The 72,089-nt window shown below is 46.0% G+C and overlaps 2 protein-coding genes across 2 annotated transcripts; both read right to left on the reverse strand.

Moving 5' to 3' along the window:
- Nucleotides 1-11,988: 11,988 nt before the first annotated feature.
- On the reverse strand, nucleotides 11,989-45,619 carry LOC137306275 (guanylate-binding protein 1-like). The gene is made up of 13 exons (XM_067975437.1): nucleotides 45,523-45,619; nucleotides 40,255-40,425; nucleotides 38,631-38,798; nucleotides 37,142-37,309; nucleotides 32,618-32,846; nucleotides 31,533-31,660; nucleotides 30,766-30,875; nucleotides 28,716-28,903; nucleotides 22,486-22,731; nucleotides 20,449-20,729; nucleotides 19,402-19,614; nucleotides 14,307-14,409; nucleotides 11,989-12,789 (listed from the first exon to the last, which is right to left on the reverse strand). The coding sequence occupies exons 2-13, from the start codon at nucleotides 40,420-40,422 to the stop codon at nucleotides 12,458-12,460; spliced, it is 2,334 nt and encodes a 777-aa protein (XP_067831538.1). The 5' UTR covers nucleotides 40,423-40,425; nucleotides 45,523-45,619; the 3' UTR covers nucleotides 11,989-12,457.
- Nucleotides 45,620-62,416: 16,797 nt separating this feature from the next.
- Nucleotides 62,417-69,008, reverse strand: LOC137306128 (probable G-protein coupled receptor 139). Its single transcript, XM_067975187.1, has 2 exons — nucleotides 68,939-69,008; nucleotides 62,417-63,285 (listed from the first exon to the last, which is right to left on the reverse strand). Exons 1-2 carry the CDS (start codon nucleotides 69,006-69,008, stop codon nucleotides 62,417-62,419), a joined length of 939 nt encoding a protein of 312 aa, XP_067831288.1.
- Nucleotides 69,009-72,089: the final 3,081 nt, after the last annotated feature.

Here is a 72,089-nt window from a genome sequence, read left to right on the forward strand (position 1 = left end):
CGAATAAACACCTCCTAAACCAGCAGTCGCCCAATAGGTTCACAAACCTGATCGACAAACGGTAAGTCCTGGTTTAGACCGGGTGTGGAACCAGTTCAGTTGATCCTACCTGTCGGTGCAGGTGATGGGGTCTGAGAGTTGGACGTGAATCTGTGCAGTAATTCCCCCAGTCCCTGTATCAGAACAGGGTCCCTGTTAACAGCCTGAGTGCGACCCTCCTCGATGATTCTGAGCTCGGAGCTGACTCTCCGGATACACACTCTCTCTCTCTCTCTCAAACTGAAACTAAAAGCTCTTACAGTAAAAGCATCAAGGAGGGCGAGAGTCAACCAGTGGGACAGGTTTCAACACCTCAAGAGGTGCAGAGAAATGTGTGAGCTCCGAACAGCAGCAAATCTCAACTCCCCGTTTTCTAATGTCTATAGATTTACAGCCATTGTTGCTCCTGGTCCCTGCACACACTAACTCCACATCAGGACACTTGCTCAGTTAACCCCTCCCTGCCCAAGTCAGTGTTCATTCACAACATATTTTGGTCCTTTTCTCTTGCCCTGCATTTTATTCCACTCCATTCCTGATTCTCAACTTTTAATTTCATCTCTGCAGAAACACTGGGAGATTCAGAGATTCCCCATTAAACACAAATTGTACAACACTTCCTGAGGGAGTGAGGAGTCTCTTTCTCCCCCTCTCTCCCTCTTCCACCCTCTCTCTCATACTCTGTCTTATTCTGCCACTTTCTCTCCTCTCTCTCACTCTCCCTCCCACCCTTCCCCTCTACATTTGTCTGTGTATCTTTCCTTCTCCATCTCCTTCTCTCCGTCCCTCTTTCTCCCTCCCTCTCCCCCCCACTGTCCCTCTCTCCCTCCCTCCGTTTCTCTCTGTTCTTCCCTCTCTCTCTCTCTGACCCCTCTCTCTGTCCCTCCCTCTCTTTCTCTCTATCTCTTCCTCTCTTTCTCTTTGTCCCTCTCTCTCCTTCTCTTTCTTTCTCCCTCCCTCACTCCGTCCCTCTCCCTCTGGGGCTCGATGATGTTCTGACTGAGTTCCCTTCACCAGTCGAGTGACCAAGACAGAGACCTCGGACTCTCGCTCCGTGCACGGCCGGGAAACAGGGAGCCCAGTGAAGAGAAGATCCTCCTAGAATAGGAAAGGATTTCTTCACCCCACTTTGAGGAGTTGAAAGTTTCATTCCCTTCTGCAGCCCAGGATGTGGATTCGACAGATGGAATTCCGCTCTCACTTTCCCCTCTGTGTAGTGGCTGCCGGTGTGTATCAATGCAAACTCTGCCGGTATAACTTGCGTCAGACCCCTGGGTCCCGATTGCACTGGAGCCCAGGAGTGTGGGGCCTCCAGCGATGGGCCTACTCCAGGTAATGGGGCTGCTCACCGGGTGCAGTATAACTCCAACTCAACTGACCGAGGACCAACCCAGATGATCCCTCGGTTATTCCACGTATTATCTCACTGAGCCACACGAGGGAGCTCAGTTCCCAAATAATTAATGGAATTGTGCCACGGCCCCGTATTAATTAGATTCTGGTGTTCATGTCATGAGAAACAAATCCTCACTAAACTTGATCTTTTAAGAGTGATAAGAATTAACTCCACCTTGTCTGGTTTGGGCAGCGAATTTCTCCATGTATCTCTTTGCTGGTTCCACAGTCTCTGGGCCTTTACTCCATGATGCAAGGACTCAACCCTGGGCCTTCCTCACATTCCTGAGTCCTTACCTCATGTGTACTTTGAACAGTTTTTTGAGCCAGAGGCCAATCGTTACTTGTGCACTGATAAAGACCATAGCAGGAAATCAAACACAATGTGCTGGTGAGCCAAGCTGTGTTACCATTTTGTTCAGCGGAGCCCGACGCCCTGTTCTGATCACAAGCCTCATTGGTTTAAAAAAAAGTGAATTTGAATAGAATCTTATACTTTACGCTCAGATTTTATTTCTATTTCAGTTTTTCATACCTATTCATTCTCAGGATGTGGGTGTCGCTGGCAAGGCTGGTATTTATTGACTAGCTGCCCCTTGAGAAGGTGATGCTGGGCCTTCTTCTTGAACCGCTGCAGTCCGTGCGGTGAAGGTTCTCCCACTGTGCTGTTAGGGAGGGAGTTCCAGGATTTTGACCCAGTGATGAAGCACTGGCCGCTACATGTCCAAGTCAGGCTAGTGTGTGACTTAGAGTGAAACTTGGAGGTGATGGTGATTTGCGTTACTGGCCAAGACTCATTGCACACTCCCCCCCCCATCCTGTGTGTCTTCACCTCTCGAGGCCTATTGTAGGTCCCAGCTGCTGCCCTGGGGGAAAACTCATTACATTAAAATACAAAACAGAAACCAGCTAAAGTGGGGATGCGATTCCTTTATTGGGTACATGGCAATGAATTGTTGCTGGTTAATGCCCCTTGTTTACCCCTCTGTGCCTGATCTTGCCTTGTCAATGAGTTGGGGCTGGTTAATGCCCCTTGTTTATCCCTCTGTGCCCGGTCTTGCCTTGTCAATGAGTTGGGGCTGGTCAGTGTTCCATGTTTACCCCTCTGTGCCCGGTCTTGCAAAGCCAGTTGGCTCCAGTATGCAGAAGCTCTGCTTCTCCAGAGTGTCCACTAGGCCTGAAAGCCTCAATCGTTGATTGTTTGATGGTCAGTGGCTCCTTCCCTGGGCTGACACAAGGCACCCACTCTCTCAGCTTGGCTCAGTTGGTAGCACTCGCACCTCTGAAGTCAGCAGGTCGGGGGCTTCGAGTCCCACTCCAGGGACTTGAGGACGTAAGTCATGCTGACCCGGCAGGGAATTACTGAAGGAGTGCAGCATTTTCAGAGGTGCCGTTTTCACAGATAAGACAGTAAACTGAGGTCCCGTCTGCCTGTGTGGGTGGGTGTAAAGGATCCCATAACACGGCCAGAAGAAGAGCAGGCTGACGCTTACTCCTCAAACAACACCAAACAGAGGTTAACTGTTCATTCATCACATTGCTGTCCGTGGGACCTTGCTGTGCGCAAATCGGCTGCTGTGTCTGTCTACATTACGACAGTGACCGCACTTCTGAAACAAATCGTCTGTTGTGAAGTGCTGTGGGGTGAGCTGAGAGTGTAAGAGGTGCTCTGCATAAATGAAAGTTCACTCTTTTCCTCACCAAGTGACACCATTTAGAGGTCGGGAAGGTGAAGGTGATCTGGTCGCTTGTTCTGTTAATAGTCTGGTGCCTGGGGGAAGCTCAACAGCAACGGACCGTCCATTGTGATGATTCATGGGGTCAGTGCATTGAAGGTGAAAGAAAGAACTTGCCTTTATATAGGGCCTTTCATCCATTCAGGACATCCCAAAGTGCTTCACAGCCAATGAGGTGCGTAGAGAATACATAGAAGTTACAACACGAGAACAGGCCATTCGGCCCAATCTGTCTGTGTTGGCGTTTACTCTCCACGTGAGCAAATAATCCTAATCACATTTACCCACCCTGCTTCCATATCCCTTCATCCACTTTCCTTCATCCACCTATCCAATCTAATCCTGAATGTTGGCATAGCATCTGCCTCAACCACTAACCCTGAAAACGAATTCCACAGCCTCACAACTCTGTGTGAAGAGGTTTCTCCTGCCCTCTGTTCCAAATCTCTTACAATTAATCTCATATCTACGGCCCCTCATTCTAGACTCCTCAACTACTGGAAACAGTCTGCTTCTATCCACTGTGTCCCAACCTTCCATCATTTTAAACACTTCTATCACATCGCCCGGTGATCTGAGTTGTTCTAACGATAAATATGACATTTGAAGTGTAGTCACTATTCTAATGTAGGAAACACAGCAGCCAATTTACACACAGCAAGGTCCCACAAACAGCAATGAAATAAATGACCAGATTCTCTGTTTAGTGCTGTTGGTTGGGTGATACTTTATAGGACAGGAGACGGACGAAAACTCCCCTGTTGTTCTTCAAAAAGAGTCATGGGAACTTCTGCATCCACCTGAGAGGGCAGATGGGGGTCACATCGAAAGATGGCGCCACCGACAGCGCAGCACTCCCTCAGTACTGCACTGGGAATGTCAATCTCAAACGTGTGCTCAAGTCCCTTCTGACTCCGAGGCAAGACTGTCACCATTGAGCTGAGGTTGAAGCAATTAATTCAGCCTGTGGATGAGTGCAGCTCCAACAACACTCAAGAAGCTCGACACCATCCAGGACAAAGCAGCCCGCTTGATTGGCACCCCATCCACCACCCTAAACATTCACTCCCTTCACCACCGGCGCACTGTGGCTGCAGTGTGTACCATCCACAGGATGCACTGCAGCAACTCGCCAAGGCTTCTTCGACAGCACCTCCCAAACCCGCGACCTCTACCACCTAGAAGGACAAGAGCAGCAGGCACATGGGAACAACACCACCTGTACATTCCTCTCCAAGTCACACACCATCCCGACTTGGAAATATATCGCCGTTCCTTCATCATCGCTGGGTCAAAATCCTGGAACTCCCTTCCTAACAGCACTGTGAGAGGACCTTCACCACATGGACTGCAGCGGTTCAAGAAGGCAGCTCACCACCACCTTCTCAAGGGCAATTAGGGATGGGCAATAAATGCCGGCCTCGCCAGCGACGCCCACATCCCATGAACGAATAAAAAAAAATCTGACCTCTCTATCCCAGGGCTAACTGAGCTCTTATCATATTCTTGTGAGTGTTGGGGTATGTGTGTCACTGGGGTGGGATGAGACGGGTAGCTTTCCCCTGGAGGGTGAGGCTAGGGTTATCCTGCTGTGGCAGAGCTGGTTGGGGAGTCATGTTGGGGGAGAGCGACACTCCACATTGTTCCTAATTTGCAGGTTTAGGTCTAAGTTGGGCCCTTTTACCTCTGACAACATTTCAACTACACTGTCAAATACATGTTACATCTACTTAAACATATATGTGTGAAATAAATTTAAATATTATGCAATCATCCTCTAATAAGGAGAATGAAATGATTATATGACTGATTAAATCTTAGCAAGTCTAAAATTCCCATTGAGATTGTAACGTACCTGTGTCTTTCTTAAGACCTAATGATAATTTTGCACAAAGCATTGGTTGGGCTACAATTGGTATTGTTTGCAGATTACGGCATCCCATTATAGAAAGAACATTAAGCCATAGAGAGCGTTCAGTGTAGATTCATCAGGGCCGGGCCAGAGATGGGATACTACAGGTATGCAAAGAGATTTGAGATACTGGGACTATTTCCATGGAAGTAGAGAAGATTAAGAGGAGATTTAATAGAGGTCTTTAAAATTATAAATGGTTTTGATCGAGTGAACAAGGAAAGACTATTCCCTCTGTTTGGGAAGAGAGTTTAATGACTAGGGATCCTCAATTCTAAATTGTCACTGAGAGAGTAAGGAGAGGGTTGTTGGTGCATGGAATGCTTTGCCCCAGGGAATGGTGCAGTAGAGACGATTGCATCTTTAAAAGGGAAATTGGATAAGTATATGAAACACAGGAAGATATAAGGAGAATGCAGGCCAATGGGATTTATTCCAGAATGCTGTAGCAACGGCGCAATGGGCAGACTGGCCTCCTGCTGTGAACTTGTGTGGTTTAACCTCTGGCCAATACCCTGCCCTCACATTATATCCAGTTTCTACAATCTTTGTTTACTTGTTTAAACAACGACCCATACTCCTGGCAATAACAATTTTCCAGATACTCCAATCCTTTCACTCAATCACTCCTTGCTTTATGCATTTGCTTTAAGGAGGTTGCTGAAGAAGCAACATTGATGTTTGGCCAAGGTTTCTGGAGAAAATATGGTGGTTACAGATTTCTGGATTATCCATAGATTGCGAAAGGATTAAGGTGAAAAACAGACACAAAGGGCGCCAAATTGGGCCGTGCAGCGCCCGTTGTTTCGGCGCTACACGGCCTCTCTGACATCCAAGATGGTGTCTTGGATGCTCACGGATGTTTCCAGCGTGACGTGCACCGGACACCATCTTGGTATAGGTGTTAGCGCAGGCACAGATAACGAACGCTGGAATCATGTAAAGTAGGGAGAAAATGGCTTCAATCAGTGAGCAATGCTGATTTAATGTGGACCTTAACGCTCAACTCAATGCACAGTCTTAATCCCGACCATCTGAACATGTCTTAGAGTGCCTGGAGGACCACCACCAGTGCAATTTGAAGGGAGAATGCAGGATTTACAGGTTAGTGGCTGGATTACTGCTCCTGGCTGCCGAGACATTTGTAACTGTTTTTGGAGATCTCCTATACTTGAGGATTAGGGGATATAGCCTAGCATAGAGGCAGGACATGCAGGAGTGAAGTTAGGAAATGCTTCTACCTGCAAAGGTTGGGAGAAGTTTGGGAAGCTCTTCTGCAAACGACAGTTGATGCTAGCTCAATTGTGAATTCCAAATCTGAGATTGGTAGATTTCTGTGAACCAAGGGTATTAAGGGATATGGGGCTAAGGCGGTCCACCATGATCTCATTGTATGGCGTAACAGGCTCGACGGGCTGAATGCCACTGCCACTTGCTGCCTCCTGATATGTGCTGCCTGCTCCTGCAAGAAATCGGGACGTGTGTCTGGGTGATGTGCCTGTCATGGTTGAATAGCTGCCAGTGTGTGTGGCCTGTGAGTTGTCGGTCGGCGGCTTGCAACAGTGTGAGGGCGAGAGGAAGCATCTGATTGGAAGAGTTGAGTAGTGATGGAAAGAGTTTGTTGGTAGGTGGGTGATGGGGGTGTAGTGTGTGGAGCAGTGGATGCGGCTAATGGTGTAGTTGGTAGGAGATGTCACTTGACAGTTGACCTCACTCACCTTGACCACTCATGTCAAAGCTTTGAACTTCTTCCTGCACTGCATCCACGTTCATGATGCTGTGCGTCTGGCATTGACTTCATCCCCCACTGCCTTCCACTGCCTTTTGGGTATATGTCTGGAGGACCTCTTGCTGCACCCCCCTCCAGATATAGGATGTCCCTCCCTTCTTGCACCAAGGCCTCTGGTGCATCAGCAGAGAACCTTGGTGCACGGACTCTCGCAGACCTGGTACAAACTCAGATTGGTGAGGTCTGGCATGCAGATTGGAGGATGTGGGATTTAGTGGTGCGCAACCTTTATTCAACGTTCAACATAACACATCAGTGTGTAAACATAGAGGCAGGACCTGCAACTGTGCTTTACGTGTGTGATGTCTGATCTCTTCAGATTCCGTGCAGACCGCAGGCTGTTATATTCAGCAAATAACAGGTACCAGCTATCTTTCAGAGATTTCTAACAGACAGTGCGCCTTTAAGAGATTGGAGCCCCCCCCCCCCCACTGGTGAAAAGTGCGAATTGCATGGAATCCTCGTTCTTGCTGATTTCCAATGCAGATTGCAGGTAAGCCCTCAGGCCTGACGAAAATCTCGTCCTGCCCGCGCAGGGGCCATTGGGCGCGAGGTAATAGTGGATCGTTCTGCCCCCCCCCCCCGCAAAAACAGGCCCTGTCCAATTTTTTTCCCCATATACCTTTGGAGAGATCGCACTTTCCCCTGGAGAGAATCACAATCATCACTAAATTAGTTGCAAGAAGGAAAAAGAGAAGATATTGGAGATTGAGAGATATGGCGGACAGTCAGTTCCATATGTTTCAGTATGACCCAATGCAAGAATAGGGGGAAGCAGGTAAAATAGGCATAGTAAGCTTCTCTTAATATAAAATATATACACACACATATTAAAGATAATTCTGCAACAGTTGCAAAATTATATGTTCGGGTTGTACCTCATTAACCATTCATGAGAAGAGATAAGGATTATAGTAAGTCAGTGAAGAAAATGTAGGGGAGTAGCCGGTATGAATAGGGTGTGTTATGAATATACTGGGAAGAGAAAGGACTTTGAAAGCTACAGTGAACAGAAATGAGCACTCATGTGTGGGAATATCTGGAGTTTAACAAAAAAAACTGGAACATATGGAAGAAATGGTAGCAGCTAACCTCCCCACTAGACGAGGTGATCTATCAACAACATACACACAGAATGCGATGATGTATTCTACCCACCTTTATCCCTCATGATTGACACTAAAAAATACAACGTACCGGAGCTCCTTCAGGGACTTGGAACTAGTCTTGCTGATGGGCCGAATGGCCTCCATTTGTGCTGTAAGATTTTATGATTCTAAATCCCACTCCCCCTTTCACGAAGAGGTGACCGTAGGCCACAGAGACAAGACAAATGGAAGAGATTGAGAATGGAACGCGGCTGAAATGTCCAAACAGAGAGAGTTGTGAGGCCTTGGAATTCACATCCCGAGTCAATGGTTGAGGTAGAAACTATTCCAACATTAAAGATTAGTTTGAATCAGTGAATGATAGTAAAGAGGATGAAGGGAAATGGGAACATGATGGGCCAATGTGATTAGAATGGTTTACCGGAGTGGAGGGTAACATTTACGTAATTCTATGTGATAAATTTCTCTACATTATTGCTTTTTTCCCCCAAATGATCTAGAAATTATATTGAAGGATGAAGGAGTGACTCTGACACTAGTCTGCCTTCTGATTGACTGATGGAGATGTTAAACCATTTTAATCAATGGGTTAAGGCTCTTTTCTCTCGAAAAGAGAAGGCTGAGGGGTGACCTGATGGAAGTCTTTAAAGTTATGAAAGGCTTTGTTAGGCTAGAGGTAGAGAAGATGTTTCCACTTGTGGGGGAGACCAAAACTAGGGCCCATAAATATAAGATAATCATGTACAATATGGTTTTTTAGACCAGTACTTTGAGGAGCCAACCAGGGAACGGGCTATCCTAGATTGGGTATTGTGCAATGAGAAGGGGTTAATTAATAATCTTGTTGTGTGGGGTCTGTTAGGGAAGAGTGACCTTAGCATGATAGAATTCTTCATTAAGATGGAAAGTAAAGTAGTCCAATCCGAAACTAGGGCCCTAAATCTAAACAAAGGAAACTACGAAGGTACGAGGAGTGAGTTGGCTATGATAGATTGGGAAGCTTCATTAAAAGGCAGGACGGTGGATAGAAAATGGCTAACATTTAAGGAATGAATGTATGAATTGCAACAATTATACATTCCTTTCTGGCTCAAAAACACAAAAGGAAGAGCGGCCCAACCATGGCTCACAAAAGAAATTAAAGATAGTATTATATCCAAAGAGGAGTCATATAAAGTTGCCAGAAAAAGTAGCAAGCCTGAGGATTGGGAGCAGTTTAGAGTTCAACAGTAAAGTACCAAGAGATTGATTGAGGGGAAAAATAGAGTATGAGAGTAAACTTACAAGGAACATAAAAGTGGACTGTTAAAGCTTCTACAAGTATGTAAAAAGAAAAAGATTAGTGAAGACAAATGTAGGTCCCTTACAGTCAGAAACAGGAGAATTTATAATGGGGAACAGGGAAATGGCAGAGCAATTAAACAAATACTTTGGTTCTGTCTTCATGGAAGAGGACACAAATAACTTCCCAGAAATGCTAGGGAACCAAGGGACTAGTGAGAAGGAGGAATTAAAGGAAATTAGCATTAGTAAAAAATAGTGCTGGAGAAATTAATGGGACTGAAAGCCAATAAATCCCCAGGGCCTGATAATCTGCATCCCAGAGTACTAAAAGAGGTAGCCATGGAAATAATGGATGCATTAGTTGTCATCTTCCAAAATTCTATAGATTATGGAACAGTTCCTTCAGATTGGAGAGTGGCAAATATAACCCCACTATTTAAAAAAGGAGGGAGAGAGAAAACAGGGAACTACAGACCGGTTAGCAGCAAAAGCCCTGTCTGATCTCTCCACCCCTCTCTCCCGTGCACAGAAGCACTTAGGCCAGTGCTATAGACCCTTCCGCCATCCTGGCTGAAATCAGAAAGCTCAGCACTCCTGAAACGCTCCTGGTCTCTCGGACCCACGGGTCGATGGAAACGGTAATAATCGGCGTTATTGTGTCTCTCCCTCCTGAAAAGCGTTTGGTGCATTTCAAGGGTGTATCACTCAAACTAATATTCACAAAATATAAACCATCACACATACAGCAGTACACCTCCGTGTGCTAACTCAGGTTAACAAAACCTACCTGTAGAAAGAGCGAGTTGGAAAATCAAAACAAGCGCAACAAAGCCCATTGCGGACACTCGATGCAGTTAAGATACAATTTTAAAAATGTTCTCACAGCGAGAGCTTTCATCCTAAATTCTATTAATTAACCCCAGTTAGTCCAAACACTGGCAGCAGCCACGGTTCAACTATTGCAGTAAGGCTAAACATCACGGAAGTAATCGATTCCGTTTTTAATTGGAAACTGAAATTACATCAGGCTCCATTAATATCTCAATCCAATTGGATTGATATTGCAGTATTGGACCAAAAAACTGAACAGATCCAACAATATTAAAACTGTTAATTAGCCTCCGAGTGCCATAGTTTAATATTTATTGGCACCAACACGTGAACTTAAAATTAGATGCAGATTTGAAACGCAGCTTGTCTAATTGATAGGAATTATCCTGGTTCCAGTTTTTACTCACCTTGGTTTCTTTTTAAGAGTCTCACTGCATTTTTCCGCCGGCAGCGCTGGGCCAGGGCATGTTGTCTGAAAATTCGCCACCCTGAGCTCGTCATTTTCTAAGCTTTAATTTTAATGATTATAAAATCACCAGTGCGGTAAAAATGACCATGACACTGTCAGATTGTCGTAAAAACCCCCCAACTGGTTCACTAATGCCCCTTTTGGAAAGGAAACCTGCCGTCTTTCCCCAAAATGGCCTACATGTGACTCCAGTCCCTGCACCAGTATGGTTGACACTTGACTGCCCTCTGAAGTGGCCGAGCAAGCCATTCAGTTCTACCTGCTACACAGTGGTTCAAGAGAAGGGCCCACCCATCTACTCAGAGCAACCCGGGATGGGCAATCAAAGCTGGCCTTGCCAGTGACACTCACATCTCGAGAATGAATTTTTAAAACTTTTTAGATATACAAATTTATAAACTTTGCTTTGCAAGTTGATTCTCTGCATATCATGCAGTAAAGACACAAAAAGGGAACGTTCTTAACTGTGTAGGAATTCATTAAGGACAAAACTTTATAGGAGAATGACAAGACTATCAGAAAGAGAAGTGGTTTCAGTAACAACAAAAATCCCTTGAAAAAGGTAGTGCTGAATGCAAAAAAAGCCTTTAATAACATTTTTCCTTCCTTTGAAAGTTTTTTAAAATGTCAATCATGTGACCTTATTGCAGGGCTTCTACAAGCAGCCCCCCCACCTCCCCCGCAGTTCCCAAATAAAAACAAAATCTAGGTAATTATTTGCAGAGATATCACTTCCACATTTTCATTTGGCCATGTGTCAGCCGTGGCTTTGTGGTAACACTCTCGTCCCTGAGATCGTGGGTTTGAGTCCCAATCCGGAGGCTGGAGCATAAAGTCTAGGCCCACTCTCCAGTGCAGTACTGAGGAAGTGCTGCACTGTTGAAAGTGCAAATTAGAAAAGGCAAACCAAAACTAAACTGCTTTCATGGTTATGGGCTCCTGATCCTCCGCACTGAGGGTTCCAATTCTGAGCTAACCTTTAACCTCGAGTTAGTTGTGGACCCATCCCAGCAAAGCAGATTCGGTCCTGAACTCACTTGTCAGCGGAGGTGGTGAACACATCGTCCTCCAAACACACATATACAGACGCACACATATACATATACACACACACACAATCACACACATCCACAATCACACTCACATGCATACAATCACACAAATATGCAATTACACATACAATCACACACACATGCATACAATCACACAAATACACAATCACATACACACAATCACACACACACTCAATCACGCACACATACAAACAATCACATACACACACACACACACACACACACACAAGCTCTCACACACATCATACAAGTGTGCAGCACACACACACAAGATATATTTCCACGGGGAGTGTTTGGACTTTTCACTGTGACAGCTAACCAAATACAGAAATAAACACAAACAAATGACGCTGATCTGAGTAATATATTTAATACCATTAATTGGTTGGTTGATTGCACCTGCCGGAGCTCGCAATACCAGTCCAATAACTAAACTCCTCAGGATATCCTGTGACAATATATCTGATAAAACATGGTCCACAATCACATAAGTAAATTTATATTCAACATTTGCGTCCGGCTCCCCTCGATTTAGCTTCTGGCACAACTTTCCTTCCTTCCCACTGCATCCCACCTACCTTGGCGTCCATTATAAAGTAAAAACCTACTAAAGAATATTGTACAAAAGAATATTGGTCTGAGTTAACTTTGCTCGCCAATGTTTTACCCATCCCCGTGAGACCATTAAGAAGACTGCAGTTTTGGCAAAAAGGCGAAGATATTCCTGCTCAACTAGTGGAGGCGGCAATGAAACCAACTTCAAGCTTACAAGTCCCATATCAAGCGGCAGAAGCACGTCCCTCAGTAATAAAGTTTATTTTCATTGTACTGTACAAAAACGTCTAGACTTGGCCGGCATGTTTCTTATTTTCATTTGTTCCCTTCTCAAGTCATACAGTTCTGCCTGCAAATTTTGCACTTTTTGATGAAAGCCTTCTTTCAAAAGCCATCTTTGCTCCTCTAGTTTGTGCCTGATGACTTTTTCCTGTTCTTGCAGTAATGCCTTTCTTTCCTTCTCCACCATTGCTTGGAATTGGCGGTTGAGATCATCCCGCATCCTCTTCTCATTTTCCACCACCTTCTGGAGAAATCTATTCTCCTCTTCATTCGCTCTCGCCCGTTGCTCTGCAATTTGGAGTTTCTCTCTTTCAGCTAGATTTAAAAAGGAGGTTGAAGATCAGTGGGGGTTAGTTTAATCTTTCGGCAATGGTGCAAAAACGGGTGATATCAGATCGGCAGCCCATTATACACCTCGTCCAATTTTCCTTTGCATCCATCGCCCAAAGTTAAAATACGCATCTTTGGGTGGAGTAATTTCATTTCAACTATACATTCGTTCTTTCAATGGCTATGCCTCCAACTGGGATTTTATAAATAAAATAAAAGCCCAGAAATTCCCTCTCAATTTGTTTATATGTTCTTGGGATGTGATTACACTGGTATGACAGTATTTATTGCCCATCGCTTGTTGTCCTGAGGGCATTAGGAGTCAACCACGCCGTATAGGATTTGCGTTACGTGTGGGCCAGAGTAGGTAGGGGCGGAAGTGAGCCAGTTGGGTTTTCGCAGCACTGAACAGCTTCATGATCATTTTGCTGCCTGGGATCAGCCCTCAAATTACACAATTCAGATTAGTTGGCAGCTTTGCCGCCTCTGGGCCAGGACATTAAGGGTTGAAGACCACATGAACACATCAACACCTAATCTAGGGTTGCATTGATGGAGGTGTCGCTCTTGCAGTGAGACATTAATGTGTCAACTCCATTTAATAAAGAAAGGCTCCACGCATGATCACTCATTGCGAATAGATCTGAGGTCTATCCACCTATCTCAACCTTCAGATATCAACCTACTTCTTCAGCTTCAGCACTCCTTTAACACCCCAATGGGCTTTCCAATGAGCCCAAGGCCATTTTCTGCTGTATATCCACAACAGATGAGTTTGACCAGACCCAAATGTATACCTGACGGGCATCTTTGAAGAACAAAGGGTCCAGAAGGCTGTGGATGCTGAGTCGTTGAGTATATTCAGGCTGAGATCGATAGATTTTTAGGGGAATCAAGGGATGTGGGGATCGGGCAGGAAAGTGGAGTTGAGGTCGAAGATCAGCCATGATCTGATTGAATGGCGGAGCAGGCTCGAGGGGCCATATGGCCTACTCCTGCTCCTATTTCTTATGTTCTTATTAATGCAAAGTGGGTATGCTGGCTTTCCCACAGAGCCCAGTTAAAGCAAAGAACATAGAACCACTTAAGGGGAAAGAGGACAGACTTTTGCAGTGTAGAGAGAAGCAGGTGTATGAGGAGAGACCGGGGCAGTGGGTTTGTTTTCGGGTTGCTGTAACAAAGAGCGGGCATGGACACGATGGGCCGAAAGGTCTCCTTCTGCAATGCAGCTCCAATTCTGTGGCTCTATGGTTCCAGTGCAGCGTCAGGGACAAGGCCATGACGTTCATGCACGAGGAGAGGCAAGAGATTGGACAATGGAGGGTTGCATTGGGCTCACGACCAAATCGAAGTAGACAAGTGAGTTGAAACGAAAATCGGACGGGTTGCATCAGAGGCGGCCAATCTGCCAATGCCCGTTTTGCGCTCCCGCTGAAGATGAATTTTACCCCCATTGGCTTTTGATGTGTTTGGTTGGCAGTTCTCCCTGTTATGAAAAGTACCTGCCAGTTTTCTCTCTTTTTGCGTCAAATTCTGATCAACTTGGCGAATGTATTCCGAAATCTGCTCCTTAGTAGTCAGAAAGTTTTCAAGAACTTCTTCAGCCTGCAGTGAGAAATGGTATTCGTATTTAAAACAATGGGGTAGGTTTACACTTTTGCTGTCCGGAGCGTTTCATATTGCCTGGGCTGAGGGCAGAGAGTAAAATCTTATGATGAGGCTTGCACGCCGGGAATAGAACCACCCAGTGGGGCGCGTGATTCTGCCCCAGCTTTCCCTCTCTGCTGTCTGCCCACCCCACGATTAACACCCAGGCTAGAGAGAACAAAAGCTACCCATGTAACTTTCATTATTATATGTGAATAAAGTAAAGATTGACCCTGGCAGGCTCTTGAAGACGTCTTTTCACCTCCCCACAACACGCACACATGCTTGCACACTGATAAAATACACACACACGCCTGCACACTCACACACCAGCACCCTCACATAACACACACACACTCAAAAGCACACGCACAACACACGCATACACATACACATGCATACTCACATGACACACATAACACATACATAATATGCACACACACGTACATACACACATAACACACGCATGCAAGCGCACACACATCATACCCATAAAAAAGCATACACACAACACAGATTCAGCATCGCGGATGGACTCACTTTGGAGCATCCGCGATGCTGAGAAAGTCGTGGATAGCACGTTCAGTGAGTTGGTCACACCGCAGATAAAAATTACTGAGGGAGATAGTGAATGGGTGACCAACAGACAGAGGAAGAGTAGGAAGGCAGTGCAGGGGTCCCCTGCGGTCATCTCCCTCCAAAACAGGTATACCGTTTTGGATACTGTTGGCGGAGATGGCTCACCAGGGGAAGGTGGCAGTGGCCAGGTTCATGGCACCGTGGCTGGCTCTGCTGCACAGGAGGGCAGGAAAAAGAGTGGCAGAGCTATAGTGATAGGGGACTCGATTGTAAGGGGAATAGACAGGCGTTTCTGCGGACGCAACCGAGACTCCAGGATGGTATGTTGCCTCCCTGGTGCAAGGGTCAAGGATGTCTCGGAGCGGCTGCAGGACATTCTGGAGGGGGAGGGTGAACAGCCAGTTGTCGTGGTGCATATAGGCACCAACGATATAGGTAAAAAACAGGATGAGGTCCTACAAGCTGAATTTAGGGAGTTAGGAGTTAAACTAAAGAGTAGGACCTCAAAGGTAGTAATCTCAGGATTGCTACCAGTGCCACGGGCTAGTCAGAGTAGGAATGACAGGATAGCTAAGATGAATACGTGGCTTGAGAGATGGTGCAAGAGGGAGGGATTCAAATTCCTGGGCCATTGGAACCGGTTCTGGGGGAGGTGGGACCAGTACAAATTGGACGGTCTGCATCTGGGCAGGACTGGAACCAATGTCCTAGGGGGAGTGTTTGCTAGTGCTGTTGGGGAGGGTTTAAACTAATGTGGCAGGGGGATGGGAACCGATGCAGGAAGTCAGTGGGAAATAAAGTGGTGACAGAAACAAAAGGCAGTAAGGGAGAGTGTACAGAACATGACCGGACAGATGGTCTGAGAAAGCAGGGCAAAGACCAAGGGAAGACTAGATTAAACTGCATTTATTTCAATGCAAGAAGTCTGATGGGCAAGGCAGATGAACTCAGGGCATGGATGGGTACATGGGACTGGGATGTTATAGCTATTACTGAAACATGGCTAAGGGAGGGGCAGGACTGGCAGCTCAATGTTCCAGGGTACAGATGCTATAGGAAAGATAGAGCAGGAGGTAAGAGAGGAGGGGGAGTTGCGTTCTTGATTAGGGAGAACATCACGGCAGTAGTGAGAGGGGATATATCCGAGGGTTCGCCCACTGAGTCCATATGGGTAGAACTGAAAAATAAGAAGGGAGAGATCACTTTGATAGGATTGTACTACAGACCCCCAAATAGTCAACGGGAAATTGAGGAGCAAATATGTAAGGAGATTACAGACAGCTGCAAGAAAAATAGGGTGGTAATAGTAGGGGACTTTAACTTTCCCAACATTGACTGGGACAGCCATAGCATTAGGGGCTTGGATGGAGAGAAATTTGTTGAGTGTATTCAGGAGGAATTTCTCATTCAGTATGTGGATGGCCCGACTAGAGAGGGGGCAAAACTTGACCTCCTCTTGGGAAATAAGGAAGGGCAGGTGACAGAAGTGTTAGTGAGGGATCACTTTGGGACCAGTGATCATAATTCCATTAGTTTTAAGATAGCTATGGAGAAGGATAGGTCTGGCCCAAAAGTTAAAATTCTAAATTGGGGAAAGGCCAATTTTGATGGTATTAGACAGGAACTTTCAGAAGTTGATTGGGAGAGTCTGTTGGCAGGCAAAGGGACGTCTGGTAAGTGGGAGGCTTTCAAAAGTGTGTTAACCAGGGTTCAGTGTAAGCACATTCCTTATAAAGTGAAGGGCAAGGCTGGTAGAAGTAGGGAACCTTGGATGACTCGGGAGATTGAGGCACTAGTCAAAAATAAGAAGGAGGCATATGACATGCATAGGCAGCTGGGATCAAGTGGATCCCTTGAAGAGTATAGAGATTGCCGGAGTAGAGTTAAGAGAGAAATCAGGAGGGCAAAAAGGGGATATGAGATTGCTTTGGCAGATAAGGCAAAGGTGAATCCAAAGAGCTTCTACAAATACATAAAGGGCAAAAGGGTAACTAGGGAGAGAGTAGGGCCTCTTAAGGATCAACAAGGTCATCTATGTGCGGAACCACAAGAGATGGGTGAGATCCTGAATGAATATTTCACATCGGTATTTACGGTTGAGAAAGGCATGGATGTTAGGGAACTTGGGGAAATAAATAGTGATGTCTTGAGGAGTGTACATATTACAGAGAGGGAGGTGCTGGAAGTCTTAACGCGCATCAAGGTAGATAAATCTCCGGGACCTGATGAAATGTATCCCAGGACGTTATGGGAGGTTAGGGAGGAAATTGCGGGTCCCCTAGCAGAGATATTTGAATCATCCACCGCTACAGGTGAGGTGCCTGAAGATTGGAGGGTAGCAAATGTTGTGCCTTTGTTTAAGAAGGGCGGCAGGGAAAAGCCTGGGAACTACAGACCAGTGAGCCTGACATCTGTAGTGGGTAAGTTGTTAGAGGGTATTCTGAGGGACAGAATCTACAGGCATTTGGAGAGGCAGGGACTAATTAGGAACAGTCAGCATGGTTTTGTGAGAGGAAAATCATGTCTCACGAATTTGATTGAGTTTTTTGAAGGGGTAACCAAGAAAATAGATGAGGGCTGTGCAGTAGACGTGGTCTACATGGACTTCAGCAAAGCATTTGACAAGGTACCGCATGGTAGGTTGTTACATAAGGTTAAATCTCATGGGATCCAAGGTGAGGTAGCCAATTGGATACAAAATTGGCTTGACGACAGAAGACAGAGGGTGGTTGTCGAGGGTTGTTTTTCAAACTGGATGCCTGTGTCCAGCGGTGTGCCTCAGGGATCGGTGCTGGGTCCGCTGTTATTTGTTATTTATATTAATGATTTGGATGAGAATTTAGGAGGCATGGTTAGTAAGTTTGCAGATGACACCAAGATTGGTGGCATTGTGGACAGTGAAGAAGGTTATCTAGGATTGCAACGGGATCTTGATAAATTGGGCCAGTGGGCCGATGAATGGCAGATGGAGTTTAATTTAGATAAATGTGAGGTGATGCATTTTGGTAGATCGAATCGGGCCAGGACCTACTCCGTTAATGGTAGGGCGTTGGGGAGAGTTATAGAACAAAGAGATCTAGGAGTACAGATTCATAGCTCCTTGAAAGTGGAGTCACAGGTGGATAGGGTGGTGAAGAAGGCATTCAGCATGCTTGGTTTCATTGGTCAGAACATTGAATGCAGGAGTTGGGATGTCTTGTTGAAGTTGTACAGGGCATTGGTGAGGCCACACTTGGAGTACTGTGTACAGTTCTGGTCACCCTATTATAGAAAGGATATTATTAAACTAGAAAGAGTGCAGAAAAGATTTACTAGGATGCTACCGGGACTTGATGGTTTGACTTACAGGGAGAGGTTAGACAGACTGGGACTTTATTCCCTGGAGAGTAGGAGGTTAAGGGGTGATCTTATAGAAGTCTATAAAATAATGAGGGGCATAGATAAGGTCGATAGTCAAAATCTTTTCCTAAAGGTAGGGGAGTCTATAACGAGGGGGCACAGATTTAAGGTGAGAGGGGAGAGATACAAAAGGATCCAGAGGGGCAATTTTTTCACTCAAAGGGTGGTGAGTGTCTGGAACGAGCTGCCAGAGGCAGTAGTAGAGGCGGGTACAATTTTGTCTTTTAAAAAGCATTTGGACAGTTACATGGGGAAGATGGGTATCGAGGGATATGGGCCAAGTGCAGGCAATTGGGACTAGCTTAGTGGTATAAACTGGGCGACATGGACATGTTGGGCCGAAGGGCCTGTTTCCATGTTGTAACTTCTATGATTCTATGATTCTATGATAACACACACACATGCTTGCACACACACACAGGCATACTCACATAACACAGACACACACAAAATACACAAACTCATAAGCACATGCACAACACGCACATACAAATCACATACACACATACGCATGCACACACACAACACACACACACACACACACACTGCACGCTCGGATGACATAATATGCACACACACATACATACACATAATGCACACATAACACACACATGCAAGCACACACATAACACACAGAGAGAAAAGGATACACACAACACACATAAGCATAATATACACAGGCCTCCACACACACACACACAGAACCCTCCTCTTCCCCCTTCCATACCAGTACTTTGAATAACATACGATTCACTTAATACAGGATAATATCCAGTAATTCTCTAATCATATCGGCAAAATTTTACAGAGTGTTGTTTCTCCCCAATGGAAACGGAGGAGAATTTCAGATTAATTAGAATGGACGGGGTAAATATCTTAGTTTAGGTCCCCGAGAATGACACTGAAATGCAAGATTTCAGAAGCATAAAATGTATCAAGGTAAATTAGTTATAACATAACTGCAAATTGTACCTTCACGCCTTTCCCGGGGGTGGCTCGGTATTTCTTAATTAGATCTTCAATATCATTTTCAAAGCTTCCGGACCCCCCTGGTTTGGTATAAAATCCACGGTGCTGTCTTTGCTGCATCTTTTGATCCAGCGATGTGATTACAGCCTTTGATTTCTTCCTTGATTCCTCGTCGTTCTTGCTGCAGATTTTCTTGCAAATGTTGACTATTGCGTCCTAAATTAACAACAAAATTAATGCATTTGTCGCCAAGGTTACAGAGGTTTTAACATCAACTGACCAGGGTGAGAGTACGAGTTTATAAAGGATCAGTAACTTAACCGTATATATCAGTGTAATTCAGTGAGTAAATCCACTCGGATACTTTATATATATGTATATAGATATACAGTGAAACTTGTACTAAGGGACACCTCCAAAAAAACGGAACACTCATTGACAGTCTTAAATAATTTACTGTATGTATAATGACTATTTTGAAAATAGAGACACCTGAAAATAAAGTACACCTGATACAAGTTCCTTATTGTCCCTAATTTACAGGTGTCACTGTATGTATATATTGGAAAAGTAATGTCCATTTGAAACGTACCACTGTACTTATTCAGTGAATTGTACTGAACATTGAGAATTAGATACTGGAGAGACAGATTTCAGTCTTTTTCAGAAATATTGGTATATGTCACGGGAAGGTAGGCTTGAGCTCACTCCAGAAAGGTAGCTTGTTGGACTGAATGGCCTATTCCTAGTCCTAAAAATGATTTTTCACACTGAACACTTCCTTTAATATTTGTGCTTATTTAGAGTCTTAGTATAATAAAATCTTCACTTCTTTACAGCCATAATACATGCTTCCTGTTCTCATGGGTATTATGCCTCTGATTCACCAGGGAACAGCAACTGTTATGGGATGGATTTGCAACTTGCCACTGGATGGTAAGTTGAGAATTGATCCTAGATTTTTAAGATCACATTACAGAAATTGATTCTCCTTGTGATTTGAAAATGACCATGTCGTACTGCGATCAAATTCAGTGCAAGATAAATTACCACGAGCTCTTGCTGGTGCATCTGCCCTTCATCCATAAAACAGCGCTTCAGGAAGATCTGTAGGGCCATTGACTCACATCGCTTATGGATACTGGACAACTCTTCAATTGTTTCTATAGGGAAATGGACTAATCTCTTCATTTCTTCTTTATAAAAACCTGTTGCTTCCACCACTGCGGCCGAGTTCTCGATCTGCGCCAGGGTAACAAAAGCGCTTTCCACACAAGGGATCTGCCCGCTCCGGAGGGCATCCATGTAGGTGATTGCTAGATTAATCAGCTCTGGAAAAATACAAAAAACCGTGGAAGTATGTTAAAGGAATGATTCTCCCTAACATTCTCTCCTCGGCAATATATCTTCACATATCCGCTAAATCAAACATAGGATGGTGTCAATGGAACTAAATTTCAGACGGGAGGCCTAATGGCTGATGTGATACTGCCCGCATTGCACTATGACCCAGGGCGGATTTCTAACCGGGATTAACAGAACTAGTATGGAGATAACGTACTATTTTCCTGTTACTGTTAGGATTACTATTACTATTACTACTAATAATAACAATGATAACAAAATTAACAATAGTCATCTGGTGTCACTTCAACTGGTCTAAAATGATGTGGGAACCTTATCACCGGCGCCCAAATCATTTTACTATGGACATCAAGTTCACCAACAATGTATGACCATTAACTAAACACTCCAATAATGAAATCACATCTTTGACAAAGTGTGCACTGTTCAAAGTAGGGGCTTTAATTAGTCCTCACAAATGCCTCTAACTGGGCTCGCATATTGGGGTCAATTTTTACCACTATTGTCTGGCGTAACGGGCGGGTAATGGCCTCAAAATATGGTCAGTAGCCTTACTGATCCGTTAGCACCGAGCAAGGCCAGAGACATGTTGAAAGGGGTATTAACGCGGGTGCCCCAAACAATCGCCTGTCTCCGGTGGCAGGCTTCTTTTAAGATGCAAATCGCAGTCCTAGGACTTAAATGGAACAGAAAATGGGTCAGAGAGTAAAACAGGCTGCCGACTTGCTATTGCCTATTTACACTGCGGCCCAAGATAAATTTATGAGTGTTAATGAATGATAACATTGCTTTACTTTTCCATCAATGATGTCACCAGTCCAAATTTCAAATTGTCCAGCTCGGCATTGAACTCAGTCAAGCTGGCAGCCAACTCATCCAGCCCAAGATCAATCATCCAACTCACCCAGTTCAACATCCAACTCACCCAGTCCAACATCCAACTCACCCAGACCAACATCCAACTCACCCAGTCCAACATCCAACTCACCAGGTCCGTCATCCAACTCACCCAGTCCAACATCCAACTCACCCAGTCCGTCATCCAACTCACCCAGTCCGTCATCCAACTCACCCAGTCCAACTTCCAACTCACCCAGTCCAACATCCAATTCACCCAGTCCAACATCCAACTCACCCAGTCAGTCATCCAACTCACCCAGTCCAACATCCAACTCACCCAGTCCAACATCCAACTCACCCAGTCAGTCATCCAACTCACCCAGTCCAACATCCAACTCACCCAGTCCATCATCCAACTCACCCAGTCCAACATCCAACTGGCCTTTTGTACAGTTGTTGTAGCTTAACTGTCCAGTTGAAAGGTTAAATATCTCTTCATTTTCTCCACAAGATTTGAGTTCACTTATGGGACCTTCATCTGCTGTTTTTGAAACAGGTAGAAGTTTGTCTTGCGCGGTGGTCCAGAATGGGTGGTATATGATTGGCCGCCCATTATACGCCCCACCCGATAAGTAGTTCATTGACTGCATTGGAATTGAATATCAGGCGGGGCAGATAATGGGCGGCCGTGCGATATCGCCTGTTTTGCGCCCGAGACTAATTTCTGCCCAATTTGTGTGCCCTTTGAACATTCGCCAACGATGCCCACAACGCCCTTCTTACAACTTGGGCTGTCTTGTTCCGGCTTCAGTTCTTACGAATTCTCTTTCCAACTATGCCGCATTCAGATATTTTTAAATAATCTTTCTGGCAGTGACTTACTTTTCCCGTTGATTGCGTGTCCGCCTTTAATGGTTTTCACCTCTGTTGTTCTATAGACATGATCCACAAAATCTTCAGTTTCCCTCACAAATTTGGGTGCCAGACTGCTCTCTGGAAGCTGCTCTAAGTTAGTCATGTGTTCCTCTTTTTCCGATGGTCTGCTAAACACAAAACACTTCCGAGTCGGGAAATAATTCCGGATGCACTCTCTGGGTAGGTTGTACATTGCTACCTTTTTTGATAATCCTGGATTCAAAAAAATATTTGAACAACATGAGTTTCCTTTATATTTGTCAAGTCTTAGAAAGAAATATCAAAGCTCCTAGTAAGTCTATGGAACATCTCTATTACGCCCGTTACCATCAATAGATCCACAGATCAACAGCACGCAGAGGTTCACAAGGACCCTGGAGTAATATTTACCCTCTCAGCCTGGAGTCAGACCTGTGCCTGCCTGCATGTCCAAATGGGGCCCAAAAACTTTTAAGAAGCAATCGCCCCCTCTAAAAACTGATGGGGGGGTTGTTAAATGAAAAGCAAAATACTGCGAATGCTGGAAATCTGAAATGAAAACAGAAAATGCTGGAAAACCTCAGCAAGTCAGGCAGTATCTGTGGAGAAAGAAACAGAGTTAATGGGCTCGATATTAGCAGGGCGGCGGGTTCTCAGCGGGGGGGTCAACTGGGCGCGTGGGTAACGCACCCGGTGAAATCAGTGTGCTCCGCACGGAATCGCAGGCTAATTGGAGCCACTTACCTGTGCTTCAGGGTTTCCCGCTGGTAAGCTGCCCGGTGGGCAGACTGCGCATGCGCAGCAAGGTCTGTGAGCTGGAGGAGCCCTATTTAAAGGGGCAGTCCACCAATGCTCCTCCTGCAGCAAACAACCAATGCTAATCCATGGAGCACGCCAGAGGGAAGGCTGCCCCAAGATTTTCGGACTCCTCACTCCAGCTGCTGCTGGATGGGGTGAGGAGGAGGAGAGAAGTCCTTTTCCCGTCTGTTGGGAGGAAGTGCCCTCCCTCCACCATGAAGAAGGCCTGGCTGGAGGTGTCCGAAGAGGTCACCAGCTGCGGCAATGTGCCACAAACCTGGGTCCAGTGCAGGAAGAGATTTAATGACCTAACCAGGTCAGGCAAAGTGAGTATACTTACGCATTCTCCCACACTCCGTCTTCCACATCACCTCCACCACCACACAACCCCTTCTGCACTGCCACCACAACGCTCTCGCATCACTCCTCACATCCACTCAACTATCATCCTCACCGTGCCTGCACGTACTCACCGCCCCTGTCCCCATTCGAACACTACCACGCAACCCAATCCTTATACAATATCATGGCTACGTTGCACATGCACCCTCTCATGCATCTCCCTCATGCTCAACCCCACCCACACCAATGCATGCAGCGGCTCACCATGCAACCATCACTCAATCACGCCTCTGTGTTTTGCCTTGATAGGAGAAGAGATGCCAGAACGCCCGGGAGAGGGCACGGACTGGAGGGGGCCCACCACACCAGGTGGCACTAACAGACGCAGAGCAGCAGGCAGTGGACATCAGCTGCACGCTGGAGTGCCTGTCCATGGCGGATGCCGAGGCTGGGATTGCACAAGCAGCCGGTGACAGAAAGCTAACATTCAGCACTCATGATAGCGAATGACCTTAGCATCACTTGGCATCTGCAGCACCTCAACATCTGTCCACATGCCTAATATTGCTTTCTGTTCTCTTGCAGGGCCATCTGCGAGCGCCGTGACTGTGGAGGGCGATTCCTCAGAGGATCTGCCAGCCTCTGAGGGTCCATCATCACATCTGAGCCATGCATCCACCAGCGCAGATACATACACCTCGGTGGGTCCCCGTCCTCACTTAGTTGGGCTTGCACATGGTGAGTCACCACGCACGTGAGCACGAGCAGACCCTGGTGGCAGGGGCAGCCGTGGAGAGTCCGCGTCGGTGGGAGCACTCTTCCAGGCTCTGCTCAGCTAGACCCAGATGCTGAACCCTGGGGGCCAGCCGTGAAAAGGAGAGTCGTCGAGGGGCAGCAGCACATTGCCGAGGTGCTGGAACAGGTGCCACGTGCACTCTCCACAATCGCGCAGAAAATGGAGGAGTCCAACTCCTGCATGAGGGGAATGGTGGCACAGGTACAGGAGGGAATCTCCGAGATACTGTCACAGGGACGTGAGCGAATCTCTGAGATAGTGTCGCGGGAATGTCTGCGATGGAGGAAAGGCTAGCCTCCCTCGAGCGTCAAGCACGGCTCAACAATAACTCCATTCAGGCCCTGACAACGGCCGTTCGGATTCAGGGTAAGCAACATTCTGCCGCCTTGAACAGGCTGACAGATACTTTACAAGTGGTCTTCCAAGGCCTCACACAAGTCCTCCAAACTGCCGTCCAACAGGGTGGAAGGAGTGATGTGGGCCTGGGCCACGAGAGGAATGATGGTGAAAGGGGACATGGAAGTGGGGACGCCACTCAAAGTGCTCCCATGTCTCACCCGTTGCCCCCCTCTCAACCAGTACCCACAATGCTGCTCCCTCTCCAGGTGGTCGAGTCTGCCCCTGTACAGGTGCAGGTGGAGCAGTCTTTGGAGGGGCCCTCACGGGCATCCAAACCCAGAGGACGTCGACCCAAGGCATCTCATCGGTCAGGGCATGGACAAGAGCAACCTGCCACTACCTCTGCTGAAGCCACAGGGGAAGCACCACGTAGGGATTCCTGGAAACGCAAGGCGAAGGTTTTGTGAGCACGAAGGGAATGCACAAGGGTGTCTGACGATTTGTCATGTTTTTTATTTATATTTGTTTTCTTTCACATGCACAATAAATATTATTATTATCACCACTACTGCCACGTCTTGCCCATTCTTGACTGGCTTGTGGAATAGGTCCCTTTCATGGGGTTCACCATGAACACGCACACTTGATGCCACCCATTGTGTCACTGCAGAGTGGGTGTAGGTCTATTTGCAGGGCTCTTTTGTGCAGACGACTGAGATATGTCGGCAATGTCCCGGTGACACCCTGGAAGGATGCGGAGGAGAAGTTGTTGAGGGCAGCGGTGACTTTGACAGCGACAGGTAAGAAGATGGTGCTCGGGCCAGCCGGGGGCAGCTCGGCATGAAGGAGGCTGCAGATGTCCACGACTACATGTCGAGTGACTCTGAGCCTCTGTGTGCACTGCTGCTCAGAGAGGTCCAGGAAGCTGAGCCTCGGTCTGTAGACCCTGTGGCGAAGGTAGTGCCTTCTGTGACGCATCTATCTCTGCGGTTGCCCTCCCTCCTGCTGTGCAGATGGATGTGTCACAGCACTGTGTTGTGGAGTTCCACGTGCCAGAGGTGGACGGCGTGGCCGGCGAGGCTGGTGATGCTGTTCGCCCTCCGAGGAGGTCATGACTGCAGCTATGGCGGCCCCTATCCGGAAGATGTACGTTTGAGGGGGTCTGCAAGGTAGGTAAATGTGTCTACACACCGGGGTAACTGTACAAGTTTGTGAATTTTATTGTTAGGAGGAGGGTGGTGGAGGCCAAACTTTGTGCAAAGTGACAGAGTGACCTCCTGCAATGAGTGAGGGTCTCCCCCCACCACCTGTCAAATGGACTTTTGCAGCTGCCACAGGCTGATGGCTGCACACGTCCATTTGAACTGGGAGTGTTTTCCCCAGTACGGGAAACAGTCTCAGTTAATTTCAAAATCCCACCCCTCCTAAAATATCAGGTCAATCAGGTCTGTAAATGACCTGAAGTACCTGTTTAAGTATTTTAAGTGGCACCCCGCCCTCTTTAATTGCAGGCGGGAATCCCACATGCGGGGACTGTGCGCGCATGTCAGCGTGTCACTGGGGAACCTGGAAGTGGGCGGGTTGGAGCCGGGCTCCAGACCCGCCCCGGGAATCCCTGATTTTCGCAACCCCCGCCGCCACGAACGCACCGATCGCGGTTGCGAAAATCAAGCCCAATGTTTCAGGTCGAAGACCTTTCGTCAGAACTCAACACACGGGGTAATTTTAACTTTGGGCTATGGTGTAAGATAGGCGATATTGAATTCGCCGCCCAGTATCCAACAGGTCCGATCTCCCTTGCTATGGAAGACAATGGAAAATCGGGTGGGGTTTATAATGGGCGGCCAATCCAATAGCGCCCCTGTTACACTATTGCACAGTGTTATCATTATCCCATTCAGAGTGCTTCGGAAAAATATATCACTAAATGAGGCCATTACTTCCCGAGGGCCATGTTATGACCTTTCACAGATGGGCTCAAATAACCCTTCTCAGGGAGCATGGCCCACAGCGGTACCCTCAAATTACACAATGGGGTGGAAAATTGGGCCGTAGTGGAGAAGGGGCTGAATCACGTCGGCCACCTGTTAGACACTTCAATGGAACTGAGTATCGAGCGGTGAGTACAACGGGCGGCCGTTGCAAATTTTTACTCCATTTGCTCCAACGTGATCTACGGAAAGGCAACCATTGGAGCACGAACACTCGGAAAAGGAGAATCCAGTCCAGGGAGGTGGCCGTTCGGTAGTGGAGGAGGAATACGAGAGAGGTGAGAAACGACCCTCGGAAGTACCACTTGGAGACAAATGGCTCAGGGGACAACTCAAGATCACACATTTAGCATCGAAATTAAACTGCATGGATTCCACACTTCCTGCCTCGTTTGTAGGGACTGTGGCCACAACAACACGTGTCCCCATGTGTCTTAGTGTACTTATTGGAGAAAGTGATCTCGGAGGCCAAAAAAGTCATGGCCTTTCACCCCTGTGCTCGCTGACCTACATTGGCTCCCAGTCCAGCAGCACCTCAGATTTAAAATTCTCATCCTTGTGTTAAAATCCCTCCATGGCCTCGCCCCTCTATTTCTGTAACCACCTCCAGCCCTACAACCCTCCGAGAACACTGCATTCCTCCAATTCTGGCCACTTGTGCATCCCCCTTTCTCTTCGCCCCTCCTTTGGCGGCTGTGCCGTCAGCTGTCTAGGTCCTAAGCTCTGGAATTCCCTCCCTAAGCATCCCCGCCTCTACCCTGCCTCCTTTAAGACGCTCCTTAAAACCTACCTCTTTGACTAAGCTTTTGACCACCTGTCGTAATATCTCCTTATGTGGCTCGGTGTCAAATTTTGTGTGATAACACTCTTGTGAAGCAGCGTGGGATATATTTCCAAGTTAAAGGTGCTGTATAAATGCAAATTTTTATTGTTGTTGCCGAATAAGCCACAATCCCTGTCAAGCTCTGTACCCATTGAGCCTGCTCATGATTTGACAATCCCTTTCCCCATGCACGTTACATGCAGTAAAGTGTGTGCTGCCATTGTGTAGAGTGCAGTTTGCCCTCTTCAAAATAAACATACATAGGACACATAAATGGAGCAAACTACTCTCTTTGTTAAATTACCGAGTAGTCTGATGCCCTTTCCTGGAGGCTCATTGAATACATTTCCCCGCTATCCAACCTGTTAAACCAATTCACGGGAATAGTCAGCAACCCAACACGGACGTACTACATATGACAACAGAAGCATTGTGCCCGAAAACACGGAAAGCTCCAACCACGGAAAGCATCGGTTAATGATAGGAACCTGTGCAACTGAAGGGCAGCGGCCAAATGGAAAGAATTCCCTTGACCCATTTCTTCCAGTATATGCACAGTTATGGCGACAGAACCGTCTACTAATATACTTTAATATGTACCCGTATGTAAGCTTTTAAAAAATACATTGCGAAGAAAAAATTGGGAGATCAAATAGGACCATATGCGTGTCAAATTGTTGTATTTAATTTTATCTTTGATCCACAGGCAAGTTAGAACACCAACATTTATCACCTCTAGCCAACATCTCAACTGCTTCCTGGGATTTGGTTCCAAGGGCACATATCTTCCTCCTATAGCTCGCCAAGTGGCCAATATCCACGTGTGAGCTTTGACACTGAATGATTGCTCAAATTTTGCATCAGAGACCAGCCTTATTTTGTCCTCACAGGAGGTACAGAGGTGCACACACCCATCAGGGGTCACTGCAGATCAGGACCTGGCACTGAGGGCAAATGTCATCCCGCAACTATTACCCGGTTGACATCGCCAAACTCAACACAAACTGCGGAAGCAGCCTAGGGCCTCGGTGGTCTGTGTGGGACAGCCACTGACTGGACAGAATTGCCCAACAATTTGGGGAGCTGAACTTACTTTATTTTCACTCAGAACCTGACTGATGGTGAGTACCTGATTTCAGTCTCAGAGCATTCTCCAAATATTCATCAGCAGACACATCACGACCATTCAACTTCAAATCGAGAATGAAATCTCGAACCGACCAGACAAAGGCCGGGAAGAAGCGGACGAACTCCGACGATTCATCGCCCCTACTCGACGATTTCACCTTAATGAATTGAGTCAGTTCTGTGATATAACTGTGCAGGATTTAAGGAACTGTGTACGATAAAGTTGGCGATAATAACCGGCTTGTACTCAGTCAAAATGATTAGGAGGATGCTCAGGGATTGGCGATAGCAGAGACATATGAGTGTGCATACATATTTTTACATGCATTTATTCGATCTTCAAACTTCTCACTTCCCTCTCTGGCTAATGGTAAATGAAAGAACATTTGTTCTGGAAAGTTAGATTCTCGATAGGAAATTCAAGCAGGCGTTCGAATAATGGAAGGAAAACATACTTGGGTAGAGTTCAACTTTGATAAAGTCCCACATAAGAGGTTAGTGTGCAAAATTAAAGCACATGGGATTGGGGGGAATATACTGGCATGGATTGAAAATTGGTTGACAGACAGGAAACACAGAGTAGGAATAAACGGGTCTTTTCGGGATGGCAGGTGGTGACTAGTGGGGTACCGCAGGGATCAGTGCTTGGGCCCCAGCTATTCACAATATATATCAATGATTTGGATGAGGGAACAAAATGTAATATTTCCAATTTTGCTGACGACACAAAACTAGGTGGGATCGTGAGTTGTGAGGAGGATGCAAAGAGGCTTCAAGGCAATTTAGACAAGTTGAGTGAGTGGGCAAATACATAGCAGATGCAGTACAATGTGGATAAATGTGAAGTTATCCACTTCAGAAGGAAAAACAGAAAGGCAGAGTATTATTTAAATGGTGATGGATTGGGAAATGTTGATGTACAAAGGGACCTGGGTGTCCTTGTACACCAATCACTGAAAGCAAACATGTAGGTGCAGCAAGCAGTTAGGAAGGCAAATGGTATGTTGGCCTTCATTGCAAGAGGATTTGAGTACAGGAGCAAGGACGTCTTACTGCAGTTATACAGGGCCTTGGTGAGACCACACCTGGAGTATTGTGTGCAGTTTTGGTCTCCTTACCTAAGCAAGGATATACTTGCCATAGAGGGAGTGCAACGAAGGTTCACCAGACTGATTCCTGGGATGGCAGGACAGTCGTATGAGGAGAGATTGGGTCGACTCAGCCTGTATTCACTTGAGTTTAGAAGAATGAGAGGGGATCTCATTGAAACATATAAAATTCTGACAGGGCTGGACAGACTGGATTCAGGGAGGATGTTTCCCCTGGCTGGGGGGTCCAGAACGAGGGGTCACAGTCTCATGATACGGGGTAGGATATTTAGGACTGAGATGAGGAGAAATTTCTTCACTCAGAAGGTGGTGAACCTGTGGAATTCTCTACCACAGAAGGCTGTGGAGGCCAAGTCACTGAATATATTTAAGAAGGAGCTAGATAGATTTCTAGACACAAAAGGCATCAAGGGGTATGGGGAGAGAGCGGGAATATGGTATTGAGAAAGAGGATCAGCCATGATCATATTGAATGGTGGAGCAGGGCCGAATGTTTGTCATTGCTGTCAATGGAAATAGAATAGGGCAGGATCTATAACGGATGGCCGACTGCAAGGTCAGTTTTACACCCTGCCGGTAAGTTGAAAATCTAACCAGCGATAACAATTATTGGAGTAATTATAACTATGGGCGATGGTGTAAAATAGGTGCTATCAAATTTGCCACCCATGATACATTCTGCCCGATTTCCCCTTCCTTGAACTTCAAGCCACAGGAAAATCCAACGTGTTGTATAACGGGCAGCTGATTCGATATCACCATTTTACACCATCGCCCACAGTTATGATTACCGCCATTGAGGGAATTAAATTGGTTTTCTATTGACTTTGGCTGATTCACTATCGCTCGTTTTGCGCTACTGCCCAAGACCAAATTTTACCCCTTGAAACTTTTACTGGGAAAATTAAGTGAATGCAGTCTGCAACCAATGTACAAGGATACTGGAGCTTTTCCAGGGCGTAGTTATCGATGGTGCTCATGCTGTTGTACACCAACGTGCTGCTCAGGAGCACAGCAAGAGCAAAGATCCAGCTGTCACTTTTCTCATCACCCTGAAGAGATATAACCAATAGATTTCCTGTTGAGCATTCACGCACGTTACATCTTCCGTTGTTTGTTGCTAGGTTGCACATCAATGTAACGCTATTGGTGGATGTTTCACAAGATAAAGCAACACAGGTTACACTGCCAACAGATGTTCAATCCAATCCTTTTACAGTGACTGTGTGCATGTATTGCAATTGCCCGTGGAAGACTTTTTGCAAGAGTCTGTTGTGAAACTCAAACCAATGTCCTTAAACTGAATAATTAACACTGACGTAATCAAACACTCTCCTCATTTACACGCATATATTTACTGCAGCCAATTGGGGTTACAATCATAGAATCATACAGCTCAGAGGGAGACCATTCGGCCTGTCGTACTTGTGCTGGCTCTTTGAAAGAGCTGTCCCATTTAGTCCCACACTCCAGCTTTCTCCCCATGACCCTGCAAATTAGCCCTCTTCAAGTACATGTCCAATTGCTTTTTGAAAGTTCCTATGGAATCTGCTTCCGCCACCCTTTCAGGTAATGCGTTCCAGATCTTAACAGCTCCCTGAAAACAATTCTGCTCATTCCCCCTCTAGTTCTGAGAGTCTTATTCAGTTACAAATTACCTTATACCTTATTTAAAGTGCAACAGCTGATCAGTATATAAATTGACCCACCTTCTCAACATCACCTAGGCCTTCAGTGTCCAACAGCAACAGGTCATTCTCGTGGTTTTGGGGATGAGGCAAACACCATATCCAGATTCCTTTGGTCTGGGCCTGAATCGTTGAACCGAGGGGAAAACCTTTTGTGCGGAAAAGTGCTGTTATTTTTTGAGGGAGAGTAAAATTGTCACAAATAAGTCTGGTCAGAGTTTGGGGTAGAAATTTGTCTCGGGCAGGAGTGCAAAACGGGCGGTATCGGGTCGGCCGCCTGTTATAGGGCCCACCCAATATTCAGTCCCAGTGACAACAGTGGTGCCGAATATCAGACAGGGCGTGTAACAGGCGGCAGATGGGATTCCACCCATTTTGCACTCCTGCCCAAGACGAATTTTACCTCTTTATGATTGATTACAAGCGCTGAAGTTGTAAGACACAACAAGGCATATATTCATCTTTAGCGATAGAGCAAAAGGGGTGATAGTGAACAGGCAGTCGTTTGGTGCTCCCTGGATTCTCTTTTCCAAATGGAAAAGGAAATTGGTGAAGTGTAAATCAATCACTATGGTTGATTTTGTCTGGAGTCCAACTTGCATTCTTACCCCAAATGATTTTTACCAAAATGGGGGCAGTAACTTGAGCTGTGCATATGGTCACATAACTACTTTTTGCTCAAAACACGTAATTCACAAGACAGACTTGTGCTCTCCAGGGCTCTGTTTTCTCCGCCTACATTGTGCATCTTTTAAAAAAAACAGAGGCAGGGACACCAAAGAATGACAATCAATTTCCATCGACATGAAAAATAATTGTGAGGCAGATTTTCAACTAGCAACGGGTTCGTGAAACCGCCTAATTTCCATTTCAAATGATTTCAAAGAAAATAAAAAGATAACAGGAGGGGGCTAATTTTCAACTCATGCCAGGGCGTAAAGCCGTTGTTGGAGTTTTGGGCATATGTCATCAAAACCGTCCGATTTTATTTTCCATTGAAATCAATGAAAAGGAAAATCCCGCTGCTTCTATCACGTGGCCGATCTGACAAGTTAAAAATCTACCCCAAAATATCATGATGAGAACTAAAACGGGAAATGTTGTACCTCTTTGTTTACCAGCCAGTTTGTTCATCAGGTATGATTTTCCCGACCGGTAGAGTCCTACTATTGCTACAACGACCACTGGTTTGAGCATTTTCGACAGGATGTTCACAGCGTTTTGATTCACTTGGAGCTGGCCAGAGGCATCGTAGTCAATCAAAGGGATGGGTTCCTCCATCACACGCAATGCAGGCCCTCTTTCGGGACCAATGACGTGTTCAACTTTTCTTGGCTATTCTCGGCAGGGAAGAGCACACAGTGAAATGCACAAGTACTTTTTCATCAAACAACCTACACAGCTGAATGGAAAATGGGCGAATGCTGGGGCAAGAGGAATTGGAGTCAGGGTTTAAAGTAAAAAGGCGAGTGCACGTCAAGTGAAGGGAGATTCTAGTTTCATGGTAAGTTATACACGTGCAGAAAGCAGAAGGATTTAACTTTATTTTCAGTTAATTATGCAATTTTTGTTTATGTCGCATGACCAGACTATTGCCTAATCCACCCCCCTCCACACACATTCACACACACGCGCACACGCACACACACACACTCACACACACACACACACACTTCTGGCTTAGTTTTTTTCGGCCAAACGTCATAGAATGGTAATGGTCTTTGGGAGGAGGGCCCAGCACCAATAACTGGTTTGGAGCTTCCCTTTTGAAGCTAGAAAATAGGTTTCTCTTTGTCTACTCCAGAACTTTCTTTTCAGAAGTGATCGCTAAAAGTGCCACAGAATCTTGCTGAAATCAGTTGCTCTTAATGTAGCTGTTTGAGTTGTTGCAGTATATATACATATATATATATACATACACACACACACACACACATATATATATCTATATATCTCGGAAAAACAGGCTACATTTGACTCCTAAGAGGAACATGTGGGATAGCTGGTAACTTATTTGTACAAGATTGCAGGTTCAGGAGTGACCCAGTGCCAAGAGTCTCGACTTGCTGCCTCATGCAGCCCTTCTAAGGTAGAAGATCAGCCATGATCTTATTGAATGGCGCAGCAGGCTCGAGGGGTCTCCTATTTCTTATGTTATTATAAGCTGGAAAACTGTGTATACATGTGGTTAAATCTTTTGTATTACCTGGAAGGTGCAGTCGAGTTTCAAGATACCTGTAGGTTGTCGGAGACACTCACTGAGGGTCATGTTCACTTTTGGCGATGATGTAAAATGGGCGATATCGAATCAGGTGCTCGTTGTACATGCGGCCCAATGATCTTTGCCATTGACCTCAATGGGAAGGGAAATCGGGCGAGGTGTATAATGGAACTCCAAATCTGATATCGCCCGTTTTACACCAGCACCAAAAGGTAAAATTACTCCCAGTCAACCCATGGGGTTGATTCTCAAATTGCCACCTGGGTGCAAATCTGGTGGTGGAAATTGTTTGCCTGTTATAGAAACATTTGGGGTAGAAATTCTTGGGCAGCAGCTCAAAGCAGGTGATATGGTATTGGCCGCCTGTTATACACTCTCCAGATCTTCAGCTCTAGTGAAGTCAATGGGCGGGCATATACTGGGCGGGCATTTAATGGGTGGGCATATACTGGGTGGGCATATACTGGGCAGGCATATAATGGGTGGGCCTATACTGGGTAGGCATATAATGGGCGTGCATATAATGGGTGGGCATATACTGGGTAGGCATATAATGGGCAGGCATATACTGGGTGGGCATATAATGGGCAGGCATATAATGGGTGGCCTATACTGGGTAGGCATATAATGGGTGGGCATATACTGGGTGGGCATATAATGGGCAGGCATATAATGGGTGGGCATATACTGGGTGGGCATATAATGGGTGGGCTTATAATGGGTGGGCATATACTGGGTGGGCATATACTAGGTGGGCATATAATGGGCGTGCATATAAAGGGTGGGCATATACTGGGTGGGCATATAATGGGTGGGCTTATAATGGGTGGGCATATACTGGGTGGGCATATAATGGGCATGCATATAAAGGGTGGGCATATAATGGGTGGGCATATACTGGGTGGGCATATAATGGGCGTGCATATAATGAGCAGGTATATACTGGGTGGGCATATACTGGGTAGGCATATAATGGGTGGGCATATACTGGATGGGCATATAATGGGTGGGCATATACTGGGTGGGCATATAATGGGTGGGCATATAATGGGTGGGCATATAATGCATGGGCATATACTGGGCGGGCATGTACTGGGGCATATAATATGCAGGCATATACTGGGCAGGCATCTACTGGGCAGGCATATACTGGGTGGGCATATACTGGGTGGGCATATACTGGGTGGGTGAAGTGATGCCGCCCGTTTTGCGCTCTCACCCAAGACGAATTTCGACTTCATTATTTTTATTTCCATTCATTTCAATCGACAAGAGATTCAGGCGGTTTCCATGACAACCAGCCGATCCGGAAGGCCAGTTTTGCTCTCAGGTTCATGGTGAAAATCTACCCCCATTGTGTGGTTGGCAGAGACACCCCTGGATCCAGGATGGTTTACCAATGCGTTAAGGTGAAGGCTGCCTCCCAATGGAGCATTATGGTTCTGTATGCCTGAACAGCAGATCACAGAAGTATTGACTGGAAGATACAAGGAGTATCTGTATGTGGTTGATTCTTATTCGCATCTGAGGTCCTGGCAGATGTCAACTTCAGCCCGCTCACAATCATCTGGCAGTGCACTGAGAAAGGGTTCATGACACTTCATCCTCCTTACCTTTCTTTAGTGACAGAAAAGTACCAATGTAGGTTAAGCTTTGCCATATAGGACATGCTTTCCTTCCTGGTTTCGAACCTCCTGGGCAGGCAACTATAAGACTTCCTCCAGCCCAGATGTAAAGCCATGGATCAAGAATTGAGGTGGGTTTGTGGCTAAAAGAGAAAGACAGCACAGAGAGGGAGGGCTCCCGCTTACTCTGGCATGTCCTCCAAGAGTCTGGGGGGGTATATTAGCCTCATGGAGGAAACACCTCTTTACCCAACGTGCCTGTAATGAAGACCTCGATTCATCTATTGGCGTCTGAGCCAGCTGATAAACATGGCCGTTAACAACATTATATGCAAGGTATTCTGGTATGTCCAGCCAGAATGCTGAACTCATAGGGCAGGCAGGGACCCACCCAGCTGCTTAATTTGACAAATGAATTCTCTTCTGTATGGATAGGTATGTATAAATGATTAAATCTACCCTCAATGTGTGGTTGGCAGATACTCTCACTCTGACCTCTCTGTCCTTGGCCTCTTACACTGTTCCAATGAAGCTCAACGTAAGCTCGAGGAACAGCATCTCATCTTTCGATTAGGCACTTTACAAACTTCCGGACTCAACATTGATTTCAATAACTTCAGATCATAACCACTGCTTCCATTTTTAAAAGTTTTTTTTAAAATTATTGGACTGCAGCTGATGGTAATGGTTCTGCTGTTGCCATTTACAGCTACTGCTGATCAATCTTTTGTTTCTTTCCTTGTCCCATTACCACCCTCCTTACCTTACACCATCATCCCTTTTGTCATTTAATCACTCTTGCCCTCTACCCTATCACAGATCTTCCATTTTGTTCTTTCCTCCCTCCCCCTTTCCCAGGCTCTGTATTTGCTTAAAAACTTTAACTCTTTTAACATCTTTCGGTTCTGAAGAAAGGTCTTCGACCTGAAACATTAACGCTGTTTCTTTCTCCACAGATGCTGAGCTTCTCCAGTATTTTCTGTTTTCATTTCAGATTTCCAGCATCCGCAGTATTTTGCTTTTGAATTATTATATAGAATAAGTCAGCTGGCATTATATGGGATTATACAGGTAATTGAGCTAGACGAACTGGAAGGGGTTAATTAGGTTTTAAAACACCTTAGGCAGACACACAGGTTTAACAGGCAGGTTGTGTAGACAAGCAGGGGTGAGTGTGAGAATGGGATGTTAATTAATGAATGGATTCCAGTCTGTCTGGAAGACACCTTTTGTAATAAATATTAGAAGGGGTAAGGTTTTGAAGGTTACAGAGGCTGGTAACGAGCACTCATGCGTGAAGTTGTCCAGAGTTTAATAAATATTCTAAAAACATTAATGAACGTACACAATGGATAATAGCAGCTGACCTAACCACTAGACGAGCTTCCCTATCAACAGCATGTACACAGAGTGTAATACCGAATTGTATCCAGTAATTTACTGTATAGGTTTAGGCTACACTGTTATAATTTAGGATCTCTGTAGTGTTTATTGTGAGCAGTGGAGAGAAGCCAGCTCACCAGCCCTGATGAGTTCTTTGTGCGTGAGCATAGTTAACGTCGACCTCATGGACACTGGGTCGTTTTAGTGCGTTTATTAATACAACATGTTAATCTGATTTATCTCCATTTCCTGGTCATTGAATCTGCATTGAAGTTAAGGATAGCGAGTATTCTAAAAACTCAACTTCTAGCACAGATACTGAAGCATGCTGGATGAGCTAGTGCGGAGTGTCTTGTAATTTGTAAATATTCCAAGATACGGTAAGAAGGATTCAGACTTACCCCTGACTTAGGAGCTACGGGCAGTCTGAACGGGATTACTTCCTCATATTCATCAATGAGGTGATGAATTCCGAATTCAGGCTCCACTGGGGTCCTTGGCGGTGTTCGCAACCGCATGGAGTCATTCCTCAACACCTGTGTTGCTGCAGGTACACGCCGATTGAATCCCTATAACATGTAGCACAGTCTTGGTGGGAAATACATCCCTAAGAAAGAGCGCTGCCCCTTTAATCCCATGGGCTTCAATTTTGCTAACAAGTCTATTATGAGGCACTTTATCAAATGCCTTTTGAAAGTCCATAGACACAACATCAACCGCACTACCTTCATCAACCCTCTCCGTTACTTCATCAAAGAACTCAATCAAGTTTGTCAGACACGATTTGCCTTTAACAAATCCGTGCTGGCTGTCATGTATCAACCCATCTTTTTCCAAGTGACAATTGATTTTGTTCCCTATTATGGTCTCGAGAATTTTCCCCACCACCGAGGTTAGGCTGATTGGCCTACAGTTACCTGGTTGACCTCTCTCCCCTTTTTTGAGCAAAGGTGTAACATTTGCAAATTTACAATCCTCTGGCACCACTCCCATATCTAAGGAGGATTGGAAGATTGTGGCCAGAGCCTCCGTTATCTCCATCCTTGCTTCCCTCAGCAACTTAGAATGCATCCGATCTGGATCAGGTGAGTTTTCCACTTTGAGTGTTGCCAACCTTTTAAGTACCTCCTCTTTATCTATTTTTATCCTATTCGATTTATTTGTCGCTCCTCATTAACATTAGCAGCATCTTCTTTTGTGAAGACAGATACAAAGTACTCATTTAGTACCTCCGCCATGCCCTTTGCTGCCACAAGAAGATTTCCATTTTGGTCTCTAATCAGTCCCACCTTTCCTTTGAGTATCCTTTACTCTTCAGATGTTTATCAAAAAATTTAACGCTCCCTATTATGTTATTCGCTAAACTTTTCTCGTACACACTGATTGCCCTTTTTATTTACTTTTTCAATTCTCCCCTGAGCATTCTGTATTCTGCTTGATCAACACTGTATTATGAATCCGACATTTATCATAAGCCTTCTTTTTCTGTTGCTTTTTCATCTCAATATCTTTAGTCATCCAGGGAGCTTTAGCTTTGGATGCCCTTCCTTTGGCCCTCATAGGAATGTATTAAGCATAATTGTGATGCTACTTCCTTCGGTCGTAGCAGCCGCCTTGCCTCTACTTGCGGGAAGCTATAAGTACAATGTGACAAGTTTACATAGGCAGTTTCCATTATAAAAATGGTCATTGCAATTTATAATGGAGAAAAAGTTGCTATGAAGTGCGTGCCGATGTAAGGTTTGGACTACGTATGTTTTATATATATATATCTTTAAATCAAGAATTTACTTTATACCATCACCAGAAGTTACCCATAGGGTTCATTTTCAAATTGTCCACATCTAACACAGATACTGAAGAGTAATGGATCAGCTAGTGCAGACTTACCCCTGATTTAGGAGCTATGGGCAGTCTGAATGGGAATATTTCCTCATATTTATTAATGAGGTGACGAATTCCGAATGCAGGCTCTACTGGGGTCCTTCGAGGTGTTGGCAACCGCATGGAGTCATTCCTCAACGCCCGTGTTGCTGCAGGTACACGTCGATTGAATCCCTATGACATATAGCACAGTCTTCATAGGAAATACATCACTAAGATAGAGCTTTATTGTGATAGGATTCTCGCCCGTGTTATTGCGAGATACGGGCCGCATTTCTATGACTTTCTAGAAATACAGCACCAAGAAGTTTTGAGAAGTGCGCACACCGGCTACATGGCACTGGGCTTTGACCTATTCATCCCAAATACCAAGGTGGTATTTTTCAACACTCCTCTTCAACATGAGTGTAAAGCTCTCAAATGGAGCAGACATGGAAGGATTTGGTGAGGCGCTCACACAGGTATGGTAGCCTAGTCGTTACGTGACCAGCAGTTTTCAGTTGATAATCCCACCATGACGAATTGTGAATTTTAATTCAATCGGGCAGAATTTTAATTTGCCGCCTGGTCGAATAATTGGCGTTGTGGAGATGAAAATTGGACTGATGGCGGTTTTGTAAAGCCAGTTTTACGCTCCGCTGGCACAGCTACCCCATAAATCTGGAAACCCCTATTTAATTATTTAAAGTGTGATGTTGTTTGCTATAGGCAGATGCCTGGTCCACTCGGGTCTGTCAGGCAGTAAGATTGCCAGGTAGACAATGGAGGCGTGATCAGGGCAGTAAGTTCCAGGCTGCCATTTTAGCGGTCTGAGCGCCCCATCAATGCCAGGCCAAGGCAGGGAAAATCAGCCCCCAATACCTTTTGTTCACGATTACTCACGACTTGGGAGTTGAACGGGGTTTGTACCAGAATATTTGCTTTCCATATCGTCAACTTAATGTCGGAGTGTAAAACTAGCATTGTGGGTCGGGCGCCTGTTATAGAAATCTTCCGATTTCCAGTTCCATTGCTTTACACTCCATTGGTGAGTTGAACATTATACCCTGTGACTGCAGATTCAGAGTCATCTAAAGTCCTTCTCAATATTTATAGGTATAGTTACAGTGTGACAAGTTTATACAGGAAGTTTCCATTATAAAAATGGACATTGGGATTTATAATGGATGAAAAGTTGATATGAAGCGAGTGCAGATATAAACGTGTTTTATATGTATATCTATTAATACACACACATAGCACAGTCTTATATCCAGACATTTCAGGGAGAAGTCTCTGTCCCATCTTACACCTGCAGTAAGTGGCACGTGCACCGACCAGCACTGAGAACAAAGCATGGGTTCAGAATATTTCCATATAGTGCACCAGGTGTTCAAATGGAACCACCTAGGCTCTAAGTCAACCAGGATCCTTATGTGGAACCAATTCTGCATAATAGTGTGCACCATTAGACTTTGATACAATTTTCCTGGCAACAAGCCTAATTTTATGCTGTTCAGGAATACTGATAACTCATTGCTTAACGCTATTCAGGATTACGGAAAGAAACCTATGTAATGTCTGTACAGCCTTTGCGGTTTTCTTTGGTTAATAGATGTTCTAAGATCTGGTGACAATGACTCAGTATTACCTGTGACCTGGCAGAGGGCACTGATGTGTGTTGGACGTCCTCTCTGTCGGCGAACTGATAGTTATCAGCTTCATACTCTTCTAAATGCGTAGTCGCTATCGACCATCTTTTTAATTTGCCCACCAGTCTCTCGTCCGTGTCCGATACACGATAATTTCTTCTATCCATTCTCTATAAAAAGCGAGACAATGGCAGTTGGAATCCCATCAACAGGAAGGCAATATATTAATCTGAAATCCATTATGGTCCCTGCTGTTGTATGACTCAGATTTGTGGACTGGTGCCACATAACATGAGCATCAAAAGCTGCCGAGAAGTCGTGAAAATCCACCGGTTCATGAACGCCTTTCACAGCCATGCCTACCCGGCCTGTCCTACATGTGACTCCAGTCCCGCGCAACGTGGTTGACTCTTAATGCCCCCGGCGCAATTAAGTATGGACAATAATTGTGTTTCCCATATGCTGTGAAGGAATCTACCCTAATCAGGAGACAGGGCCTTGCTTTAATGTCTCATCTGCAGTACAACACTGCAGTGTCAGTCGGGATTATCTGCTGTAGTCCTGGAGTGAGGCTTCAGCTCTCAATCTTCTGCCTCAGAGGTGGCAGTGCCGTTGGCCCAGCCAAACCATCTCACAGGCTTGTCAGTGGTCCCCGAGCTGGAGTACATGACCGAGTGTAGTCAGATGGGAGACTGCGGAAGGGAGCGGGACATGGGAAGGGGGAAATAAAAAAAGGCCATCGGTGTTTATATTAGCTCAGGTTTACTCTGTGTTTCATTGCTGGGTAATACCGAGTGCCCCCTTTGCACTGTCGCCCTGGATTGCTGCTAGTGTTTGGGTTCAAGCTGCGGGCTTTGTGGGTGCGACAAATTGGGAGGCCATTGCCGAGGAGACAGGAATGCCTCACTGTGGCCAAGCGCTCCAGAGCTACTGGGTCTCGTTAGGAGCCACGATCGCTGAGATTGAGTAAAAATTAGCATTATTTGGATGAATCTTAAAAATAAAGAGCTTCTCCCAGCTAAGGTGAGGTGTGTGTGTTGGGGGGGGGGTGGGGGTGGGGGGGGGGGGGGTTAATGTTGGCAGGGTCGGTGGGGGGAGGGCAATGAGCTGAAACCTCACTCCAGGACTAGAAGGTGTGCGTGTTGGCTGAGGACAAAATTGGGCTTGGTTGTGATGCCTTGTGATCCTGCCAAGACTCAATGTCTAGGCCCAATACATTAAGAATGGCCTTGCTAAATAAACAATAAACAATAGGTTTGTTAGCTGTTGAACTGGAGTGAGCCACAGATATATAGAATCATAGAATCACACAGCACAGAAGGAGGCCCTTCGGCCCAACGTGTTTGTGTCGGCTCTTTTCAAGAGCTTTCCAATCAGTCCCACTCCCCTGCCTTTCCCCCAAAGCACTGCAACTTTCGCCCCTTCAAGTATTTATCCAATTCCCTTTTGAAAGTTACTGTTGAATCTGTTTCCACCGCCCTTTCAGGCAGTGCTTTCCAGATCATAACAACTCATTGGCTAATAAAAATTCTCCTTGTCTCCCCTCTGGATTTTTTTTGCCAATTATCTTAAATTTGTGTCCTCTAGTCACCAACCCTCCTGCCAGTGGAAAGAGTTTCATCCTATCAACTCTATTAAAACCTCATAATTTTGAACACCTCTATTAAATCTCCCCTTACCCTTCTCTGCTCTATGGAGAACAACCCCAGCTTCTCCAGTCTCTCCACATAACTGAAATCCACATGACTGACGTCCGTCATCCCCGGTACCATTATAGAAAATCTCCTCTGCACCTGCTCCAAGGCCTTGACATCCTTCCTAAAGCCTGGTGCCCAGAATTGGAAACAATACTCTAGCTGGTACCTAACCAGTGATTTATAAAGGTTTAGCATAACTTCCTTGCTTTTGTACTCTATGCCTCTATTAATAAAGCCCAGGATCCCCTATACTTGTTTTTAGTGGCCTTCTCAACTTGTCCTGCCACCTTCAAAGATTTGTGTATGTGATCCCCCAGCTACCTCTGTTCCTGAACCTTTAAAATTGTACCAGTTGTAACATCTAGAAATTATATTTTTATATGATAGCGTGTGGGGAGTGATTCCTATTAAAAGTGGAATAATTGGTAATACTTTGAAACATGCGGATCCACATGTAGCCAGAGTGAAAGAAAGGTATAAAAAGAGGGCTGTTCGAATAGATACTTCAGAATTCAACAAGGCTTGGCCAGCCAATCCCCCCTCCCTGCCCCCCCCCCGGCTCGAAACTGGTGAATTCTCTTGTACCTTGTATTGTATGTGAGTCCCTGAGTATATGTGTAATTATTATTAGTAATGGTTATCATTGTATATGTGTAATTATTGGTAATAATGGTTGCCATTGTATGCTTAATTCCCATGAAAGCCAATAAATGCCCTTGAACCCCATTACCTTGTGGAATAACTTTTAAGTTTACAAGTGAAAACATGCATTCCACAACACCACCCCTGAGTTAGGGTTAGGTTAGGGTTAGGGCACCCCTGGATGTGAAAGTCAACAATGGAGAAGTGCGGTGGACCCACATTGCACATTGTACCACAGTCTTCTAGTTGAGGGATATAAATTTACTTGGTGGACATACATCTCTCATGGGTCTTTAGGTTAATAAGTATCTGGAGATATGTTGACAGTGATTCAGGGTTAGCTGTGGCAATGTAGAGGGTAGTGTTGTGGGCTCTACCTCCTCTTTGCTGTTCAATCTATATTTATTCATGACTTAGATCACAAAATAGAGAGCCATATATCCAAGTTTGCCGATGACACAAAGATTGGTGGCGTAGTAAGTAGTGTAGATGGAAGCACAAAATTACAAGGAGTTGTTGATAGGTTAAGTGAGTGGCCAAAACTGTGGCAGATAGATTTCAACCCAGGTAAGTGTGAGGTCATCCACCTCAGACCAAAAAAGGATAGATCTGAGGATTTTTTAAATGGAGAAAAGCTAGGAACAGTAGAGGTCCAAAGAGATTATGGAGTCCATGTACACAGATCACTAAAATGTAATGGTCAGGTGAAAAAAATAATTACAGTGGCTACTGGCCAGTTAGCCTAACATCAGTCATCGGGCAAATACTGGAATCCATTCTTAAGGAAGTGGTAACAGGGCACTTACAAAATCATAATATGACAATGCAGAGTCAACATGGTTTTATGAAAGGTAAATCGTGTTTAGCAAATTTATTAGCGTTCTTTGAGGATGTAACTAGCAGGGTACATAAAGAGGAACCAGTGGATGTAGTATGTTTGGATTTTCAAAAGGCATTCAATAAGGTGCCACATAAAAGGTTGTTACGCAAAATAAGGGCTGATGGGGTTGGGGGTAATATATTAGCATGGTAAGAGGGTTGGTTAACGGACAGAAAACAGAGAGTAGGGATAAACGGGTCATTTTCAGGTTGGCAGGCTGTAACTAGTGGGGCCGCAAGGATCAGTGCTTGGGCCTCAGCTATTTACAATCTACATTAATGACTTAGATGAAGGGACTGAGTGCAATGTATCCAAGTTTGCTGACGATACAAAGGTAGGTGGGAAAGTGAGCTGTGAGGAGGAGGCAAAGAGTCGGCAAAGGGATATAGACAGGATAAGTGAGTGGGCAAGAAGGTGGCAGATGGAGTATAATGTGGGAAATGTGAAGTTATTCACTTTGGTAGGAAGATTAGAAAAGCAGAATAATTTTTAAATGGTGGGAAACTATTAAATGTTGGTGTTCAGATAGATATGGGTGTCCGTGTATATGAAACACAAAGTTAGCATACAGGTATAGCAAGCAATTAGGAAGACAAATGGAATATTGACCTTTATTGCAAGGGGGTTGGAGTACAAGAGTAAGGAAGATTGAGTTTTTAGGATTTTGAAAGGAATTGATAGGATAGATAGAGAGAAACTTTTTCTGCTGGTGGTGAGTCTAGGACAACGGGGCATAACCTCAAAATCAAAGCCAGGCCATTCAAGGGAGAAGTTAGGAAACACTTCCTCACACAAAGGGTGGTAGAAATGTGGAACTCCCTCCCACAAAAAGCAGTAGATGCTAGCTCAATTAATAATTTTAAATCTGAGATCGCTGGATTTTTGTTAGGTAAGGGTATTAAGGGAAATGGAGCCAATTCAGGAAAATGGAGTTTGGGTACAGATCAGCCATGATCTCACTGAATGGCGGAACAGGCTCGTGGGGCTGAATGGCCTACTCCTGTTCCTATGTTGCTAACCGACGGTTTCCAAATCCATGCACTTGTGAGTCTATGGTCGAATTTGGCCACTTTCTTGAGTTGGCCCTGAATCTCTCATTTCCTTCCCAAATGGGCTCGTTTCTTCGCTCCATTTCTGGAAATGTGTGAAACAATGGTAGGTGGCATGTTACGAATAGCAAGTCAATGCATTCATCTGCTGTCCATTACGCCTCCCCCCGCTCTCCCCCCCTCCCCGCTATAAAGAGACTAAGGTGTCTTCCTTTGTTGGTTCCAAGAAAAAAATATGTAAAGGGTTTGAAAGGAGATCTGCACGCAAAAGAATGACAGAATACTTGAAAAGTAGGAAGCAATGATAAGAATGGAGCAGACAGGCGACAGGAGGCAAGATAAAAAGTCTCGTTCATTCCTTTAAACTAGGCGGAGCACGGTGAACTGATTTTAAGGCGTTTCCTTTCTACCTGGCTAGCCCCATCTTTTTAAACTATTAACATACTCTTTGCATCTGGAAAGTGTATTTTATTTGATTTATGTCCTTATGCCTCCGATTGTCTCCTGTTAATATCACTTCTGCTCCTTAACCAACTTCTGTTCTCACTCAAGCATTTCACAGCTGCATGCCAAATAGGCACTGAGTCAAGATAAATGAAGGTCGCATTTCCTTTTACCCTGTTGAAACAATTCTCACCGACTGTCGACCTTGAAGATAACTATTTCGCATTCAGCCGCTGCAGATAAACATACAACAGTTCTGGATAGTGAATTTTTTAAAAAAAGAACTACTGATTGTCCTCAACGCCGAGATAATGGAGAATGTGAGCTACTGTGGAGATGATGGAGAAAGTGAACGAAGAAAGCAGAATATCAATGGAAAGAGACACCAATAGAAAAAGAAACACTTTGTAGTAAATAGGATAAAATTCATCAAAGAGCGAAAAGCAGAAATCTACCCTTAAGGTGTAGGATATAAATCTCCTGACCATAAACTATTAACAACTGCCAGTCCGAGATGGGGCTGTCAGATCTGTAACATCAGCAGAACAAACTCACTCGTGTTGCGCTCGGAGATGACGAGGGTTTAAATATTCTGGGAACAACTCAACTTGAGAAAGTATCCTCCGGCTCCCAGTATGTACAGTCCGGGGACTCACTGCGACTGCAAAGGGGCAATCTTTGTTCCAGTAAACTAAAGGCTGGGTTGTTCACGTGTTTTACAAGCGTACTCCACCCTTAAGAAACCAAAAGTAAATCTGGAGATCACAGTAAAGCAGACTGCAGGACTCTGCATTATGACAATTAAGCAGAACCTTGTTGAATTCACATTTTTAAAAAGGAACACATACTTCACATTTTAGCCTTCATTCGCAGCTATTTGGACAGTTCCTCACGCACCTCAACTGCTTCAGAAATACAACCAACTATCATGAAATCAAGACCCAGTGCCCCAGTTGACATGGCCTCAGTTACCAGCAATATTTCTGTCCGGTGAACAACCAATCCTGCTTTCACGCAGAACTAAAAGCAATAAGTCTGTTTACATTTTTTATATTAGTTCATGGGATTTGGGCGTCGCTGGCAAGGCCAGCATTTGTCGCCCATCCCTAATTGCCCCTTGAGAAGATGGTGGTGAGCCGCCTTCTTGAACCGCTGCAGTCCGTGTGGTGACAGTTCTCCCACAGTGCTGTTAGGGAGGGAGTTCCAGGATTTTGACCCAGCGACGATGAAGGAACGGCGATATATTTCCAAGTCGGGATGGTGTGTGACTTGGAGGGGAACGTGCAGGTGGTGTTGTTCCCATGTGCCTGCTGCCCTTGTTCTTCTAGGTGGTAGAGGTCACGGGTTTGGGAGGTGCTGTCGAAGAAGCCTTGGCGAGTTGCTGCAGTGCATCCTGTGGATGGTACACACTGCAGCCACAGTGCGTCGGTGGTGAAGGGAGTGAATGTTTAGGGTGGTGGATGGGGTGCCAATCAAACAGGCTGCTTTGTCCTGGATGGTGTCGAGCTTCTTGAATGTTGTTGGAGCTGCACTCATCCAGGCAAGTGGAGAGTATTCCATCACACTCCTGACTTATGCCTTCTAGATTACGGAAAGGCTTCGGGGAGTCAGGAGGTGAGTCACTCACTGCAGAATACCCAGCCTCTGACCTGCTCTTGTAGCCACAGTATTTATGTGGCTGGTCCAGTTAAGTTTCTGGTCAATAGTGACGCCCAGGATGTTGATGGTGGGGGATTCGGCGATGGTAATGCCATTGAATGTCATGGGGAGGTGGTTAGACCCCCTCTTGTTGGAGATGGTCATTGCCTGGCACTTGTCTAGCGCGAATGTTACTTGCCACTTATCAGCCCAAGCCTGGATGTTGTCCAGGTCTTGCTGCATGCGGGCTCGGACTGCTTCATTATCTGAGGGTTTGCGAATGGAACTGGACACTGTGCAATCATCAGCGAACATCCCCATTTCTGACCTTATGATGGAGGGAAGGTCATTGATGAAGTAGCTGAAGATGGTTGGGCCTAGGACACTGCCCTGAGGAACTCCTGCAGCGATATTCTGGGGCTGAGACGATTGGCCTTCAACAACCACTACCATCTTCCTTTGTGCTCGTATTGCATATTGATTTGCACCTATCGGTAAGGATGAGGCGCAGAACCTTTTGCATAGAATAATAGAATGCTACAGCACAGAAAGAGGCCATTTGGCCCATCGTGCCTGTGCCGACCCTTTGTAAGAGCTATCCAATTCGTCCCACTCTCCTGCTCTTTCCCCATAGCCCTACAAATTTTCCCCCTTCAACTATTTATCCAATTCCCTTTTGAAAGTTATTATTGAATCTGTCTCCACCACCCTTTCAGGCAGCGCATTCCAGATCATAATAACTCACTGCGTAACAAAAAAAATCTCCTCATCTCCCCCTTTGGTTCTTTTGCCAATTAGCTTAAATCTGTGTCCTCTGATTACCGAAGTTCCTGCCACTGGAAACAGTTTCTCCTCATTTACTCTATCGAAACCCTTCATGATTTTGAACCCCTCCATTAAATCTCCCCCTCACTTCTCTGTTCTAAGGAGAACAACCCCAGCTTCTCCAGTCTCTCCACATAACTGAAGTCCCTCATCCCTGGGACCATTCTAGTAAATCTCCTCTGCACCCTCTCCAAGGCCTTGACATCCTTCCTAAAGTGTGGTGCCCAGAATTGGACACAAAACTCCAGCTGGGGCCTAACCAGTGATTTATAAAGGTTTAGAATAACTTTCATGCTTTCCTACTGTATAGCCCCGATTTTAACTGGCAGAAACCAGGCAGGGGCAGTTAAAATAAGGCGAATCATTTATCCGCTTTGGTCCCGCTGCTTTCCCACCATGTCCCTATCTTAACCTGCTTTTTTGAGCAGGCAAAGACACCCGGAGAATGAAAGTGGGGCCCTACAATAAATATGCAGATCGGGTCCCGATGATGTGATGAGTACCCGATCTGCAATTTTTAGTTGATAGCCTGAACGGGGAGAAGTGACGGCTTCAACGTCTGGCAAACCAGTCGGGAGCCAGATCGTGGGCAAGAAGAGAGGCAGAAGGTACATTTAAAAGTTTTATTTTAGGATTCCTTGTGGGCCAGGAGGGGCAGGAGTGCTCCTCCGGGCCTCACAAAGAAGCCCTGGGCCTCCCTTGAGCCGGGCAATGCCCCTCCCGATCTGGAGAGCTGGGGTTGTTCTCCTTAGAGAGGAGACGGTTGAGAGGAGATTTGATAGAGGTGTTCAAAATCATGAAGGATCTAGATAGAGAGAAACTGTTCCCATTGGCGGAAGAATCAAGAACCAGAGGGCAAGGATTTAAGGTGATTGGCAAAAGAACCAAAGGTGACCTGAGGAAAAACTTCTTTACACAGCGAGTGGTTAGGATCTGGAATGCACTGCCCGAGGGGGTGGAGGTGGCAGATTCAATCATGGCCTTCAAAAGGGAACTGGATAAGTACTTGAAGGGAAAAAATTTGCAGGACTCTGGGGAAAGGACGGGGAAAGCCATGATCTTATCAAATGGCGGAGCAGGCACGAGGGGCTGAATGGCCTACTCCTGTTCCTATGTTCCTATGAGTGGGATTAGCTGGATTACTCTTGCAGAGAGCCGGCACGGACTCGACGGGCTGAATGGCCTCCCTCTGTGCTGTAACCTTTCTATGATTCTATGATTTCCAAGTTTTGTTTCATCTGCAAACTTTGAAATTATGCCCCCTTTACCCAAGTCCGGATCATTAATATATATGGAAAAGAGCTGAGGTCCTCACACCGACCGCAGGGGAATAGCACAGTATTCTATCCTCCTTTTTGAAAAACAACCGTTTACTCCATGCTTTCTGTCCTTTAGCCAATTTCCTGTCCGCGCTGCCACTGCCCCTTTAATCCCATGGGTTTCGATTTTGCTAATAAATATATAATATGGCGCTTTATCAAATGCCTTTTGAAAGTCTAAATACACAGCAAACTTGATTTGCCTTTAACAAATCCGTGTTGTCTGTCATTTATTAACCCATGCTTTTCCAAGTGACTATTTATTTTGTCCCAGATTATGGTCTCTAGAAGTTTCCCTACCACCAGCGTTACGCTGACTGGCCTGTCGTTACCTTTTCTATCCCTGTCCCCTTTTTGAACAGGGATGTAACTTTTGCAATCCTCCAGTCCTCTGGCACCAGTCCCATAACCAAGAAAAATCAAAAGATTGTGGCCAGAGCCTCTGCTAACTTCTCTCAGCAACCTAGGATGCATCCCATCTGGACCAGGTGACTTTTCTACTTTATGTGCTGCCAACCTTTTAAGTACCTCCTCTATATCTATCGTCATCCTATTCAATTTAACTATCCACTTCTTCTTTACTGTGACATTGGCAGCATCCTCTTCCTTTGTGAAGACAGATGCAAAGTACTTATTTAGTACCTCCGCCTCCACAAGAAGATCGCCTTTTTGGTTCATAATCCGCTCGCCCCTCCTTTGACTCTTTGATTCTTTATACGTACATACAAGAATTTACTGTTCTCTTTTATGTTACCCGCTGATCTTTTCTCACCCACTCTCTTACTTCCTTTTTCAGTTCCCCTCTGCATTTTCTGTACTCTGCCTGTGCCCCCTAGGAACAGCGGTCGAAACAGAGCAAACTTCATGGTGTGAGAATCTGAAAGTAAATGTCAAAGCTGGATTAGAGGGGACATGAGGAAAAACTGTTTTACCCAGAGGGTGGTGGGTATATGGAATTCGCTGCCTGAATTGGTGGTAGAGGCAGGGACCCTCAACTCTTTTAAAAAGTACCTGGACCTGCACCTAAAGCTCTGTAAGCTGTGGGGCTACGGACCGGGTGCTGGAAGGTGGGATTAGAATGGGCACCTGGTTGTTCTTCGAGCCGGCACGGACACGATGGGCCGAATGGCCCCCTTCGGTGCTGTATCTTTTCTATGGTTCTATGGTTCTGTAGTAAAGTGTCTTGAAGGTGGAAGCTGGAAAGTAAAGGAGGCCTATAAATAATGGGATGAAGAAAAAGCTGGGTCAAAGTGTGGGTTTGAATTTTGGAGCACCAAGCACAGCCATGTGAGAGCGTTAAGAGTTTAAAATGAGTAAATAGGTTTTCGCTATCATTAAAAAATGCATTTTGTTGTGCAATATGAAATGATTTGTTGCTGCTTTCTAATGACATGGATATCAGTGAGAAAAGAGATGAAGCGAGTTGGGGCGTGACTCAGATTCAAATCGAGATTTCTGCACCCACAACACAGAATATTGACCACTGTACGACCACAGTGCCACACAGGGACTGGGGTCATCGCGACCACTGGATAGAAAGGATTGATTTTTTAAGGGCCAGAATTTGTGTCGTTGCTCATTTTCGCCTTCTCCGTAGATATCCTTTCTCTCTAAGCAGTGCCCTGGATGGTTTTGCTGTGGTTAAGGCAGGAGAACTGCAGCTAATGTGCATCGTCGTGATCGTATGGTGAGTGGTCAGTACTCTGCGTTGTGGTCGCAGCAATCTCGGGTTGAATCCCAGTCACGGCACAGATTGCTTTACTTCTTTTGCCCACTGCTACACAAGCCAATAGAAAGTAGCAACTAATCAATTCTTAAAGCAGTAAGAAACCGCCCTTTATTTAAGGGCAATAAACACGTGTGCAGGAAAGTAAATGCCGGCTTTGCAGAGCAGCAAGGTCTTATCAATGACCTGGACTTGGGTATAGAGGGCATAATGTCAAAGCTTGCAGATGACACGAAACTTGGAAATGTAGTAAACAATAAGGAGGATAGTAACAGACTTCAGGAGGACAGAGACAGAATGGTGAAATGGGCAGACACGTGGCAGATGGAATTTAACGCAGAGAAGTGTGAAGTGAAGCATTTTGGTAGGAAGAATGAGGAGAGGCAATATAAACTAAATGGTACAATTTTAAAGGGGGTGCAGGAACAGAGAGACCTGGGGGTGTATATTCACAAATCTCTGAAGGTGGCAGGGCAAGTTGAGAAGGCTGTTAAAAAAAAACAGGATTCTGGGCTTTATGAACAGAGGCATGGAGGATAATTTTAACCGAACCCGCCCGACGTATAGATAAAGTAAATGGGCTGTAAAATTGGAGTGGGTTGGGGGGAGCGGGGTGGAGGGTAAACTTGGTTTACCAAATGCATGTTAAACAGCGGAAGCAACATGCTATAGACAGAGCTAAGCGATTCCACAACCAACGGATCAGATCAAAGCTCTGCAGTCCTGCCATATCCAGTCATGAATGATGGTGGACAATTAAACAACTAACGGGAGGAGGAGGCTCTGTAAACATCCCCATCCTCAATGATGGCAGAGTCCAGCACGTGAGTGCAAAAGACAAGGCTGAAGCGTTTGCAACCACCTTCAGCCAGAAGTGCCGAGTGGATGATCCATCTTGGCCTCCTCCCGATATCCCCACCATCACAGAAGACAGTCTTCAGCCAATTCGATTCACTTCACGTGATATCAAGAAACGGCTGAGTGCACTGGATGCAGCTATGGGCCCCAACAACATCTCGGCTGTAGTGCTGAAGACTTGTGCTCCAGAACTAGCTGCGCCTCTAGCCAAGCTGTTCCAGTACAGCTACAACACTGGCATCCACCCGACAATGTGGAAAATTGCCCAGGTATGTTCTGTCCACAAAAAGCAGGACAAATCCAATCCGGCCAATTACCGCCCCATCGGTCTACTCTCAATCATCAGCAAAGTGATGGAGGGTGTCGTCGACAGTGCTATCAAGTGGCACTTACTCACCAATAACCTGCTCACCGATGCTCAGTTTGGGTTCCGCCAGGACCACTCGGCTCCAGACCTCATTACAGCCTTGGTCCAAACATGGACAAAAGAGCTGAATTCCAGAGGTGAGGTGAGAGTGACTGCCCTTGACATCAAAACAGCATTTGACGGAGTGTGGCACCAAGGAGCCCGAATAAAATTGAAGTCAATGGGAATCAGGGGGAAAACTCTCCAGTGGCTGGAGTCATACCTAGCACAAAGGAAGATGGTAGTGGTTGTTGGAGGCCAATCATCTCAGCCCCAGGACATTGCTGCAGGAGTTCCTCAGGGCAGTGTCCTAGGCCCAACCATCTTAAGCTGCTTCATCAATGACCTTCCCTCCATCATAAGGTCAGAAATGGGGATGTTCGCTGATGATTGCATCGTGTTCAGTTCCATTCACAACCCCTCAGATAATGAAGCAGTCCGTGTCCGCATGCAGCAAGACTTGGAAAACATCCAGGCTTGGGCTGATAAGTGGCAAGTAACATTTGTGCCAGACAAGTGCCAGGCAATGACCATCTCCAATAAGAGAGAGTCTAACCACCTCCCCTTGTCATTCAACGGCATTACCATTGCAGAATCCCACACCATCAACATCCTGGGGGTCACCATTGACCAGATACTTAACTGGACCAGCCATATAAATACTGTGGCTAAAAGAGCGGGTCAAAGGCTGGGTATTCTGCAGCGAGTGACTCACCTCCTGACTCCCCAAAGCCTTTCCACTATCTACAAGGCACAAGTCAGGAGTGTGATGGAATACTCTCCACTTGCCAGGATGAGTGCAGCTCCAACAACATTCAAGAAGCTCGACACCATCCAGGACAAAGCAGCCCGCTTGATTGGCACCCCATCTACCACCCTAAACATTCACACCCTTCACCACCGGCGCACTGTGGCTGCTGTGTGTACCAACCACAGGATGCACTGCAGCAACTCGCCATGGCTTTTTCGACAGCACTTCCCAAACCAGCAACCTCTACCACCTAGAAGGACAAGAGCAGCAGGCACATGGGAACAACATCACCTGCACGTTCCCCTCCAAGTCACACATCATCCCAACTTGGAAATATATCGCCGTTCCTTCATCGTCACTGGGTCAAAATCCTGGAACTCCCTTCCTAACAGCACTGTGGGAGAACCTTCACCACACGGACTGAAGCGGCTCAAGAAGGCGGCTCACCACCACCTTCTCAAGGGCAATTGGGGATGGGCAATAAATGCTTGCCTTGCCAGCGACGCCCACATCCCATGAACGAATAAAAAAAAAGAATACAGGCCTAGTCGACCCAATCTCTCCTCATACGACAGTCCTGCCATCCCAGGAATCAGTCTGGTGAACCTTTTGAAAGTTACTATTGAATCTGCTTCCACCGCCCTTTCAGACAGTGCTTTCCAGATCATAACAACTCGCTGCATGAATACAATTTTCATTTCCCCCCTGGAGTTTTTTCTAGTTATCCTAAATTTCTGTCCTCTGGTTACCAACCCTCCTGCCAGTGGAAACATTTTCCTCTTATTTACTCCTTCAAAATTCCCCTTTTAATTTTGAACACCTCTATTAAATCTCCCCTTAACCGTCTCTGATCTAAAGAGAACAACCCCAGCTTCTCCAGTCTCTCCACATAACTGAAATCCCTCATCCCTGGAACCATTCTGGTAAATCTCTTCTGCAAACTTCTGAAGGCTTTGACATCCTTCCTAAAGTGCGGTGCCCAGAATTGGACACAATACTTCAGCTGAGGCCAAACCAGTGATTTATCAAGGTTTAGCATAACTTTCTTGCTTTTTACTCTATTTATAAAACCAAAGATCCGGTACACTTTCTCAGCTTGTCCTGCCACCATCAAAAAATTGTGCACATACATCCCCAGGTCTCTATTCCTCCACCCCCTTTAAAATTGCTAAATCTCTTTAACATTAGCAGAGGTAAAATTGTTGTGTCCCCATTTTATCTGACGTCTGGATTCCACCTTTGGATACCGGTGCCTGTGGAGGCTGATGCATCTTATAAAACAATCCCCTTGGTATTTATTGGAGCCCTTAAACGTTTCACAATAACCGACTCACTGACCCCTGTAAAATATCAGAAGACTCAGATTCAGTAGTAACTTGCCTTAGACGGGGTGCCACGAAGATTCACTAGATTAATTCCTGGGATGAGAGGGTTGTCCTATGAGGAGAGGTTGAGTAGAATGGGCCAATACTCTCTGGAGTTTCGAAGAATGAGAGGTTATCGCACTGAAACATACAAAATTCTGAGAGGGCTTGACAGGGTAGATGCTGAGAGGCTGTTTCCCCTGGCTGGAGAATCTCGAACTGGAGGTCATAGTGTGAAGATAAAGGGTCAGACATTTAGGACCAAGATGAGAAAAGCTTTCTTTACTCAGAGGGCTGTGGATGCTCAGTCACTGAGTATATTCGAGGCTGAGAGCGATGGACTTTTGGACACTAAGGGAATCAAGGGATATTGGGATACGGCAGGAAAGTGGAGTTGAGGTCGAAGATCAGCCATGATCTTATTGAATGGCGGAGCAGGCTCGAGGGGCAGTATGGCCTACTCCTGCTCCTATTTCTTATATTCTTAAGGCATGTGACACGATGACCTTCCCGGACGAATTGCCTCCCCCAGGGTTGTTTGAACGTTCAGGAATGTATATTATAGAGTTTCTTCCTGATTCAAATGGAAGGGGATCCACCTTTTCCACATTATTCGGGGCCATTTTGTTCAGCGGTGAAGGAAATGGCAATAAATTCCGGCCCAACGGAGGCAGCAATGGCGGACCTGCCTTCCCACAATGCAGCGCAGTACCAACGATCGACAACGGTCTGGGAGCTCGAGTCACCTGAACCCCCCGGACAGGCGGCCGAGGGGGAGGGAGAGGGGCAGCAGGAGGAGCCCAGCGGGTCAGGCGGCCAAGTTGGCTGACTGTGAGGTCAACTTCCGTGTATTGACATGATGGCGGATGAGGAGGCAGAGGGGCAGCCATGTTGGAGGCCCATCTAGGTGGTGATGTTACTTCCGGTGACACGCACTGAGACCACAGCACCCACCCCCCCCTCATCCCTCCTCTTTATACCCCATTTAACTCACTTTTAAAACCCATTTAAACTCCCTTTTTAAAACCCCATCTGCATTGTGAGGCCTGTTTGTGTCTCAGTGTCACTTCACCCCCAAACTGACCCATCACCCCCAAAATAACAATTCACTCCCAAACTCACCCATCACTCCCAAACTGACTGCTCACTCCCAAACTGACCCATCACTCCCAAACTGACCCATCACTCCCAAACTGACTGCTCACTCCCAAATTGACCCATCACTCCCAAACTCACCCATCACTCCCAAACTCACCCATCACCCCCAAGCACATCACATCGAAGGAAATGAGATCCGTAATTTCCTGAACCGGAAATCTTGCCAACTACAACTGGAGGAGGGTAAAGAATTTCTGTCCTTGGGGTAAGATGGGACAACCACAGATGGAAGCGGGAATTAAGCCAACTTTATAAATTTTCAAAATAGCAAATCGCACCAAATAGAAAATTGCCACAGTGCCATAGATCTGTTTAAGTTAAAGTTTTGATAGATTGATGGGGTGGTCATTGAACCCATTAGCAGTGGGCACCGATCTAATGTCATGCTCAGTCCTAGCTGGGGTCGAGCTTCTTGAATGATGTTGCAGCTGTGCCCATCCAGGCCATTGGTGGATATTCCACTGTACTCCTGCATTGAACTTTATCGATAGGGCATTCGTTGCGAGAGGTCAGCAGGTGAGCTACTGGTCTCAGAATACCCACTAGCTGTCCTGTTCCCCTTAGCCAAGTGGTTGATATGATTGGTGCAGTTAAATTTCGCGTCAGCGAAATTTCATATCAACCACTTGGCTAAGGGGAACAGGACAGCGAGTGGGTATTCTGACCCATTTGGTTGCTCCGGGTCACCTGGTTGACCAATGTGGTTGATGCTTGGCTAGCAAAGCCACTCAGTTGTATCAAAGAAAAAAGGCTACCAACACAGACTGCAGCAGTTCAAGGGGAAGACCCACCAACACCTTATCAGGGCAACTAGGGATGGCCAATAAATGCATGCCTTGCCAGTGACATCCACATCATAAGAACATAAGAAATAGGAGCAGGAGTAGGGCACACGGCCCCTCGAGCCTGCTCCGCCATTCAATCAGATCATGGCTGATCTTTGACCTCAACTCCACTTTCCTGCCCGATCCCCATATCCCTTGATTCCCCTAGAGTCCAGAAATCTATCTATCTCAGCCTTGCATATACTCAACGACTGAGCATTCACAGCCCTCTGGGGTAGAGAATTCCAAAGATTCGCAACCGTCTGAGTGAAGAAATTCCTCCTCATCTCAGTCTTAAATGGCCGACCCCTTATCCTGCGACTATGCCCCCTTGTTCTAGACTCTCCAGCCAAGGGAAACAACCTCTCAGCATCTACCCTGTCAAGCCCCCTCATAATCTTCTATGTTTCAATGAGATCACCTCTCATTCTTCTAAACTCCAGAGAGTATAGGCCCATTCTACTCAGCCTCACCTCATAGGGCAACCCTCTCATCCCAGGAATTAATCTAGTGAACCTTCGTTGCACCCCCTCTAAAGCAAGAATATCCTTCCTTAGATAAGGAGACCAAAACTGTACACAGGACTTCAGACAAAGCCCTGTTCGTCCCGAGAATTAATAATGCATAATACTAATGATGATGTGTGAATCCATAAGACAATGACTTACTGATACAGAACTCTATATTACTCCTGATACCATCAGGGTGAGAATAATACAAAGAGGTAGGGCTATATTTCAGAGTCTTGTCTTAGTAGCAAATTCTTGACAAACCAGTAGTTTGTTTTATTCTTCATGGGGCTGAAGTTTGCCCAGCAAACATTTCTCTGCAAGTTATATTATCAGAATAATTCCCCACTTGTGGAGAATTTCTTTTCCATAGACATTTCTGTGCCCATCTTTCAGCAGAATTGCCTGTTCTTGCAGGAAAGTGGTATGTTGAATTTGGGCGAATATCTAATTCTCGTTCTTTATCCGCAGAATGCAGTATTTATTTGTTGCTAGACTGTGGATCGAAGCGATTCCATTGGGAGATACCTGTGGACTTCGGAAGGACAGAAATTCCTGTAAAAAGATGAAAGATTCCACGAATAATCTTGTAAATATAGGATACCAAAAAAGGCGCATGTTGACTCTTTCGTGGCTAAACCCAACACAATAATCCTTTAAATGAAAACATGTTTAGAATGTTGTAACAAATATAAAATATACTTTCAGTGAGATTCTCTGCCAGAGTTTGTTTCGGTTTGTCAATGCTGTCATGTGATGCTGTCATGTGATGAAGGCATTCAGCATGCTTGGTTTCATTGGTCAGAACATTGAATACAGGAGTTGGGATGTTTTGTTGAAGTTGTACAAGACATTAGTAAGGCCACACTTGGAATACTGTGTACAGTTCTGGTCACCCTATTATAGAAAGGATATTATTAAACTAGAAAGAGTGCAGAAAATATTTACTAGGATGCTACTGGGACTTGATGGTTTGACTTATAGGGAGAGGTTGGATAGACTGAGACTTTTTTCCCTGGAGAGCAGGAGGTTTAGGGGTGATCTTATAGAAGTCTATAAAATAATGAGGGGCATAGATAAGGTAGATAGTCAAAATCTCTTCCCAAAGGTAGGGGAGTCTATAACGAGGGGGCATAGATTTAAGGTGAGAGGGGAGAGATACAAAAGGGTCCAGAGGGGTAATTTTTTCACTCAAAGGGTGGTGAGTGTCTGGAACGAGCTGCCAGAGGCAGTAGTAGAGGCAGGTACAATTTTGTCTTTTAAAAAGCATTTGGACAGTTACATGGGTAAGATGGGTAAAGAGGGATATGGGCCAAGTGCAGGCAATTGGAACTGGTTAATGGTATAAACTGGGCGACATGGGCATGTTGGGCCGAAGGGCCTGTTTCCATGTTGTAAACTTCTATGATTCTATGATGTTTCATGTACTAGAATTCTTTTATGTGCTGTTTCATGTGATGCTTTCATGTAATAGGATGATGCCATGCGATGCTGTCAAGTGATGCTGTCATTTGATGCTTTCAAATGCTGCTATCATGTAATCCTGTCGTGTGATGTTTCATGTGATAGAAACATAGAAACCTAGAAAGTAGGAGCAGGAGTAGGCCATTCGGCCCTTTGAGCCTGCTCCGCCATTCAATATGATCATGGCTGATACTCTTTCTCAATACCATATTCCCGCTCTCTCCCCATACCCCTTGATGCCTTTTGTGTCTAGAAATCTATCTAGCTCCTTCTTAAATATATTCAGTGACTTGGCCTCCACAGCCTTCTGTGGTAGAGAGTTCCACAGGTTCACCACCTTCTGAGTGAAGAAATTTCTCCTCATCTCAGTCCTAAATGTCCTACCCCATATCCTGAGACTGTGACCCCTCCTTCTGGACCCCCCAACCAGGGGAAACATCCTCCCTGCATCCAGTCTGTCCAGCCCTGTCAGAATTTTATATGTTTCAATGAGTTCCCCTCTCATTCTTCTAAACTCGAGTGAATACAGGCCGAGTCGACCCAATCTCTCCTCATACGACTGTCCTGCCATCCCAGGAATCAGTCTGGTAACCTTTGCTGCACTCCCTCTATGGCAAGTACATCCTTTCTGAGGTAAGGAGACCAAAACTGCACACAATACTCCAGGTGTGATCTCACCAAGGCCCTGTATAACTGCAGTAAGACATCCTTGCTCCTGTACTCTGATGTTGTCATGTGCTGCTGTCATGTGATGCTTTCATGTGATGCTGTCTGCTGTCATGTGATGCTGTCACGTGATACTGTCATATGATGCTGTCATGCGATGTGTTGTGGCAATTTTCACATTTACAAAGTTAACAGATTAACGATTTGATTCTCTTTAGACTGTTGATTCAAGCACAATATTTGATTGTTGAGAGTAATAGTATCTACCCTTCTTGTGTTTGTCCGTATGAAACTTTGGATAGTCGGTGACATTTATTTTTCCCACAGCTGCTACTCTTTATTAAGGTTATTAACGTCTTTCTCAGTGAGCTTTGGTTCCTTTTTGCTGTCTACGTGCTCTCCCTTAGTAACGTCATGGGGTTAACTCTCACATTGATGACCCCCAGATCTCCCGCTCTGGGACAGGACTGACCCCACGGTGCTGATGATTGCTTAGTACACCAAACAGCGGATGAACAAGAGCTTCATTCAACTCAACAAGAGCTGGACTGAAATCATCTTGTTTCCCCATGGAGTTAAGGTTACAATTTAGCCCCTGACTCAGCTCCCTCCATGCCCTCACTATCAGAGTGAGCCCAATGATGTAAAAGAAAGAAAGAAAGACTTGCATTAATGTAGTGCTTTCATGTCATCCGGACGCTCCAAAGCGCCAATGAAGAACTTTTGGAGTGTAGTCACTGTTGTAATGTAGGGAAACACGGCAGCCAATTTACGCACAGCAAGTTCCCACAAACAGCAATGAGATAATGACCAGATAATCTGTTTTAGTGATGTTGGTTGAGGGACAAATATTGGCCAGGACACCGGGGAGAACTCCCCCCCTGCTTTTCTTCCAATAGTGGCCGTGGGATCTTTTACATCCACCTGAGAGGGGCAGAGGGGGCCTCGGTTTAACATCTCATCCGAAAGACGGCACCTCCGGCAATGCAGCAGTCCCTCAGTGCTGCAGTGGGTGTCTCAGCCTAAATTATGTGCTCAAGTCTCTAAGAATTTCACGACTGCTTTTGGTGTCAGAGGGTTAGATATTGATCTGACGTTGGAGGAGAGATGAATATGATGAAATAAAGCGAGTATGAACAGTAATGTTCAATTAATGTTTGAGTGAGCTACTCCAATCCGTGATCCGTGCAGTGTTGAATGTGTCACTTACTGCACTGATTGTGTTAACATTGCAAACTTCCAATTGATTCTGTGCAGACAATGTGAACACAAGTCCGCTTGTTCCATAAGGTGGTCATGATTCCGGTTATGGTAAATATTTTAATTCAGAGTATTGTTTGTCTTTATTTTTTACATTTTTGGTGCTAAATTGGCATGTCAATTCTCCACTCCAGTTAAGCCCAGGCCCAGGCTCGGCTAGGTTTGAAACAGATTTATTAATCAGATTGAACAGCATTTCTCGATTTTAATTCGACAATAAGCACCGTGGGGGAGATGAGGAGAATTTTTTTTACACAGCAAGTTGTTATGATCTGGAAAACATTGCCTGAGGATGCTGAAAGCCCCATCTCCTCCTGTCCCTCCTCCTCCTGCCTCTCCTTCTGCCCCTCCCTCTCCTGTCCCTCCTCCTACCCCTCCTCCTCCTGCCCTTTCTTCTGCCGCTCCTCCTCCTGCCCCTCCTCCTCCTGCCCCTTCTCCTATCCCCCCTCCTCCTGCCCCTCCTCCTCATGCTCCTCCTTCTGCCCTTCCTCCTCTTGCTAAAATCGAGTTTCGAGATGGACCGTCAAGCCCTTTAAGAGTTGTGAACATTGTACAGCCCCCATAAAAAGCACAATGAAATCCTTTAAATCGCAGAGGACCAGTCCAATACAATCAGAATATCCCTCGAAACTTTCCAGCGTTTTACCCGAGAGCAGCTGATTGTCCTTTTAAATGTCGCCTGCCCACTTGTTGTTGGTGGGCGGGATCAGGAACTGGCAGAGATGGAAATGGGGATGGGGTCTGTTGGCCAGGGGCTGCGGTATGACCTCCGGTCAACAGGTCTTAACGGCATCGCTGGCCCCCTATTCCCAGATATCAATGAGGCCCCCTGCCCATTTCCTGCAGGAGCTCCAGCCGCCTAAATCAAGACACTCGCCCGCGAAAATCAGAACGGGCGGACAACCAGTGGTAAATCAGCGGGTCAATTCTCCACGTGACCCCCCACCCCCAACACAACACAACTAAGCCCAGGCTCGGCTAGGTTTGAAACAGATTTATTAATCAGAATAAACAGCATTTCCAGATTTTAATTCGACAATAAGTACCGGAGGGGAGACGAGGAGAATTTTTTTTACACAGCGAGTTGTTACGATCTGGAATGCGCTGCCTGAAAGGGCGGTGGAAGCAGATTCAATAATAACTTTCAAAAGGGGATTGGGTAAATATTTGAAGGGGACACATTTGCAGGACTATGGGGGAAAGAGCAGTGGGGAGTGGGACTAATTGGATAGCTCTTTCAAAGAGCCGGCACAGGCACGATGGGCCGAATGGCATCATTGTGTGCATGAAGCATGTCCACGAACACACGCCCGTGATGGGCTGCATGATAACACATGGGGATCACTGTGATCATGGCAATTTTAATTGTGCTCAATAATATACAAATATGTATTGGGATTCCCCCTTTGAATTAATGTTTGTTTTATTATTTTTATTACCGGTGGACCTCCCGTGGCGCTGCTCTTGGTGAACCAACGGATTGGCTGCTTTTAAGGACCTCAGTGTTGTACCATGAAACGCACAAGTTATCATTCTGCTGCCAAAGAGTTGTTGTGTCCCTTTGAGGGCTGATGATCCAAATGGTGTAATTAGGCCCTGAGGTCAGTTCCCCCGAGACATAGCCTGAGGTTAATTAGAGAGTAATTGCTTTAGTGGAGATACGAATGAAAATGGTAGCATTCAATGCCAGAGTGACTGAAAACAGTTTAATGAGTTCTCCGTGTGACCTTAGGTAGGAAGCTTTATAACTGATGCAGGGATGGCATGTACCGTAACCCAACAGTCAGACAGTTCCACACTTCATCTACGAGTGGTCCATCCCTTGTGCACTTGCATGTTATCCCACCTGGTATATCCTCCCATCTACTGTGGTGGTGAGCCGCCTTCTTGAACCGCTGCAGTCCGTGTGGTGAAGGTGCTCCCACAGTGCTGTTAGGGAGGGAGTTCCAGAATTTGGACCCAGTGACGACGATGGAACGGCCGATATATTTCCAAGTCGGGATGGTGTGTGACTTGGAGGGGAACTTGGAGGTGATGGTGTTCCCATGTGCCTGCTGCCCTTGTCCTTCTAGGTGGTAGAGGTCGCGCGTTTGTGAGGTGCTGTCGAAGAAGCCTTGGCAAGTTGCTGCAGTACATCCTGGGGATGGTACACACTGCAGCCACGGTGCGCCGGTGGTGAAGGGAGTGAATGTTTAGGGTGGTGGATGGGGTGCCAATCAAGTGGGCTGCTTTGTCCTGGACGGTGTCAAGCTTCTTGAGTGTTGTTGGAGCTGCACTCATCCAGGCAAGTGGAGAGTATTCCATCACACTCCTGACTTGTGCCTTGTAGCTGGCAAAGAGGTGAAAGTGTAAATCTCAGATTGTGAGAAGACATTAGAAAGACTAAAGGAGGAGTAGAACTGCTCCAGCGATGATTAGCCCTGAATATCCCAGCTTCACTTGCTCTCCTCCCCTCTCCTCTTTGTGAACTCGACCTTCCCCTTTTTATATGCGGACTCATTTTTCCAAAACTACCTGTTTTTATTAACTTTTAACACAATGTCTAGTTGGTACGAGATTGGCAGAATATAGACTGGTTACCTCTGCCCAGAGGCTGTCCCCACCTCAACCCCGCTGTGGCCAGTTTCTAAGGTGAAGTTGAGATTTAATGGCCGGGGAGTCTGCCAGCACTGCTTCGCTTTTCAGTCTTTCATGAATTTCAGAAACAGATGAATGGGATGTGTCACGGCTCGCCTCATCTCCTCCCTGAACTTAGCCTGGGTGAGAGCGTAAATGCAGGTGTTGGTGCAGGAGTTCAGGTACATCAGCATGTCCCCGACATGAGTGACTACAGCCATGCGGCTCATGTCCAGCAATATCTCTTGAAACACAAAGTCCACGACTCTGGTCATCCACAACACGATGAAGCTGCCCGATATGGCGAAGAGCAGGATGATGGACCTTCTCCGGTTCTCCATCTCGGGGTCAACTTGCTTCCCATCGTTGCCTTGACCCCGCAATGTCCTGCGCACCCGACTGGCCACTAGAATGTGCTTGACGGTCAGAGCGTTGAGCAGCAAGATGGACACGTAGGGAATGAGAGGAGTTAAGGCCATTCCGGACCACATGTATAATGCCCAGGGCGTTTTTGAGCACACGTTGCGAAGCCTACAGCCGCGGGTGTGATCAGGCTCGTAAATGAAATAGCGAGGGATGTTCCGCAAGTAGCTCAACACCCACACAGTCACAATCACTCCCACCGCCGCTCTCTCCGTGCAGTATCTCGCTTTCAGCCTCTGGCAACAAATGGCCACAAAGCGATCGAGGGTGAAGGCGACGGTGAGCCAGACCGAGCAATCTACCACCGAAGCATTCACAATACTGTGCAGGCTGCACACATAGTAATGGGTGAGGAAGGAGAAGGGGAAGTAGAGGGAGCACAGGTAGTTCAAGATCACGCAGAAGGTGATGACCAGCAAGTCCGCTGCTGCCATGGACACCAGGTAACGGCCCGTACATCTGGAGAGGCCGCAGCTTCCTCGGGAGAGAATCACAATGGTCATTAAGTTCGCTGACAGAAAGGGAAAGAGAGGCGACGGTTACTAATTACACCCATGTCATGTGTTATGGGACAACACCAAGCTCAAAGAGTGGGAGAGGAGGCCAGGTAAAGCAAGAGGGCATGGTTAGGAGACACCAAGCTAAGAAAGAGTGGGAGAGGAGGACAGGTAAAGCAAGAGGAAATGGTTAGGAGACACCAAGCTTGGAAAGAGTGGGAGAGGAGGCCAGGTAAAGCAAGAGGGCATGGTTAGGAGTCCCCAAGCTTGGGTTGTGAAATCCAGCAGATAGTAGGAGTAAGGGAAAATCACGGGGAGGTGACGAGTACCACAATTGGGAGGTCCTGACTTAGAGTTACAGTGGGAGATCACACGGTCAGTCTTGGTGTCAACACAGTGAGGATGCAGGGAAGTGGGCACATGGCAAATAGGAAAAAGAGAAGACATTTCTAATAAGGATAGAGAAAGGTTCAGATACAGACAGAGGTTGGAGGCTAGAAATTAGAATAGTATTGGCTTCCATAATAATAAATAATCAATAGGTATAACTTGCTATCTAGGTAAGTGTTAATAGCATTCCAGGAACATCAGCTGCTTGGCTTAACTTTCCTCACGTTTTCCCAATCCGACTCTCTCACAGTTATTGAGCTCCCATTGTCCAACTCTCCCTCCATCACTCAATCAGCTCCCATTGTCCAACTCTCTCTCCATCACTCAATGAGCTCCCATTGTCCAACTCTCTCTCCATCACTCAATGAGCTCCCATTGTCCAACTCTCTCTGAATCACTCAATGAGCTCCCATTGTCCAACTCTCTCTCCATCACTCAATGAGCTCCCATTGTCCAACTCTCTCTCCATCACTCAATGAGCTCCCATTGTCCAACTCTCTCTCCATCACTCAATGAGCTCACATTGTCCAACTCTCGCTCCATCACTCAATGAGCTCCCATTGTCCAACTCTCTCTCCATCACTCAATGAACTCCCATCGTCCAACTCTATCCCCATCACCCAATGAGCTCCCATTGTCCAACTCTCTCTCCATCACTCAATGAGTTCCCATTGTCCAACTCTCCCTCCATCACTCAATGAGCACCCATTGTCCAACTCTCTCCATCATCCAATGAGATCCCATTCTCCAACTCTCTCTCCATCATCCAATGAGCTCCCATTGTCCAACTCTCTCTCCTTCACCCAATGAGCTCACATTGTCCAACTCTCTCTCCGTCATTCAATGAGCTCCCATTGTCCAACTCTTTCTCCATCACCCAATGAGCTCCCATTGTCCATGTGTCTCTCCATCACTCAATGAACTCCCATTGTCCAACTCTCTCCATTATCCAATGAGATCCCATTCTCCAACTCTCTCTCCATCATCCAATGAGCTCCCATTGTTCAACTCTCTCTCCGTCATTCAATGAGCTCACATTGTCCAACTCTCTCTCCGTCAGTCAATTAACTCCCATTGTCCACTCTCTCTCCATCACTCAATGAGCTCCCATTGTCCAACTCTCTCTCCATCACCCAATGAGCTCCCATTGTCCAACTCTCTCTCCATCACTCAATGAGCTCACATTGTCCAACTCTGTCCCCATCATCCAATGAGTTCCCATTGTCCAACTCACTCCCCATCACCCAATGAGCTCCCATTGTCCAACTCTCCGTCATTCAATGAGCTCCCATTGTCCAACTCTCTCCATCACCCAATGATCTCCCATTGTCCAACTCTCTCTCCATCACTCAATGAGCTCCCATTGTCCAACGCTCTCTCCGTCATTCAATGAGCTCACATTGTCCAACTCTCTCTCTGTCAGTCAATGAACTCCCATTGTCTACTCTCTCTCCATCACTCAATGAGCTCACATTATCCAACTCTCTCTCCATCACCCAGTGAGCTCCCATTGTCCAACTCTCTCCCCATCACCCAATGAGCTCCCATTGTCCAACTCTCTCCATCATTCAATGAGATCCCATTGTCCAGCTCTCTCTCCATCATCCAATAAGCTCCCATTGTCCAACTCTCCTTCCATCATTCAATGAGCTCCCATTGTCCAACTCTCCTTCCATCATTCAATGAGCTCCCATTGTCCAACTTTCTCTCCATCACTCAATGAGCTCCCATTGTCCAACTCTCCTTCCATCATTCAATGAGCTCCCATTGTCCAACTCTCTCTCCATCATCCAATGAGCTCCCATTGTCCAACTCTATCTCCAGCATCCAATGAGCTCCCATTGTCCAACTTTCTCTCCATCACTCAATGAGCTCCCATTGTCCAACTCTCCTTCCATCATCCAATGAGCTCCCATTGTCCAACTCTCTCTCCATCATTCTATAAGCTCCCATTGACCAACTCTCTCTCCATCACTCAATGAGCTCCCATTGTCCAACTCTCTCTCCATCATCCAATGAGCTCCCATTGTCCAACTCTCTCTCCATCCTCCAATAAGCTCCCCTTGTCCAACTCTCCTTCCATCATTCAATGAGCTCCCATTCTCCAACTCTCTCTCCATCACTCAATGAGCTCCCATTGTTCAACTCTCCTTCCATCATTCAATGAGCTCGGATTGTCCAACTCTCTCTCCATCATTCTATAAGCTCCCATTGACCAACTCTCTCTCCATCACTCAATGAGCTCCCATTGTCCAACTCTCTCTCCATCATCCAATGAGCTCCCATTGTCCAACTCTCTCTCCATCATCCAATAAGCTCCCATTGTCCAACTCTCCTTCCATCATCCAATGAGCTCCCATTGTCCAACTCTCTCTCCATCATTCTATAAGCTCCCATTGACCAACTCTCTCTCCATCACTCAATGAGCTCCCATTGTCCAACTCTCTCTCCATCATCCAATGAGCTCCCATTGTCGAACTCTCTCTCCATCATCCAATAAGCCCCCCTTGTCCAACTCTCCTTCCATCATTCAATGAGCTCCCATTGTCCAACTCTCCTTCCATCATTCAACGAGCTCCCATTGTCCAACTCTCCTTCCATCATTCAATGAGATCCCATTGCCCAACTCTCTCTCCATCATCCAATAAGCTCCCATTGTCCAACTCTCCTTCCATCATCCAATGAGCTCCCATTGTCAAAACCTCTCTCCATCATTCTATAAGCTCCCATTGTCCAACTCTCTCTCCGTTATTCAATGAGCTCCCATTGTCCAACTCTCCTTCCATCATTCAATGAGCTCCCATTGTCCAACTCTCTCTCCATCATCCAATGAGCTCCCATTGTCCAACTCTCTCTCCATCATCCAATGAGCTCCCATTGTCCAACTCTCTCTCCATCATCCAATAAGCCCCCCTTGTCCAACTCTCCTTCCATCATTCAATGAGCTCCCATTGTCCAACTCTCTCTCCATCACTCAATGAGCTCCCATTGTCCAACTCTCCTTCCATCATTCAACGAGCTCCCATTGTCCAACTCTCCTTCCATCATTCAATGAGCTCCCATTGTCCAACTCTCTCTCCATCATCCAATGAGCTCCCATTGTCCAACTCTCCTTCCATCATCCAATGAGCTCCCATTGTCCAACTTTCTCCCCATCACTCAATCAGCTCACATTGTCCAACTCTCTCTCCATCATCCAATGAGCTCCCATTGTCCAACTCTCCTTCCATCATTCAATGAGCTCCCATTGTCCAACTCTCTCTCCATCATGCAATGAGCTCCCATTGTCCAACTCTCTCTCCATCATCCAATGAGCTCCCATTGACCAACTCTATCTCCATCATCCAATGAGCTCCCATTGACCAACTTTCTCTCCATCATGCAATGAGCTCCCATTGTCCAACTTTCTCCCCATCACTCAATGAGCTCACATTGTCCAACTTTCTCTCCATCACTCAATGAGCTCCCATTGTCCAACTCTCCTTCCATCATTCAATGAGCTCCCATTGCCCAACTCTCTCTCCATCATCCGATGAGCTCCCATTGTCCAACTTTCTCTCCATCATGCAATGAGCTCCCATTGTCCAACTTTCTCCCCATCACTCAATGAGCTCACATTGTCCAACTTTCTCTCCATCACTCAATGAGCTCCCATTGTCCAACTCTCCTTCCATCATTCAATGAGCTCCCATTGCCCAACTCTCTCTCCATCATCCAATGAGCTCCTATTGTCCAACTTTCTCCCCATCACTCAATGAGCTCACATTGTCCAACTTTCTCTCCATCACTCAATGAGCTCACATTGTCCAACTCTCCTTCTATCATTCAGTGATCTCCCATTGTCCAACTCTCTCTCCATCATTCAATGAGCTCCCATTGTCCAACTCTCCTTCCATCATTCAATGAGCTCCCATTGTCCAACTTTCTCTCCATCACTCAATGAGCTCACATTGTCCAACTTTCTCTCCATCACTCAATGAGCTCACATTGTCCAACTCTCCTTCTATCATTCAGTGATCTCCCATTGTCCAACTCTCTCTCCATCATTCAATGAGCTCCCATTGTCCAACTCTCTCTCCATCATTCAATGAGCTCCCATTCTCCAACTCTCTCTCCATCATCCAATGAGCTCCCATTGTCCCACTTTCTCCCCATCACTCAATGAGCTCACATTGTCCAACTTTCTCTCCATCACTCAATGAGCTCCCATTGTCCAACTCTCCTTCCATCATCCAATGAGCTCCCATTGTCCAACTCTCTCTCCATCATCCAATGAGCTCCCATTGTCCAACTATCTCTCCGTCATCCAATGAGCTCCCATTGTACACCTCTGTCTGTCATCCAATGAACTCCCATTGTCCACCTCTCCCTATCACTCAATGACTTCTCATTTTCCAACTCACAACTTGTATTCGACTTCCCTGACCAAAGGAACGGATGATTCCTGGGTATATTTACTATTTTACACAGTTGGAAAATCACCCTCCCAATTCTGTAAATGTGCAAATTGTAATGTATTTTTCATAGAAGTTTTGTTATTGTACACCACATATCCTTATTAATCACACATTATGGAGCAGGAAGAGAAGATGTTAATGATATACTTGTTTCACTTCCAGTTGCACGGTAACATTGAGAGTGAGAGTGAGAGAAGGAAATGACACAAAAGCAGTGCAAGAGCAGAATGGAAAGACCTATATTAGTCGACACACATACACATACATACACACACACACAAACTCACACACAAAGCCACATACAGAAAGACACACACACACAAACTCACACACAACGACACACACACAAAGACACACAAACACTCAAACACAAACCTACACACAAACACATATACACACAAGCACACACAAAAAGACACACTCAAACACAAAGAAACACAGACACAGAAACACACACACACAAACACACACACACATACAAACACACACAAACACACACTCACACAGACAGACATACACACAGTAAAACATGCACACATTCACACAGTAGCATTCGCACACAGTCACCTGCAACACATACTCGCATGCAAACACAAACTCAGATACAAATGCATGGACATACACAATCTCGCATGCCACACGGACAGACACACAAACTCACACGTGCACACAGACACACTCACTCACATACGTACATGCATACATGTGCATACACACATGTGCATACACACACACTCACAGGTGCACACACACACATTCCCAGGCAGCCAGTGTTTAAAGAGGATTTCCCTCATTTGGCGACTATCTCCTACTCACATACCGGCCACACCGATGACTGCCAGGGAATGGTAGAACACATCCTGTACCAGAAAGAATGCCAAGCTTCCCATCCTCGGAGAGAGTCAGGGATGTGGGTTGGAGCTGGAGACTGCTGCACACACTGAAACACCAAGGCGTTCGAAACAGCCCCTAATATATACCCAGGAGGATCCCCCAGTGAGACAGGGAGCTCAGGGAACTGGGATCAGCTGCAGTCAGTGCAGCAGGCAGACTGGGGCAGGGTGTTAGCTATCCTAGTCCTGGGGGATACGGCTTACACAGAGATTGCACTGTTTAAAAACCTCAAACACACGCTGTAATAGCATAGAGTCACCGAGTAATATTCAGAGCAGCTGTATTGAATGAATTGAATAGTTCATTATCTGCACCTAGTTAATTCAAACCCAGATGGCAAAATATTTGCTCAGGGTTATAGAAAAAGAAAAAAAAAACAGACTTAGGGAGGACATAGAGAGACTGGTGAAATGGGCAGACACATAGCAGATGAAATTTAACACAGAGAGGTGTGACGTGATGCATTTTGGTAGGAAAAATGAGAAGAGGCAATATAAACTAAATGGTACAATTTAAAAGGCGATGCAGGAACAGAGAGACCTGGGGGTGTATGTACACAAATCTTTGAAGGTGGCAGGACAAGTTGAGAAGACTGTTAAAAAAACAAATGGGACCCTGGGCTTTGTCAATAGAGGCATAGAGTACAAAAACAAAACAGTTGTCCCAAAAGTTTATAAAACACTGGTTAGGCCTCAGCTGGAGTATTGTGTTCAATTCTGGGCACCACACTTTAGGAAGGATGTCAAGGCCTTAGAGAGGGTGCAAGGAGATTTACTGGAATGGTACTAGGGATGAGGGACTTCAGTTATGTGGAGAGACTGAAGAAGCTGGGATTGTTCTTCTTAGAACAGAGGTGGATAAGGGAAGATTTGACAGAGGTGTTCAAAACGTGAATGGTTTTGAGAGAGTAAATAAGCAGAAACTGTTTTCAGTGGCAGAAGGGTTGATAACCAGAGGACACAGATTTAAAGTGATCGGCAAAAGAGCCAGAGGCGACATGAGGGAACATTTTTTTACGCAGCGAGTTGTTATGATCTGGAATGCACTCTCTGAAAGGACGGTGGAAGCAGAGTCAATGATAACTTTCAAAAGGGAATTGGATAAATATGTGAAGGGAAAAGATTTACAGGGTTATGGGGAAAGAGCGGGGAATGGGACTAATTGAATGGCTCTATCATAGGGCTGGCACAGGCATGATGGGCCTAATGGCCTCCTCCTGTGCTGTACCTAAATTGAATACTAGGATGCCATGAAAGAACTTACATTTCTATAGCGCCTTTCACGACCTCAGGACGTTCCAAAGCGCTTTACAACCAATGAAGTACTTTTGAAGTGTAGTCACCGTTGTAATGTAGGAAATATGGCAGCTAATTTTGCACAGCAAGATCCCACAAACAGCAATGAGCTAAATGGCCAGATAATCTATTTTATTGAAGTTGGTTGAAGGACACCAAAGAAGATGAAGAATCTAACCTGGGGTTGTATCACAGAATCCCTCACTAAAATTGGTCAGTCTCATTCTCTGGTCAGCCTCTCCCTGCGATCAGTCTCTCCCCGTGCTAAGTCTCCCCGTGGTCAGATCCCTTGCGGTTAGTCTCCCCTATGGTAAGTCACTTGTTCTGGTCAGACTGCACTTGGTCCATCTCCCTGTGGTCAGTCTCAATATGGTCAGTCCACCTGTGGTCAGTCCCTCAGTGGTCAGCTCGTCAGTGTCCAGTCCCCCTGTGGTCAGTCTCCTTGTGGTCACTGTCTCTGTGATCAGCCTCCCAGTGGTCAGTCTCCCCGTGGTCAGTCTCATTCTGATCAGAATTCAACCCTCACAATATCGGATGTTACAGACAGACACAATGGTTAGTCTCTCCCAGTGGTCAGCCTCTCACTGTGCTCAGTCGCCCTGTGGTCAGACCATTGGTTGTCAGTCTCTCCCAGTGGTCAGTTCTTCCTGTGGTCAGTCTCTCCCTGTGCTCAGTACCACTGTGGTCTGTCCCTCTGTGATTAGTCTCCCCTTGTGGTCAGTCTCTCTGTGGTCAGTCTTTCTGTGGTCAGTCTCTTTATGGCCAGTCTCCTTGTGGTCAGCCTCTCTACGGTTAATTTCCTGTGGTCAGTATCTCTGTGTTCAGTCACCATGGCCAGACCCTTATGGTCAGTCTTCCTATGGCCACTCTCCCTGTGGTCAGCCTCTCTTTGGTCATTCTCTTTTTGGTCAGTCGCTCTTTGTTCAGTGTCTCCCAGTGCTCAGTCTCCCTGTGGTCAATCTCCCTGTGGTCAGATACAGTGTGGTCAGACATTCCTTGTGGTCAGACACTCCTTGTGGTAAGACTCTCTGTGGTCAATCTCTCCCTGTGGTCCGTCTGTCTGTGGTCAAATTCGCTGTGGTCACTCTCCCTGTGGTCAGTCTCCCCTTGGTCAGATTTACAGTGGTCATTCTCTCCATGTGGTCAGTCTCCACGTGGTCAAACTCCTTATGGTCAGAATCCATGTGGTCAGTCTCCCTGTGTCCAGTCTTAGTGCTCAGTCTTCCTGTGGTCAGTCTCCCTTTGGACAGTCTCCCTGTGGTTAGTCTCCCTGTGGTTGGTCTCTCTGTGGTCAGTCTCCCTCTACTCAGTCTCCCTGTGTCCAGTCTCTCTGTGGCCAGTCTCCCTGTGGTCAGTCTTCCTGTGGTTGCTCTCTCTGTGGTCAGTCTCCCTCTACTCAGTCTCCCTGTGTCCAGTCTCTCTGTGGCCAGTCTCCCTGTGGTCAGTCTCTCCCTGTGATCATTCTCTCCCCGTGTTAAGTCTCCCCATGGTCAGATCCCCTGTGGTCAGTCTCCCCTGTGTAAGTCACTTGTTCTGGTCAGACTGCACTGTGGTCCGTCTCCCCGTGGTCAGTCTGAATGTGGTCAGTCCAACCTGTGGTCAGTCCCTCAATGGTCAGTCCACCAGTATCCAGTCCCTCTATGGTCACTCCCCTTGTGATCACCGTCTTTGTGATCAGCCTCCCAGTGGTTAGTCTCCCCGTGGTCAGTACGTCTGTGGTCAGTCTCCCTGTGATCACTCTCTCCGTGGTCAGTCTCCCTGGGATCACTCTCTCTGTGGTCA

This window comes from Heptranchias perlo, chromosome 42 (assembly GCF_035084215.1).
Source record: "Heptranchias perlo isolate sHepPer1 chromosome 42, sHepPer1.hap1, whole genome shotgun sequence".
In the NCBI taxonomy this organism is placed as follows: domain Eukaryota; kingdom Metazoa; phylum Chordata; class Chondrichthyes; order Hexanchiformes; family Hexanchidae; genus Heptranchias; species Heptranchias perlo.

Coding starts and splice junctions, on each gene's coding strand:
- LOC137306275 (XM_067975437.1), bottom strand. CDS start 40,422: ATGGATAGAAGAAATTATCGTGTATCGGACACGGACGAGAGACTGGTG. Junction 38,799..40,254: donor TGCCCTCTGCCAGGTCACAG/GTAATACTGAGT, acceptor TATATGTCATAG/GGATTCAATCGACGTGTACC. Junction 31,661..32,617: donor ACTGGCTGGTAAACAAAGAG/GTACAACATTTC, acceptor TCCGCACAAAAG/GTTTTCCCCTCGGTTCAACG.
- LOC137306128 (XM_067975187.1), bottom strand. CDS start 69,008: ATGGGAAGCTTGGCATTCTTTCTGGTACAGGATGTGTTCTACCATTCC. Junction 63,286..68,938: donor GGCAGTCATCGGTGTGGCCG/GTATGTGAGTAG, acceptor CCTTTCTGTCAG/CGAACTTAATGACCATTGTG.